General features: G+C 45.7%; 2 protein-coding genes and 1 long non-coding RNA gene across 5 annotated transcripts in view; 2 read left to right on the top strand and 1 right to left on the bottom strand.

The window, feature by feature from the left end:
* Positions 1-1,727, bottom strand: part of LOC125945310 (uncharacterized) — a 3,305-nt gene extending 1,578 nt beyond the window's left edge. For both annotated transcript variants that reach the window (XR_007466805.1, XR_007466806.1), the window contains exons 1-2: positions 1,137-1,727; positions 1-461 (exon numbers count right to left, since the gene is read on the bottom strand). The exon at positions 1-461 is cut by the window's left edge and continues 487 nt beyond it. This is a non-coding gene — a long non-coding RNA (uncharacterized LOC125945310). The remainder of the gene's footprint in view (positions 462-1,136) is intronic.
* Positions 1,728-3,701: 1,974 nt separating this feature from the next.
* On the top strand, positions 3,702-21,331 carry LOC119452295 (U-scoloptoxin(16)-Sm3a-like). Of its 2 annotated transcripts, XM_037714528.2 has the most exons (5): positions 3,702-3,879; positions 13,884-13,994; positions 16,130-16,251; positions 18,953-19,064; positions 21,013-21,331. In XM_037714528.2, exons 3-5 carry the CDS (start codon positions 16,155-16,157, stop codon positions 21,158-21,160), a joined length of 357 nt encoding a protein of 118 aa, XP_037570456.1. In that variant the 5' UTR covers positions 3,702-3,879; positions 13,884-13,994; positions 16,130-16,154; the 3' UTR covers positions 21,161-21,331. The 2 variants fall into 2 exon arrangements, with proteins under 2 accessions (XP_037570456.1, XP_049523308.1); XM_049667351.1 differs by lacking the exon at positions 13,884-13,994.
* Positions 21,332-35,465: 14,134 nt separating this feature from the next.
* Positions 35,466-71,783, top strand: LOC119452871 (uncharacterized). The gene is made up of 11 exons (XM_037714822.2): positions 35,466-35,533; positions 45,201-45,287; positions 45,398-45,459; positions 47,283-47,321; positions 49,953-49,988; positions 51,813-51,912; positions 57,465-57,613; positions 67,749-67,796; positions 67,922-67,963; positions 69,787-69,940; positions 71,352-71,783. Exons 2-11 carry the CDS (start codon positions 45,212-45,214, stop codon positions 71,636-71,638), a joined length of 993 nt encoding a protein of 330 aa, XP_037570750.1. The 5' UTR covers positions 35,466-35,533; positions 45,201-45,211; the 3' UTR covers positions 71,639-71,783.
* Positions 71,784-72,089: the final 306 nt, after the last annotated feature.

Here is a 72,089-nt window from a genome sequence, read left to right as displayed (position 1 = left end):
TAATTAATTCCGGGTGCAATTTACTTCCACATTTCGCGCGCGCCGACACGCGAAATTATGACCGGGAAGCAATAGCACTCGGAATGGGCCGACGTCCGTGTCGCAAACGAGAGAGGACCCCTGCCAGCTGGAGCCTGCGCAGCGTGAGCTACCCTTCCTAGTGTTAGCTAAGCCTAAAGCTACAATCGCCCCGCCCAGTCCTCTCCGCTTCCGTCACGACGACGACCCATTGTGGCAGCGGCCTTCTCTTGCCAATCAGTCTAAAACAATTGACATTGCCAGTTAGTTGATTTATGGCCGCGCCACCCTCGCAAGCTAGAATCGCACCTGGTGAATATAACTGCCGAAGATCGAACGTAGCGACGTCGGTTGCTCCGTTGTCCCTCGGAGAAGTGCCACGGTCACGTGGTTGCGTTGTTCCCCGGAGTAGTGACACGGTCACTTGGTTGCACGGGATTCACCTACGGTTAGGAAAACGAAAAACAATAAGAATTTCAACGGCAAGAGAGACGTGAAACGTACCGTATTTGCACGTAAATACCGCGAGGGGATGGGAGGGTGTCTCGGACAGTATGAACTGCCGCCGCAGAATAAACTAAAAGGATGGGCTCTGGCACTGTCGGCGAGAACGGTGTCGTCCATTGTGACACCCACTAAGGTTATCGGACAAACAGCGGCTCAGAAATGCCCGCGACACAATCGAACACGACAAGACCTTTCACGGATTGCGCGGCGATCCATCGTGCGACATCTGAAGACCTGCACAACAGCGTCTATCGTCTTGCTCAGAGTTGCGATAATTACGCCGTTACCACATAGATGCGGCACCAACGGCGCTCTTTATCAGGACAAGACGGCGCAAAATACATGGGCAGTTAATAGCTTGACGGCGAGCAGGCGAAATGAAAGTAAAAAAAGAGTTATATTCGTGTCACGAACCCAAATATAAGGCGACGCGCGTTCTGTGGCCAGAAATGTCGAGGAAAAAAAAAACGAAAAAAGAACGCGTTATATGCGTGCAAATACGGTAATTACGCAGCAACATCTAAACTAGGAAATGACCATCGTGTAGACAGAACAGCAAGAAATGAATATAGCCACGTCACCCTAAGGTATATATGTATATGGGGGCCCACCTTGTAGGTTAGCTGGTGAGGCACGTGGCGACGACAGTTGTTTCGTTGTCCCCCGGTTGATTGGCACTGTCAATTCATATCCAGGCGCACACGAACAAAAGAAAACTTGACTGCAGGCGCGACTTAAGACAGCAACCGAAGCGTTTGCGTCAAGCGTGACAGCTCATGCGTGAGAAGGGATGAAATGGCCGCCGGGCGTAACATATGCATTCCAGGAGCCCCAATGGGTCGTGCTAAGCCTCGTAACCGCGCTTGCAGAAGTTGATGTCATAATAGGAGTAGCCACGAGGCAATGCTTCGAGGACGCCTCTCAGCTTAGAACCAGGCGGTGAAAGGAGTCGGTGAAGTGGTATATATGGCGTCAAAAGTCGTCAATCGCTGATTCAGCTGACACGGGCGACAGTATTAGCATGGCGTAGCGTCAAATTCAGTATGACGGGCGGGCCTCCCGGCGGCCGCTTCTTATATGTATATTTCACTGACGATTATCAGCTCTTCGCGCATGCGCTACTGCGCCCAGGCGTCTTTCCTTCGTGCGCCGTACACGTTATCGCCGAGATCAACTCGGCGCAATCGTGATGGTGCAAGAAAATATACATAGGTTGCACGGACGTCATCGCGGACGCCTTATTGGGATACCAGAAGGTCGAGAAGGGGCGTAAACAAGGAACATGACAGCATGACAGCAACAAAAAGCACGTCTTGGGTCGAACGTCAGAGCGATAACAACGGTAAACCGGTGAAACAGCAACAAAAAGCACGTCTTGCGTCGAACGTCAGAGCGATAACAATGATAAACCGGTGAAAAACAATCACCGTGAAAAAGCAAAACAGTTTGCGCGTCATAATACGTTGCACTGACGTCATCGTAGTCGCCATCTTTGGGTACCAACGCGGTGAGATATGGCTGCGTGACGTCGCATGAATGCTATCTATACGAAGAACCAAAGGAAAATGATCGTTGCCCCCCCCCCCCCCCCAAAAAAAAAAAAAAAAAAAAATCACGCCTTCCGTAAGACGCTGGTGTGGGAATGTTCCAGAAGCGTCTACTTTGTTCGACAGCGGCGGGCGTGCCGCCATAGAGAAAGAAATTCAACAAGAGAGGACACTCGGCAACAACTGGCAACAGGAAGCACGTCACCATACGTCACGCTATAGCATTTATGCCGAACGTTAGCTGCCGCGAGCATCGAAAAAAAGAAAGTGAAATTAAGTTAACAGACATTGATTTATTTTTTAAACTCTTTGCCGCGAAAACTAAAACATTTTGCGTATAAATGAACTTAAACTTTGCGACTAATTTTTAAAGCGAAGCTTTGTACCTCTACCAGCCAAGGGTTCTGTCGTGTCCGTCGTTGTAATCAAAAAACGATCCCGACGAACCGCTAGCAATTGCAGGTATAGCAGTATAGCTTACTTGAATTCAGGCATTCAGCGTACAACTAAGCACTCGTGTTTGCAAGAAAAACCACAAAAACAAGCTTCAAAGTGATGAGCCAACATGATGGATGATAAGGGCTGCGGGCAAACAACGGAAACGGAAAGATTAGATTGCAGCTGTTGCAAAGCTTATGCAGCTGCTTGAAAGAGGGTTGACGTCATTCGAAACCCTTCCAGCCTAGTAACTGCTTCGGTTCACTTTCTAGACTACCCCACTATGGGTAGACCACGGAAAGTAAAGACGGCAGAAGAAGAGCGTGAATATAAGGCTCGGCGGAAAGAACAAAATCGTCTCGCTCAACAGCGTCGTAGGCAAAACCCAGCAGCTCTCGCACAAGATGCCGAACGTATGCGTCATGCCAGGCAGCAGGACCCAGCATATGCCAGCTAGAGAAGCGGAACGTGTGCGTCAGGCCAGGCAGCAGGACCCAACATACGTCGTCAGAGACACCGAACGCAAGAGGAGCGCCCGCCGCGAGGACGACGAGAGGCGTGAAGCGGAGAACGCTGCGAAACGGCGCAAGTACCACACTGCATCATTTGGCCAAGTTCAAGGGAGCTAATTCTAAATTTGAGAAGAAATTTCTCGACGTACAGTTTGGGTTCACTTGCTCCGTGTGCGATCGACTGTGGTTTCAACACGATCTAACGTGCATCGCAAACGTTAGGAATGCAGCGAAGAAGAAAAGTGCACTCGGCGTGTTATCGAGTAACTTCTTGGGAGCGGACGTTGCGAACGTTATAGTGTGTGGTGCCTGCAAAGACTCGTTACTCGAAGGTAAAGTGCCTCAACTCTCCAAGACTAACGGATACGTGTATCCTCCGATCCCCGCACATCTGCCTCCGCTAAACATAGTAGAGGAACGTCTGGTGGCACCTAGGATTCCGTTCATGTCAATCCGACGCCTCTCTCACGGAGGCGGACAGTTTGGGATAAAGGGCCAAGTCGTCAACGTCCCCATTGACGTACAAATATCAAGTGCGCCGCAGTCACCGTGAGGGTGGCGCAAAAAGCTTCGCTTTCCAACCACCTTCACAGGGTGGATTGGCGGGCAATTTTTTTTCTTGCCTTACCTAGCGACAGGCCAATGACGCGCCAGATGCATGCGTCATCCGCCAGACACTCCTCCGAAACCAGCGAGGACGGCTGCGCGTGCGTTTGAGCACTCGCGCGCGGCGACCCGTCTGTCTCCTTTATTATTATTTTTTTTTTAATGTAACCGGGTTTATTGGGCTCACGGCGTATTCTTGCGTTCATTCTGCACTGGGACAAGACACCACTGCACCATTGGACTACGGCAAGGTGAGAAATCTTGTTTCACAGTCTACGACGTAATTAGGCTTACGGCACGGGACCGAGAATTAAGACGCAGTTAGCGAAAAATAGCTCGGCCATCCTGGCGCAGTTAATTTGAGTTAATGAATCGTGCTGGGACATGTTTCCGACGCTTCCTAGGTGATTATTGTAACTTATTTCGGTTTTTGAGGCACACTGGCTGCACAGGGCGCCGTGTCGCAGTTAGCGAGAACTCGGCCGTGGTGCGTAGTCTAGTGCATCTTGCTAGGAGAAGTTTGTGCCGTTTTCTCTGACGCCAGACATTACTGAAAAGTGTTTCGTTACTTTCTGGGGTACTTTTGAGGCACGCTGGCCGCACAGTGCGCTGTGACGCAGTTAGCGATAAGCAGCTCGGCCGTGGTGATATAGTTTGGCGTGTAATGCATCTTAGAGGGACAAGTTTGTGACGTTTTTTGTGGCCCTGCAACAACATATACCTTCTTTCGGTACTCACGCCTGTTGAAAACGTATATGGGAGTGTGTTGCTGGCACCGGATGAACGCGCAAAAGATAATGCCGAGGAACATATCAGGAACCTAATTTGCCATTCGAAAATTCCGTCTTCTAAGGGTACGGCAACGCTAGCGGCAAAAACGCGTGTTTTTGCCGCTAGCGTTGCCTTACCCTAAAGGACTGAAAACAGGCTTTGCACCCACGCATTTGTCTTGAGTGCGAATAGAAGGTATTCTGCGAACGTCTAGCATGGTCTGGCTGGGAGCCTCTGTTGCGTCCGTCTCTGTGTATGTAGCGTACCGTCGCGTCGCCCGTGGCAAAGTTTTGGAAACGGGCCCGTGTATTTGTGCTGCCAAAGTACAGGTAATGCCCGGAAATGGGGGAACACTTGGAAATCAGATGTTTTCACATTTTATGGTATGGTTTGGGATGAGTCGGGTATTTTCTACGCCATGTATGTAAAAGCGAATTGCTTTTGTTTGTAATGCCGCCCATTCACCGCTTTCGCATGTTTCGCCTCTACACGCAGTATTCCTATGTCTAAAGTGACACATGCTTGTAACATGCTGTTACGTGCTTGTAAATGTAACATGCTTGTAATTTACTTTTTTTCAGCTGGTGCCGTCCGGTGGAGCTTCATACGGGAACTACTGCTTACCTCGGGTCACAACGTTGGATGACCGCACAAGCGAAATAAATTTTGCCATATTTCACAAAAGGTCTTGCGTCTACTTTGTGAAATTGCACGTGGCACAGATTCGATGGGACTTGACGAGATCGTTCGCAATCATTTTTTAACAAATAATAAACCGATTCCGCACGAAGAGCAAAAAAAAAAAAAAAAGGGGGGGGGGGGGGGGGGCGCAGCCGGCATGCTAGCTTGCGTTCAAAATGCGCGCGCCCAGAACCGAAACCGGAAGTGATTTATGCCGACCGCTTGGCGCGCTGGAGTAAATTCGGCCGCTGGGCTCTATGGGAGTGTCCGCTCTTGTTGAATTCCTTTCTCTATGGTGCCGCGCTGAGGATTACGGTACCGCCTGCAGTCAAATCGTCTATCGACGGGGCCCTCCGACGCAACCACCACCGCACACTTCACGCTGCCGTCGTGTTTGGGGTTCCCGCTCGCAAACTGCGTGACTTGCAACTCACGAGCGCGTACTTATATAACTGACGTATCGGAATCCGTTTCGAGTGTTGTGATTCTCGATCTCATTTTAATGCAATTGCTAGCTATTTGCACACTCCAGGCGCATTTCCACCGTCGCCTTGATGTCCCGCGTATAAAGTCCAAGTGCGATATATCGCGGCTACGCGCCGTATGATGTGGGTGCGAGTGACAGCGTGCAAAGGTGATTTGAGAAGTATGTGGCTCGATCTCGCGCGCGCGCAAGGAAGCAGGAGGTGGAGGAGGCGTTCTACTCCGGCGGCGGCTCCGTATGACGCGCCTCAGCGCAGTCGCGGCTCGACAAGACGGCGCAAGGAATGTACGTGGCCAACGGAGCGTGCGACTGAACAAGCAGCACGCGCTGGACAAGCACAGTATTACAGCGCAGACGCTGTAGCTGAAGGCCAAGTGCTGCAGTTCATTCTCGTAAAAGGGCAGAGAAAATTACGAGTGCGTCGCGACAACGGAACAATAACCAACGCCGTACACGCGCGTGTACACACTAGTGACTATAGGCACCCTGCAATGCAGTTTGGCTGTACATGTCGCGCTACCTAGCAGCGGCGGTGAGCACCCGCGAGTAGGCCCTCACCGCCATTTCACCTTGGTCCGTCCTGCGCTCAGGCGCGCCTGAAAGCTTCCTTTTCAGATTTTTCAATGGATTCACCGCGACCACTCGGCAGCTCCTCCGTGAGAAGTGTGAACAAAAATAACATGCGCATATACTGCTGCTTTAGGTATTTTCGCAACCGCGAAGGGGATGTCGGCATCAAATTGTGCCACTTCCCTTCAAGACTGTGGGGAGAAACCCGGCGGCTGAAGGTGGATCGTCGTGGTTCGGGCCGTCAAGTAAGAGTCGCTCTTGCGAATTTCTGTTGAACTATGACGCAAACGCAAAATTAAAAAATGAAAAAAAGAAGAAAAAAAAGAACACAAGGCAGCATCCATGAAAACGCACAATAAAGCGACAACTGCATAAACACGCGTGATCTGATTTCCGCTGTTGTAAATTGGTTTGGATAATTGTTTAGCTAGTCTCGCTCCAAAACAAATGCGCAGTGGTTGTTATGTGTCAAATCTAGCTTCGTAAGCGCTCCGCGTTGGACCTTTGTACGCACTGTAGTTCTTGTTGTGCATTAATAAGCCAACGTGCAGCTCCTTTCTGCGCCTGGATCAAGACGCGACTGCTGAAACCGGGCTCATCCATGCCGTCGTTTTCTCGCGTTTAGAACAACAGAACTAAGGCTGGAGTGCACCGCAGCACACATCGAGTATTCGCAAAATAGCACTTCTCTCGCGCACGCTAGCACACATTTGTTCAGTCTTGGTGTTGCTTAGTGTCAGCTGATTGCTCTCTGTTATGTTTCAGCGATGATGACCTCTCACACTGGAGCCCGAATGACAACACCAGAATATGCTCGAGGCTCTTTGTCAACGGAGAAAAAAGCTCCATAAATAATCATTCAAGTTACCTTCCAACTCGCAAAAACCTCGACAAATGTGATAAGCAAGGCACGCTCGAAGTATACTGAAGCTACAAATGAAAGTTGAAAAACGTCCACGGCCGTATTTGCCCACTTAAGCGGAATAAATTATTTATTTGTTAACTTGCTTTGAGTTCGACGTCGTAAACGTGCTTTATTTGTCGTGACAAGAACTTTGCTGCGATGTCCGTCCTGTTTACTTTTTTGACACGAAATACATGGTTGTTGTCATAAAGTTGACGTCCTTTCTCGAGTGTCGGTGGTCGAAAATGGGCCTCAATGTTTTCAATTGCCTTAAAAACCGCAGTTTAGAACGCCCGACTTGTTTCAAATGAGCGCCGCAGAAGCATGCCTTCGTAGAAGTGGCCGCCTCGGTGTTTCGCGGAACTGACACGGCGGCGCTGACGGCTGAGCCGATCGCTGCGCCGCTTGACCATTGAAGGGAGCCTATAGACGATTTTATATTCCATTCATGGGCGCCGCCATCTTGGGCTGGTACACAAACAATTTCTTAGTTTAATGAGAAGTCACGTAACATGGTCATGAAACTCTGAACACATTTTTACAACTGTTTTCATGCTTGCGAATCGACTGTAGTACCGTAAACTTCGTTGTTAAAGACAGAAAACCCAGCAGCGTTATCAGGCCAAGATGGCGGCACCTAAACGCTTCCGTAAAATGGTCTATAGCCAACATCACCCAGATATCTAGGTGATGTTGCTATAGCAGACGACGCCAGGAGCAAGCCACACGAATGGAGCGAACAGCGGCGCAGCGCTGCGAAGCTTTTCGCGAGGTTTCGTTTCACATAAATTGCCGCCGCGCGTTTTCGACCGCTGCGAATACCGTCCTATGCGCTGGAATATCATGCCCGTGGTCGAGGGGGACCCAAGGCAGCACGGCAGTGCCGACATACAAGAAATTGGAGACCACTAAACACCACTCATTTTTTTTTCTTTTTTAATTCTTATGTCGGCGTTACAGTGCGGTCTTGGAGCCTCTTCGGCCGGCGGCACCATGTTGCAGCTCGTATTGAATGCGGCTGCATGCATATGTCTTAACAAACTCTAGGGGCCGTATCATGCTAAAGCCTTATATGTCTCATTAGTCAATCGAGCTTGAGCTAAAACGCGTCGACGACGACACGAAAGGTACAAAAAGGCTACGAACCCACGACAATTGGTGGGAGTTGAACCCACGACCATTTGAGGAATTCGAACCCTCAGCCATTGGTGGAAATTGAGCCCTTGGTGGAATTGACCTTTTGTGGTAATTAAGGCTACGAAGCCTCAACCTTGAGTGGGAGTCGAATCCACGACCTTTGGTGTTAAGGCTACGAACCCTCGACATTTGGTGGTAATTAAGGCAAAGATAATTAATAAGATATAGTTAATTAAGGCACTTGAAGCCACAACCTTGGGTGGGAGTCAAATCCTCGACCTTGGGAATCCTCGACGACAAATCCGACGACAAATCCTCGTCAAATCCTCGACGACGCAAAGTACACTAAGCGAATTAAGAGGATGCAGAAGCAAATTAAGAGGGATTACTAGGCGAAGTAGACTAAGCAAATTAAGGGGAATGTGTACGTCATGTGCCCGTCTTTAATGCATTGGCACTTCTGCTTTTGTCTTAAAGATAACATAAGAGACCCTGTGAATTTTTGTTTTTGCTCTTCTTCAATCGTTGGTTTATGTGAAGCCAAACTCTGGTATCGGTACGGGCACTAAGACATGAAAGAATAGAAGAAAAAGAGTCCTGACGTAATATGGGGCCCTCCGAATGGGGCCCTCCACTACATGATCCCCTCACCAGAACAGGAATTGGCCTCCCTGGTGCAGTATTCGGCCGCTACCTCCCTAATGACTCCTACAATTTACCCCTGGCCCTCAGTCCCCAGCGGCTGCGGAGCACTTGACAAAGGCGGCGGTCGGACCTGGGACGCGGCAGAGGGTGCTAAGAATATCTGGGTCCGGACAGGTCGCCACTGTAAACTGAACCTGGTAATGTTCAACACGCGCACCCTATCGAGTGAGGCTAGCTTAGGAGGGCTACTTGAAGAATTATTAGGTATTGCCTGGGATATTATTGGCCTTAGTGAGGTGAGAAGAACTGGTGAGGCTTATATATAGTGCGGACTAACGGCCACGTCCTCAGCTACAGAGGTCTTCCAGATAGGAGAGAATTCGGAGTAGGATTTCTAGTCCATAAGGATATAGCGGGCAACATTGATGAATTCTACAGCATTAATGAGAGGGTTGTAGTCGTCGTAATAAAGCTGAATAGGAGATATAGAATGAAGGTTGTACAAGCCTACGCCCCAACCTCCAGTCACGATGATGAAGAAATAGAACAGTTTTATGAAGATGTTTAATTAGCGATGAGAAACGGGGTGCATACTCAGTATACTGTAGTCATGGGCGACTTCAATGCAAAAGTGGGGAAAAAGCAGGCTGGCGAGCAAGCAATGGCAACTACGACATCGATTCTAGGAACACTAGAGGAGAGATGTTGATAGAATTTGCGGAAAGGAATAGGCTCTGAGTAATGAATACCGTCTTCAGGAAGCGCAGCAACATGAAATGGACCTGGAAAAGCCCTAATGGAAAAACAAGGAATGAAATAGATTTCCTACTCTCTGCCGATCCCAGCATAGTGCAGGATGTAGAAGTGTTAGGTAGGGTAAAGTGCAGTGACCATAAGCTAGTGAGGTCTAGGATTTCTCTCAATTTGAAGAGAGAAAGAATAAAGTTAGTCATGAAGCAACAGGCCAACCTAGACGCAGTAAGGGTAAAAACAGACCAATTCAGGCTGGTGCTCGCAAACAAATATGCAGCTTTAGAACAGGAAGATAAAGACAACATAGAGGTAATGAATGAAACCGTAACTAGGTTGATCTCAGAAGCAGCAATTGAAGTGGGAGGTAAGGCACCAAGGCAACCTACTGGTAAGCTCTCCCAAGTGACAAAGGACCTAATAAAGAAACGGCAAAACACGAAAGTGTCAAACTCGAGAGATCAGATAGAATTCGCAGAACTGTCGAAACTCATCAACAAGAAGAAAGTAAGGGATATCCGAAATTATAACGTGGAAAAGATTGAGGAAGCAGTGAAATATGGACGCAGCATGAAATCAGTCAGAAGAAAACTAGGCACAAGACAAGGCAAAATGTATGCACTGAAAGATAATCAGGGTAATATCATCAGCAATTTCGATGACATAGTAAAAGCAGCGGAAGAATTCTATACTGACCTATACAGTACCCAGAGTAGCCAAGCTACTTTCATTCGAAGTAGTGATGAACAGGATACAGAGCCCTTCTATAACTAGCGATGAAGTAGATGGGCCTTGAAAGACATGACCAGGGGAAAAGCTGTTGGAGAAGATGGAATAACAGTCGATTTAATCAAGGATGGAGGAGATATCATACTTGAAAAGCTTGCGTCCCTTTATACGCGATGCCTCACTACTTCAAGTGTACCAGAAGCTGTAAGAACGCCAACATTATACTAATCCATAAGAAGGGAGACGTTAAATAATTGAAGAATTATAGACCCATTAGCTTTCTTTCAGTATTGTATAAAATATTCACCAAGTTAATTTCCAATAGAATCAGGGCAACACTTGACTTCAGCCAACCAAGAGAACAGGCTGGCTTCAGGAAAGGATATTCTACGATGGATCATATCCATGTCCTCAATCAGGTAATCGAGAAATCTGCGGAGCACAATCAACCTCTCTATATGGCTTTCATAGATTATGAAAAGGCATTTGATTCAGTAGAGATACCAGCAGTCATAGAGAGCATTGCTTAATCAAGGAGTACAGGAGGCATACGTGAACATCTTAGAAAATATCTACAAGGATTCTACAGGTACCTTGGTTCTCCACAAGAAAAGTAGAAAGTTACCTATCAAGAAATAGGTCAGGCAATGAGACACAATCTCTCCAATGCTATTCGCTGCATGCTTAGAAGAAGTATTCAAGCTCTTAGACTGGGAATGCCTAAGAGTGAGAATCAACGGCGAATATCTCAGCAACCGTCTGTTTGCAGATGACATTGTCCTATTCAGCAACAATGGGGACGAATTACAGCAAATGATTGAGGACCTTGACAGAGAAAGTGTAAGAGTGGGGTTGAAGATTAATATGCACAAGACAAACACGATGTTCAATAGCCTAGCAAGGGAAAAAGAATTCAGGATCGCCAGTCAGCCTCTAGAATCTGTAAATGAGTACGTTTATCTAGGTCAATTACTCACAGGGGGCCCTGATCATGAGAAAGAAATTCACAGAAGGATAAAATTGGGCTGGAGTGCATACGGCAGGCATTACCAAATCCTTACTGAGAGTATACCACTGTCGTTGAAAAGAAAAGTGTACAATCATTGCATTCTACCGGTGCTAACATGTGGGGCAGAAACTTGAAGGTTAGCAAATAATCTCGAGAACAAGTTAAGGACCGTACAAAGAGCGATGGAACGAAAAATGTTAGGCAGAAAAATGTTAAGAGACAGGAAGAGAGAGTTGTGGATCAGAGAACAAACGGAGATAGCCGATTATCTAGTTGACATTAAGTGGGAAAAGTGGAGCTGGGCAGGCCATGTAATGCGTAGGATGGAAAACCGGTGGATCATTAGTGTTACAGAATGGATACCAAGAGAAGGGAAGCGCAGTCGAGGACGGCAGAAAACTAGGTGGAGTGATGAAGTTAGGAAATTCGCAGGCGCAAGTTGGAATCAGCTAGCGCAAGACAGGGGTGAATTGGAGATCGCAGGGAGAGGCCTTCGTCCTGCAGTGGACATAAATATATGATGATGATGATGATGATGATAATTCTTCCTCGACTGCAGTAATTTTGGGCGTAAGCTACCTAAAGATTCTGCTCAAAAATTCAAGGTTCTGCTCAAAGTTCTTTCCTAAAAGCAAAAAAGGAAAAAAGGGGGTCCTTCTTTTTTTTTTTTTTTGGGGGGGGGGGGGGTTTGATTTTGTCTGAGTGCGTGCGTACATGTGAGTGTGTTCATTTGCGCACTGAAGCGCTTTACTAAGATGAATTACCAACTAGCCCAACTAGAAATTCCTCTCTATCAGATTATCAGATATATCAAAATATTTCTGACACATACGCTTGTTCGTTATAAACGGGTTCGACTGTACTCCTCGCGTTACTATATATAAGTCCTTTAGGGTCTTCTCGCTTTTAAAGAAATACTGCTTATAACGAAATTAGATTTGTGTTGCGATGATTCCATTATTGGGGAAAATTTACATAGCTAATTGTGTGGGCCGCTTACTTAACTGGAATGGTTATTTGATGAAGTGAAGACGGCCAAACACGTAAATACCTTAACATTGGCTTGAAAGAGATCGCTTGTTATTAGGAGGAAGTGTTAGAGCTCGGAAGCGTCTAAGTACAAGGAAACGGAGAAATCTTTTTTTTTTTCTATGCAGTCACTTCAACAATTTTGATCCCTATTCGTTGACGATCCCCCTGACAAATACGAAAAGCAATAGCAACGATTGTTCGATTCGTATTCGAAATTTCGAACGTCTCTACTTTTATGAGAACTCTTTTAAGTTAACGAATAAGTTTAAGAAGTCGTAACAGGTTTTTCCTGAAACCAACGTTGTTCTATGCTCTCCTTCTCTCTAAGAAACGTATTTTTTTTCACTCTTCAGGGCTTATTTTCTCCCCAAACAATTATCATCTATCTTGTGAGCCTTTCCTCTCCTTACCGTTGCTCGCGAGGTACTTCCAGGTCACGAACGACATGCTCGTTACCAGCGTGACAGAGCATTCTTGACAGGGAAGTATCGAGCACGGAGTTTTCAAGAAAGAGACGACGTTTACTGCAGCTACATCTGTTGTAATAAGGAGACACGCACGAAACCCCGGTTTCTCCCTTTTTAACCACATCGACTCTGCAGCAGTCGTCTTTTTGAAGTTTGAAACTTATTGAAGTCTTTTTAGAGTACATTGCATATTTGCACTTTTCGGTACCCAATAAATTGTTAAAGGGTCCCGAACGATAGTAGTACCACGAAGAAGCACTCTAAACGGAAACAATGGGCAGCAAGGATATTTCATGATTATTAATTAAATCTCAAGTACGGACAGACATAAACATGCAATATGGAATAATATGAAATGGTCACTGTTATCTAACAATATAAGCATAAGTTATGTGACGAGTTTATGAAATTAATACAGAAGGAGTTCATTATATATGTATAGGTTGGGAATGAGTCAAGCGCGTTGCATAGAAATTAACTACAAAAATTATTATGGAATGAATGAATTTATATGGAGTGAATTCTTTATATGTGCCAGGAAAGAGTGATGAGACGGGGCTACCTTTGCATTAGTAGTGGGGTATTCCAAATTATATAGTTCCTCTGAATTCCAAAGTTTGGCGACCATAATTTGTATTAATTTTAGGTAGCAAAAGTCGATGGTGTGAAGTACGCTCGTTAGCTCGAGGTGGCTGACGAAGAGATACTGACAATAAGTAGAGATTAGCATTAAATATGCTGTATGTTATAGAATCAACATCGTAAGTAACCAGATTCTTTTTCTTCATTCGTCATTTACGGCAGGAAAGGAAAAACTGTTATTGAATGGCTTGTACATAATCACTGCGGAGTTTCTGCCTATATCGAGATGATTTCTTGCAAATTTATTAAGCGCTAGAACAGCAAAAGAGCCCAGAAGAAAAAAAAAGCTTCGGGAAAAGCAGCTCGTTCCGTCATATGTGCGCCTCACACTCACACGCGGGCCCAGCTGCCGCATCAAGAGGAATGTCGCCAAAGTCACGCGTAGAGTGAAACACGACCGGCGGAGGAAAAGTTGGCAAATTAATTTTGCGCAGCGGGGTCTAGGAGTCCCGAGGAACAACGGCCTGCCGCTCTGCGCCGAGATTCTCCGTGAGCCTCAGGTTTGGCGCGTCTACCGATGCCCACGGTCGAAGTCCGTAGCCCAGGTGAGACACCCGCCGACTACGTTGCAGCTTCAGATGCACGTATGCATGCGAGCCGTTTACGTGGATCTGTGTTGCGATTCTTTGCTTTTTTCTTGCAAACACTCAACTGAAACGTTAAATATCTTGAGAATCTGCTAAGTATATTTTGTGAACCCCACTAAAATCTGCTATGAAAATTCTAACGAGAAACTTTGATCATGTATGTTAAGAAGGCAAATGCATGCTAACGACGATGGGCCCTTGGTTGACTGAAAAGAAAAGTTGGGCAGCATGTTACACTACCGTAACCCGTGACAGGCGAAAGCCTGCTGCACACTTGGTAATGCATGCGCCGTCTCGCATCGTCGCGTTGCTGCTTTCGCAGTTCGGCTTCTTCGGCTCGTTTTCGACGCATAGCTGCGACTTCGTGCGCTCGTATAGTGGAGTCATACTCTCGCCAACGACGTTTCTCTTCGAGATTAAGTTGCATCTTCTCAGAAGGGGATTGAAACGTACGCTGTTCTGTGTGTTGTATGGGTGATTTCAATGAAAGCATGCACTGTTCGCTTCACTTTGCTGAGCGCTTGTAGCAAAAGCAACGGCCTGACGCAACGGCAACGGCCTTACGGGGGTATGAGCCGTTGAGAAGGTCACGTGTTCTTTTTTTTACCACTCGACTAGACGCCGCGTTTCTGTACGCTGTATGCGTGATTCCAATGAGTGTTTGCACTGTTCGCTTCACTTTGGTGAGTGCTTGTATCCTCTGCATTACGAGAGGGATGAACCATTGCATTCTGGCTTGCTTATGGGGGTATGATCCCATACTTTGAGCCCTTAATTTTTGTACCACTGGACCGGACGACGCGTTATTTCAAGGTCATCGGAGGTATGAGCCACTTAAGGCTTTCGCTTTTAAAATTGTCGTCCACTCGTTTGTAGCGCGAAACTACAAAGGAAACCCATGCGGGTTTCTCGGAAAGAAAGCTCGCTCTGATTGGTTGGTTCAGGTGGTAGAGACCAACCACCCTATAATGGTGTTTGTCCCGGTTTCGACTGCCGGAGCAGGACGAATCTTTCTTCAACAACGCAGTTTTTTTTCTTTCTGCTTTTTTTTTTTCAAGGAACCTGCATAGGTTTCCTACGTAGATTCGTGAGGATGAATGACAATATTCTCTTTCATGAAATTTCCTCCACCTTTCAGACTTCCGCAGGATCTGTTTTGCCATATTCCTGGGTTGACTATGTCAACGTTGACTCTTCTAACCCGCTATTGTGGGCCGGGATAAACGGAAGGAGAGAGAGAGAGAGAGAGAGAGAGAGAGGGAAATAAGTGGTGGAAGTTGCCATGTTTATAGAGGACCCGATACTATAGTGCAAGAGTTTTCAACAAATTGGTCTTTTTCACGCTATACACGGCGTTCCAACTATCATGCGCCAAGATTTAAAAATATGCAAATGCCACGTAGCTGGACAGAACCAAGATAGTGTTGTTTGCCGTCGCTTGGAGATACTCAGAATATTTTTTTTGCATTCCGCCTAATTACTTAACTAGCCTTGAGTAATTAATAAACTTCTCAAATAGTATAATTAGATGAAAAGTGTCAATGAGAAAACTGTAGAGCAACCCGAAAAACTCCCGATACAACTTCCTATTGCTCAATACGTGGTACATAAAATTGTTTTTCTGAGCGTGAAAGAAGCCTGCGACTACACGCAAAATTGCCGCGCGATTGCAGCCGCTCGAGGCACTTTGCATGTATTCGCGGGGATCTTTGACGCTCGGAAAAACACTTTTAAGTAGCACGTATTGAGCAACAGAAATTGTATCGGGAGTTTTTCGGGTTGCTCTACAATTTTCTCATTCACACTTTTCATTTAATTATAATATTTGAGAAGCTGACTAATTAATTAAGACTAAATATGCAATTATAGGCAAAAAGCAAAAAATTAATCTGAGTATCTCCAAGCGAGGGCAAACAACATTACCTTGGTTCTGTCCAGCTAGGTGGCATTTGCCTACCTTTAAATATTGGTGCATGATTGTTGGGACACTCTGTATAACAGCCAACAAACCACGATAGCTGGAAATTCTGTAACTATACCATACACCGACTTGGGACAAACGGGCTGAGTTGTTTTCTCGTGCTTTCGCGCAGGATTCTCCAAGCCCGGTGCACAAAGATGAACCGCATGTCCATCCCACTGGGAGCCCTGACGTGCCTGCTGTGGCTGCTGTGTGACGCATCCGTCGGACTCATCGACGTTAAGATCCGGAAGGGTAATCTGGCGCCAGATTTGCTCACAGCGACTTTTTTTTCTTTTTTTTATTGCGACAGAGACTTGCCCTTAAGGCATAATTCTTGATGTGTCTATGCGCATTATATGTGTGCTGTAACACCTGCGTTGTGTATGAATTGAAGCGCTGCACTACGTACCTCAGATGTGTGATCTATTCTTGCTCAATGACGTTGAAAGCTAATATACCTAAGGGGTGCAATGGTCTATAAAAGACTACGGCTGCCAAGTTACTGCTTAAATGAGACTCCTACAAAGTGTATTTACTTTTCTTTCAACGACGTTTTGCAGATGTCTACAAAAGCTTTTTGTGCTTCAAGGGTGGTAGTAGTAGTAGTAGCAGTAGTAGTAGAAGTAGTAGTAGTATAGTAGTAGTAGTAGTAGTAGTAGTAGTAGTAGTAGTAGTAGTAGTAGTAGTAGTAGTAGAGTAGTAGTAGTAGTAGTAGTAGTAGTAGTAGTAGTAGCAGTAGTAGTAGTAGTAGTAGTAGTAGTAGTAGTAGTAGTAGAAAAAAAATAAGAATGTATCTATATAAAAGCAGAGGGCCAATCCAAGCTTGTGCGCTCTAACCTGCCCCTTGTACTGGGAAAGGACAAAAAGGGAAAGAAAATTAAAGGTGCATGTGGAAGGCGATGATGGGCAAGAATATTGGCGCGATGGTTGTAGTCGTCTACCCAGCATCATGGTTAGTCGTGCGCCTCGTTAAAATTGTAGCATGTCCCGTACTGTTATTGTACTATATATATATATATATATATATATATATATATATATATATATATATATATATATATACTAGGTGGCGCCGAGGACTCAAAATAAATTTCTCTGAGGATTGCCTGGTGTCGATGCTTGTTCGAAAAGAGGCCGAAGACCGTCGCTTTGGAAACTAGTTTCTACGTAGGCCTTCTGTAAATGCACAGTGCAATCGCTCCATCGGCGTTCAACGCCAGCAATTAACACTATACGCTGTAATGTAATGTGCCCTTTGCATACAACTCCGGTATAGCATACGTTTCAGGTTTATAGTTTTGGTAGACAGCGCAATACAAACAGAGGGGACAGAGGAGTAAACAGAGCGCTGAACTTCCAACGATTGATTTCCTTTTCGTAAAAAAATATGGCCTTCGAGATCATAAAGACCATGGCGGTTGAAAAGTGTGGTCCACGTTAGCCGCCAGAGCCATGAGTGGCGCTGGCTAACACTCCCAAGGACGGATCAGTGCACATGCACAAATACACAAGAAAGTATACGGGAGAACAGTCGCCTTCGTAGCTATAATGGGCCGTGCATCTAAGTAAATCAAGTTTTAGATGAAAATTGTGGACATTGTCTGAATACATTACTTAAGGTAGCAGCATTCTTTCTTGTTAGAAATAGTGATAAATTATGAAATTTATTTCATTCCAAACATCAAATATACAGGTTGATCACTTTTAAGCTTTGTGGAATTTTGAAAGATCGCCTGAGGCACATAGCATAATTCTTGTCCTTGAGCTCAATTACTCGAAGAGAAATGAAAACACGTATTCAACTAATTAACAAAATTCCGCTAATTAACTTCTTAATTAAATACTTTGCGGCACGTATCGCAATTCACGAATTGTAGCCGGCCAGCTTGCGAGGCGTATCCACTTGAAACGAATTTCCAGAATGACGCCAGTGGGGGAATATGCACCATCAAACTCGCCGTAAAAATGCACTGTTGTTCCGATTAGTTTTTTTTTTAACAATTTGTTCTTTTGTGCATTGAAGTAGAAAAGTAACTGGAACGCCCATGTATTTCGTCCCACACTTTGGCAAATAATACCTCGAAACTGGTGTCATCCTGTAAATTTATCTGAAGTGGTTACGTCTTGCAAGTTCACCGGGTACAATTAGTAAATAGCAGTATGCGCCGTAAGGTCACTAATTAAGGAATGAATTAGCGAGCTTTTGTTAATTAAGTAAATATGTGTTTTGATTTCTCGTGCTATAGTAAGGTCCGCCTCTTCGAATAATCCAGCTCAATGACTAGAATAAAGCTATCTGCTACAGGCGATTTCTCGAAATTCTATAAAACTTAAAAAAAATCACAGCATATCCACGAAGTGAATGATGATGAGTGGGCGAAGCATCGGGGGATCATTCGGGTAAACCACAGCTACGGACGAGAGATAAAGAGAGCGCGTGTCGGGAACGAGAGAGAAAATTACACCATCTTCCCGTAGGGGAACCCTGAGTAGTATGCGAAGCAGCCATGGGGTCGACTCAAGGTAGTTCTATCAGCTGTATAAACTTGGACATGCAGCAGCACCAGCAACGCGCAGAACTGTTGTCGACGCCGTCGGCGTTTTGCCCGCGTTCGCACCGAACGCGCGCAAAGTGGAACCGAAACCGGAAGTGGAACCGGAACCGGAACGCCATCTAGTGAACACTTCATAAAACTACAGGTGGCTACATACTACTACTACTACTACTACTACTACTACTACTACTACTACTACTACTACTACTACTACTACTACTACTACTACTACTACTACTACTACAGAGGAGGGAACGACCCACACCCTAAGGAGCTTCGCCCCTAAAATTTGATCACCCCGTATATGATATACGCGATTGGTTTAAATTAGTTGCAGCGCAGATAGCAGGGGGGGGGGGGGGGCACCCACTGATGGGCTTTACCTTCGACATGTGCAGGCAAGTGCGTCCTGAACGGAACAGAAATCGAGAACGGGAAGTCGGTCAACTTGGAGAAACCGTGCGAATCACGCACATGCGACGCCAAGGCGAAAACAGTCGAAATTATCGGGTACGTATATGCTTCCCTCGACTCCTGGCTGGTATGACGTGGCGTCGTGGTACCAGCCACGTGGTACTGTTGTCACGTGGCGTCGCGGACGTGGCTTCTTGCCTCAAACATGGCGGCCGCGATGACGCCAGAGCACCATATTATCGCGCGTACATTGTTTTCATTTTTTTTAACGACGACCGTTTTTCACCGGGTTATCGCTGTTATTGATTTACCGCGCTCGGTGCAAGACGTGCCTGTAGTGCTGTCGCATTGTTCCTTTTTGCGTCTACGCAGCTTCTAGACCTGCTGGTACACACCCCTAGATAGCACCAGGCCTGTTCACTCCGATCCATGACGTCATTCTACCTGGCCCGACTGCCATAGACAATTTAATGAGGATTCTCCCGAGTAAGCAGTGGTGATTTCGACGTCACCGCTTTCGTGGCAACAGAAATTGCGGGCCAGGTAGCGTGACGTCATGAATCGGAGTGAACAAGCCTTTGTGCTGTCTAGATGGTGTTGGCTAGTGCCCCAAGATGGCGGCCACGATGACGCTAATGCAAACGTTCTATAATGTAGCAATTCCTTTCCGTCCATTCTAATTATTCGTTATCATTTACCGCTCAAGAGCGGCCGGTCATGATGATAACGAGTAGGCGGTGCGCCGTTGAGAACACTGACGAAACATGAAAAAGTGAATAATTGGAAGATAATCGTTAAATTTCGCTACATAATCGCTGTCTTCGTTCCCGTTCGGCTTGCATCACAGGCCCCATCATTTAACACTTGTGTTTACAGAACTGTCCATGATATGTGTTTCTGGCGCAGAGATACGGACTTGTAAACTTTGAGTTTCGGTGTTTTTATTGGATTACTGATTCTCAGCAATTTCTGTAAAAAATTCCAAGTCCTGAATCAAAATAAACCGTGAGTTATATTTGTTTAAGTCACCTTAATTTGTCATTGCGTAGGGATGACATGTTTAAAGTGAAGGAAATATCACCTACGATATTTCGTTCCTATGATATTTCCTTACAAGTGAAGGAAATTAACAAAATAAAGTTGTTTCCTCCTCCTCCTTAGATCTATAAAAGTGGGTTGAACCAATATCCTAAAGTTACATTATGTCCATCGAGCGTCATCACTGTGATGATGTTCTTGTGTGTGGCAACCGTTTGTCGTTGGTCACAATTGTGTTGATTGCTTTTTACGTGCTTGTATTTATCACCTCTGCCCCCCCCCCCCCTCCATTCCGTAATGTCACTAGGTGCTGCGGGTAAATAAATAACAAAAATACTTAGTTAAATAAATAAGGGAAAATATTCTTACTTTCTGAAATGAAAAAAAAAGAAACCTTGTTCAAATTGGTTTAGGGTCTATTGAGTGCATTTCTACGTTTTATATGTACTTGAGTGGGTAAACCGTAGCTGAACCCCGAGCTAGAGCTTCCTCTTAACAACGCGGAACGAAGCTGCAGCACCCGTTCTGTGCATTCCATGTCTGTGTTGCATCTTCGCTATGATCACGTTTCATGCAGACCCCCCCCCCCCCCAAAAAAAAAAAAAAAAAAAAAAAAACGGTTGGCGATCTTAATCTTTGACTTACCTGTCTCTTAGTGGCATTCGCACCTCGGGGTAAATTGTAATTATATAATTGTTCCAGACACTTCAATAACTCAACTTGTAGCTAAACTTATGCTCTGACATCATATCTATAACGAAACCCATGGATTTTGTACTGTACTATATTTTTTCTGTTTCTTTCTGATTTATTTTGAATTTCATCCCCAGTCGTCTCAGGAGGTGAACCGGAAGTGCTGCGCAAGAAACAAGAGTGTTACTCGATGCTCGTGCCACTAGAAAAAAAAAAAGAAAGAAAAGGAAAAATAAACACGAGTGCTCGTTTTGTCTTTGTTTTCGTCTCAAGTATCGCAAACCGTCGCACGCCGTATTTGCGTCTCTCGCAGGTGCGGGCCGATCGTGGCGCCACCAAACTGCACGCTCGTCAACGGGACGGGCATTTTTCCCAAGTGCTGCCGACACGCCGTCTGCAAGACTACCGGCAAGAAGCCGATCAACATCACCGCTTTGATGTCGAACCTCACCAAGTGCTGAGCATCCGACTAATTCGACGACGACACGCGAACTGCATATAAGGCTTCTGTGTTCGAAATAAACTGGACAGCACGAACATATCATTATCCATAACGGGAGGCAGAATTTACGAGATACACGGAAGGGAGAGAGCGTTACACTTCGACAAATAAAATTGGGTTGCATAAAAAGTGCCCGCATAGGAGTGTGCTTTGTCATAAGGCAGTCCAGGCTCATACCAAGACATCAACCGGGTCCTTTCGGGTAGAAAAAGTGAAATAGTGACGCTGCTACCCCATCTGCCACTTTTTTTGCTGACCCACATGCAAGAACTTTTAAGATAGACCTCGTACGTCAGGTCCAGACGTTTCCCTATTAAAGAAAAAGCAGAAAAAAGGGAATAAACGATGGTTGTTACTGACTCGATTATACTTTGAGCTCCAGGCCATACATGACGCACTTAGCCAGCCTCCTCTTCATGAGGATCATGCACATATACAGTGATTATTTGAGTGCCCTCTAACAGTTGAAACCATGATGTAAAGCTCAAGTTCTCTGACGGAAAATACATGAGCGAGTTACCTTTCACTATTTTAATCGCATGACAGATAAAAAAAAAATGTCGCAGTTTCACCCGAAAGGGGAAGCATCGATTGCGATAGCAAATTAGTGGACAGTTCTACGAAGCAAGGATAGTAGCTTTATCGGTCGTATAAAGTTGTAAACATAGGCATACTAACTAAATTAAAAAGCACGGTGTCACGCGCGTACAAACAAACATGAATGCATCTCAATCGATGACCGCGGAAACTCGTTGTCAAAACGCTGGCGTGAGTAAGCGCGGCGGTTGCAGCGAGCGAAATGACCTTCCTGCTGCCCTCGCATCAACGCGAGCTAAGCCGCGAATACACAGCGCAGGGAGGAAGGACTCTGCCCCCACCGAAGATGGCTTCCAAGATACAGCGGCCCGAAAAAAAAAGCCCGTGCTTAAGCGACCCAGAGCGACCGAAATTGGTCGGCGGGCGGGCGCGCGCGGCGTAGGACCCCCCCCCCCCCCCCGTACTCTACCCTCCCCCCGGAGCCTTGCGGCCACGGCGGGCACACGCGGCCGATCGGGCCGCCCGGAGTAGAACACCGCCCTTCCCCCCTCTCTCTCTAACCTCTTGCCAGAGCGTTGCGCGCGACTGGTTTCTCTCCCTTGTGTGCGCGAAATTGAGCCGCGACAGCCGGCTCACCCTCGCACGCTTTCACTCGCACATACAGCATACGGAGGGCGGCGACGACTTTATCGCCCTTGGACTTTATACGGAACCTCACGGCGACGGCTACGGCAGAAATTCGTCTCGAGTGTCCATATAAGTGATATCGCAATAAAAAAATTACTCCATCTCCCGCTAAAGGGAACCATGTGTGGATGCGAAGCAGCGGGGAGATGGTTAGCTTAGCGGAAGATGGTTTCGCGGCAGCGGCCCGAGCGCTCATCGCGGCGCTGCACAGAAGAGAGAATGAAAGCACATAGCATCCGGAACATGCATCTATCAACACTTTCGGCACTTGACTCTTTCTATTCGAGCACGTAAAAAAATCGTTCCGACGTGACACAGAATCTCTTGTTCCCTTGTGCCCGCTCGCTCACTTCCCCGCAGCCGTCATGCAAGGGCGTAGGTAATTTCCATGGGAAGGAATCCAGGTGAGGTAGCTCTCGCCTTTGCTGTCGCCTGCAACAGTAGAAAGCCTTCATCAAGAGGTATACAGCCACCTGCTCTAACTGTACGACCATGGCACAAGACGCCGACGTGTACCATGCACTTGCCCCAGACACCAGTCCTATCACGGAGCGCAAAAGAACTGAAAGATGAGCCAGTTGGCAATGTTTCATTGTTGAACAAGCTGCATCGCGCACGAAAGACGAAGGATATACAGGCAGAGATAACAAATAAGCGTGTCGAACTCGCAGCTCAGTTTATTTCGGGAAAAGAATGGGTACAAATATGCACATCTTGTTAAAGTCATGTCTGTTATTTGTTGCTGTTTTTTGTTTAATTTTCGTTGAACGATAAGTGGCTCTGCACATACTCATTTTAGTGAGCTAGTGTAAATGTGTGCCATCCTTTTACCAAATTAGAACCAGTGGCGAGTGCAGCGCTTGTTAAACTCTACCTGCATCCTTCGTCGTCTGTGCTCGCTGCAGTTCAACAAAGAATATTATGGAGCCTTTGTTCTCAGGGTCTCTGGAGGGGGGGGAGGGGTATTCTGTAAGTGTCAACCTGGTAGACATGTCGATTTAGGCAGCTGCTGAAGTTCTGATTGGCTGGGCTGGGCTACGCGTCACAAAAAGACAGGCACTTCAGCCAATCAGCACTGCGGCAGCAAACGAAATGGACATGTCCACTAGGTGGACACTTACAGTTACAGAATACCCCCCCCCCCCCCCCCCTGTGGTCTCCGCAGTGACCAGGCCTGGTGACTTCAGTGCGCAGGGTTAAGTGGACTATCCGTACAGCAGATTACTGAAGTCCCTGCACGACGTGAGGCTTCACACAATTAATAAAAAAAAGGGATTCATTCTACAAGGGTATATCCCTCGAAAGAGCTTGATACTGCATCTTTGCGACTGCACTACAAATGCTTGAACTAAGCACCCGTCTTATGACCGTTAGCGTACCTCGACAACTCTGTGTACCACAAAAGCTTAAGGACCAAGTTAAAGCTGAGTTTTTTTACGTGAAACGTCTTTCAGTTCGGTCATCGCATGTAAGCGCATGTAACGAAAAGATGTTATATACTATTATGGTATATATCTGTGCAACCGTACTACCCACGCCTCTTACTTTGGTATTGTTCTGTAGAGGAAAGAATCCATTACTTAATCGTGCATAGGTCGTGTGCAGACAATGTCGCGCCCCACATGAATCAATCAGATAAAAATTTAGCCTTTCGCTTGGCGTTCAGAGAGGCACAGCTCGGCAGTACTTCCGTCGATCCGAACAGAAGTGGTCGCGTTTGAAAGAGCTCACTCAACCATGGCACGTGTAATCCATCAAACTCAAACCTGTGCTAAACCTGTGCTCATCCATATGTAGGAATGCGTTAAGAGACTCGGGCAGCAACACAGAGGTATGTCCGTTGGCGCCCGTTACCTTTGACCCCGGCGGGCCCACTACGAATGGGAGCGAACATGATCGCAAGATTAGACCGTAAGACCCCACCCAGCTGTATCATACGTTAAGCATGTATTAGTTGTAATGCGTGAATACATGTCACTTGTGTATTTGGGTTACGTGATTTTTGTACCCTATAGTGCTAATACATCCTCAGAAAGCACGCACAAGATGTTTCACGTGCCCTACTGCGGTTGCATGCGTCACCGATGCAGCCAACCGGTATTTATTTTTCTCAGTCGGCAACTATCCGTTCTCTGACTTTCCTCATACGGCTCATACCAATGTAAATTCAAATGAAGCGGTGGAATTCCGTTATGTTTACCAGAGACACGAGAGCCCCACTACTAAGGAGCACGGTAACTCACCCCTCCCCGCCAGTTCACTGTTCAGTAAGCTTATCTCAGCGCATTATGCATGAGCAAGCAATCCGTCTTGGTTAGGGCACATCAGAGTGTGGGGGTGCTATAATGGGAACGGGTGCACTGATGTTGGCTGCAAGGGATGCACCTCGCATCAAGTGTATTGAACATTGGCCCAGCCTTCGAAGACACGTACTGGCGACAAACAAATATATGAAAAGAGTTCTAGAACGAAGCAGCGCCAGATATTATTGAGCCTTTGATGGTTCTTACTTTTTTTATGTGTTTGCAGGAACTTACTTAAGAGCTGTTTCACCATAGTTTCACCTTATTTTCACCTAGCACACACGCCCGCTCCCATGAGAGCATGTTGTGCGTCACGCGGAAAGGCGCAAGGACATGATTCGATCGTGACATGTGCTGAGCCGAATTGAAGCTTAAGAGCTTCGTAAGTTCCTCGTCGTCCTCAATGGTCAAACCATCAGCTGACAAATTTCTTTGAAGCCCAGCCTGCTTCTAGGGGGACATTGTTAAGGGAGCACTAGCTTCGTCTTACGTGAACATGACGTGAGAGGGTCGACTCTAACTGACCCAACCCGACGCGACCAGCGTTTACAAGCGCCTTGCCAGTTGAATTGGGCGAGTCAACCAATCTCTTGAATGGCGAATCGACTGAACGCACTTCGACGCTCGCTCGTTCGACCCGATTCCGCTAGCGAGTGTATGAACCCGACTGACTGCTGTTTTCAGGCCCTTCAAGCCAACTCGACTCGTCTTCATCGGGTATACCTGCACACGTAGCTACTCCGAAGGCGGTGTGCTTCCGAAATGGCTGAAAGAAAACGTGGCCCGCGTGACAGCGCCAGCTGCCTCCACAAAGACGTGCTTTAAATGTGTTAAACCTCAAGCGTTACGTAACGGGCTCCTCCTCCGCACTAAAATAACCGCAAAAAAGGTCTTATTGTCGTGCCCACTGCGCAATTGAGAGCTGCTGCGAAACAAGTGAAGTGCACCGACGTTATTTCGGCGTGCGCATTCTGACGCAGCTGTTGCCGTGAAGTCGTTGCTAAACGCAGAGGAACAGAAGCCCCCGGGTCAACGCCGTTACTTCCCGCAACAGCTGCGTCGACGCACGTGTTTTGCTGTGTAGGTGACATGGGAGTGCAATATCTGTGTGCCCACAACGAGAGCGCCGGTAGGCTTTCTTTTCGGAGCGGTTAAAAAGATTTTGAGAGCATTATATTTTCGCACGCGGCGCTGTCGCTGGATTAGTTTCTCTTTTTCTGAGGTAGCATTTACTGCATGCGTTAGATTGCAACAACAGCTTGATTTGAGAGTTGGTCTCATAGTGCAACATGAACTCGAATAGTTCCTGAAGGGAATATCAACTCAGTACTCCAATGACTTATTTTTCTTGGTTCATTCAATACAAACAGTCTTTTACTCGACATAAGCCTGACGGCCTACTGCTCGAACCACTCAGCGGCCTGGTGACTGAGGTCCCTGACGAGTGGTGGGTCCAAATGAGTGGGTTCGCGTGTGTTAAATGAGAAGCAAAGTACCTCGCACTGTCATTTGTGCTGCTTCTTTTGCGCATCAAGTTCAATGTCCCCAGTAAGAAGTAACGCTCCCGGAGACTGTTAAATGACAGCTGGTGGAGATTGCATGATGGCATAAAGGAAAAAAATTATGGGGCTTAACGTGCCAAAACCACAATCTGATTATGAGGCACGCCGTAGTGGGGGACTGCGGAATAATTTAGACCACCTGGGGTTTTTTAACGTGCACATAAATTTAAGTACACGGGTATTTTCGCATTTCGCCCCCATTGAAATGCGGCCGCCGTGGCCGGGATTCGATCCCGCAACAATGTATAGAAAACACAAAACGAGAGAAAATTAAGCGTAACTTTTTATGAAAATAATATACTAAATGTTTCGACACTTACGGGTCTGAGAAAAACGCAGTGGCAAAAAAAAAAATAATAATAAGCTTGATGTCCGCAGCTATACCAGCTCACTTCAAAGAGCAAGCTCCCAAAATCCCTGCTTTCCATACATCATCCATGCCCTCCACCCACCAATCACTCCTTCCCCCCATCCATGAAAACAAAAACTGTTGGTAGGACTTCAGACAAAAACGCTGCAGTTATGCAGCTTGACAAACCCACATTCCCTTACGAAATACATTTTGGCACCAGCGTGACACAGCGCACACCATTATCAGAAAAATAAGGTTGTGCAAGCAGCAAAATATTGCATAAACAAACAAAAGCAATGGGCAAAGTATAACATTTCTTATGAGAATAACATTGTTAATACTGTATGCATAAAAGTTAAGATAAGGCATACATTTCACGTAGCTCGCTATACTTGCAAGCAAAAATATCGAAGCTGTTAATATGATTGTTGTTAAAAAGCCAGATGTAATAGCGCTTCTAGAAACCAATGTAAGAAAAGAAGAATTTAAGACTTCCGGGTTACGTAGGCATCCACAGTAACGCTCAATGCACACCGCCGGCATGCGGGTCCTTCCAGTGCACGGACGCCACACATCCGCGATATACTTCAAAAGCATCGCTATATATCCGAGCTGACCTACATTTCGCAGTTATTAACACAAGCGATATCTGCGATGCCGATTTTGAATGTACAGCCGTTACTGTGAGTCTCAGAGATACGACGACGACTGTGGCAAGCATATATTATCGACCGACACGATCTCCAGACGCCACTTTATTGGAGTTCTTAGTCTCTCGGTGTGGGGCCCATCATTTGTGCTGTGCGGGGACTTCAATGCTCACCATCCTCGCTGGTGTTCTCATCCACAAGACCAGCGTGGGATAGAGATCAACGAACTTATTGATAGACATGATCTACAAACGCTCAATGACGGCTCACCTACATTTGTCGGCAGAGGGAATGAACAGTCCACCATCGACCTTGCGATATCAACAAGAGATGTGTGTCTGGCCTGGTCATGTGAATCTGACCCATGGGGCTCAGATCACCTACCAATTTGGTTGATTCCAGAACATACTCCTAGGCACCAGACTGCTGCATACACAGTGACAAACTGGAACAAGTTCCATCAGCTGATTTCAGAGGCCCCATCACACGACAAGTTCTTTAAACTGGTGAGCGAGTGTCTTCAACAAGCTACCATAAGACGACGGCGGGGTATAGCTAAACCGAACCTTGATCTTAAGCTCTTGAGGCTACGCGCCTGTCGATGCAGCGCTTACAGGAGAGTGCAGCGCTCTAAAAGAAGCACCGATTGGACGGTGTATAACCGCCTAGACGCAGCCATACGGCGGCACACAAAACTTCGTCGAAAGAGCTGGGCATGCACTGTGTAGCTCGCTGCATACGGCAAATGGTTTTGGAAGTGTTTGGCGAATACTGAAGGCTCTCCGCACTCCTGAGATCTGCAAGAATCCAACTGCTGCTTTGTGCATAACGACTGACCGGACTCCGAAAATTCTTGCGGAAGCATTTCTTGCCGACCTTTTCATACCTCCTATGTCATGTGACAACGCAAGCAATTACCTTAATCCCCTCACAAGTCAGAACATCACAAGGTTCTGCTATGGTCCAGCCTGCCAGATGGATGAAGCAGACTTTACTCTCGAGGAGCTGCATCACGCGCTCAGCCTCTCCAAACGTCGCACTGCCCCTGGTGAAGACGGTGTTACGTGCCAGGCGTTACGAAACATCGATGAGGCCTTTCATCAAGATGTCTTGGACGCATTTCAGCTGCAGTATATAAGCAATAAAAGACCGAAATCTTTTTTTCTCCCATGGGAACATCAGTGATCCGGCCCATTGCCTGTGCTGTTATTTTTCCTCTGGTGCGCATGCATTTACCTTGATTTGTGTGATATGGTTCTATGATGTTATTTGGCATGCGAATATATATATATATATATATATATATATATATATATATATATATATATATATATATATATATATATGAGTTTGTCTAATTTCGTGCTTGGGGCTTCAGACGCGTTCTTGTGTCGTTGTTTCTATATATAGAAACAATATATGTAATACCCTATATTTTTTGGATATGTATTCACATATGTAGTCTAACTATTGTATAACTCATAATCTCCCCCCTTACACAATGACTCTAGGGGCCTGTAAGGTATCTTTAAATAAATAAATAAATAAATAATAAATAAATAAATAAATAAATAAATAAATAAATAAATAAATAAATAAGCAGGCGAATTCACCAGCATACAGCATAACATAAACGCACAAGTACAGGCATCCCTTGCCTTAGGGCTAAAATATTAGAATAGTATCGAGACTAGTAATAGTGCCATCGCAAAAGCGATAACATGGAAATTGTTTGAGGAGCGGTTTTTTGTATAATTTATTTTATTGCGATAGCAATTATATGGACACTTCCACCGGATTTCTGCCGTCGGCGTTGCCGTCGTTGTCGCCGTCGTTGTCGCCGTCGCCGTGAGGTTCCGTATAGATAAAATCTTCGCCGCGCGCCGTATGCCCGAGCGGAAGCGAGCGGGGACGCACGCTGTCACGGAGAGCGAACGCACTCAATCTTCCACGCGCAAGCAAGGAAGCGGGAAGCGAGCGCTGGAGAGAGCGGGGGGGTGGGGGGGGCGCATTTCTACTCTGCCAACAACCGCGCTCGTCGCTCGCTCGCAATCTATTATCTCGAAACGGCTCTGTCACCTTTATGCGCTGTGCATCGCCGCTCATTTTCCGTTGAAGCGATAGACCGCACGTACCTTCGCCCGCTGCGGCGTATATGCGCTTGCAATATGGGCCAGGCAATTAGTTAAAAACTTAATTAGAAACAGTCTTGTTAATTAGTCTTATGCAGTTTCAGTGTGATCTATTCATGTAATGTGCGCGCTCACACCACAGTTAGTAATAGATCGGGCCACATTTTCCAACGCGCGCTACACATGCAATGCTGCCCGGATCGGCAGTGCAGCGCTACAATAAATTGTGTGTCCCTTCGCACGCGCTGCCCACGGGCAGCGCTTCTCATCAACACACCTGTATTATATATTATACGCGCCTATCTCGTGGTCATCGAGTCTATATTCATGTCGGTATACTATATATATTAAGCAGGCGAATTCACCAGCTTACTTAATCAGCTCATGTTTACTACAATTAAACGCACAAGTAGAGGCACCCCTTGCCTTAGCGCTAAAAATATTAGAATAGTATCGAGACTAGTAATAGTGCCATCGTAAAAGCGATAACATGAAAATGGTTTGAGGAGCGGTTTTTTTTTGTACAATTTATTTTTCCTTACGCGGAAACAATGTTCGTTTTTGTGGAAAATAAGAAAATGAGAACGTCATCTGTTTGCCTATTTTCTTTGATAAGACATACAAAGAGTCATCTTTCTTGCACGTGTCACTTCAGCTTGGCACAGAATGCATTGACCCATGCAATGCACGGCGTTCACGTGCTCGAAGACCTGACTTAGGCCCTTCAATGAGCGGCCCGAGTCCGGCCCGGGCCCGCCGACAAACGCTTCGTACAGCCCGGCCTGGCCCGTGAGCCGGGCCGGGCCCGTGCAGTGCTCTACTTTGAAGAGCCATGGTCCCTCATGATGCTTCAACGGCGCTATTGACACGCACTTAAAATTCACCATTCCTTCTTGAAAAAAATTAAACAAGATTAAAACACAGTACTCAAAATAATGTTAAAGCGTAATAATCTGGTACTGTAAAAAAGAACCTGATGCTGTTGATGCATGGTCAACGTCAGCTACGTGGCAAATAATCAGCTTTTGTAGAGTGAAAAGCATTTTGATGTTAGTGGTCTCTATGGTTGTCGCTCAAATTAGACTACAGAAATTAACTCGTGAATTACGAAAAGACACGACGGACCGAGTTTGATGGGCATTCTAGCGCAGCACATTGTTTCGGCTACGGCGTTAAATTATTTTACGTATATGGTCGAAATGACTGTCCCTACTGAAGCATCTAGAACATATAACTGTTAGAATTTTATGTTCTGCCATATTAATTTTTTTTGCAAATGTATACAGCCATCGTCTACCATAGTTGTCTTGTTTCGCACTCTAAACAAGCTTTTGTTACCAGTACTCACCATTAGCTTTAGCCCATGTAGTCAGTTTTAACAACACTGAATTACATTGCAAAACCAATGCATACACGTAATCTCCGGAGAACAGCAGTGTATACTGTCCTCAGTACATATAGAAAACTCTACTTAAGAGTCGGTTTCTACGAAATCCCTAATGAAAATCAGAAATAAAAGGGTACTCAGTACGGTGAAGCGGAAGGTTTGGTTTATTGGTGATTCAGAAATAGGACGTACAGCGCAGGAAAACTAGATGGAAACGTGCAGACACACAATGCGCTGGCTTACGACGAAATTTATTGGCAATGATGAGCAGCATATACAGTCAAAATATTCAGCATGTTTCAAGATATATGCAAAACGCTTTAAGTATAGTTATTTTCAGCATTGCTATTGTTTTTTTAGGCACAGTTTTGGCGCGCAGAATTAGCCCTGACGAGGAAGTTAAGTTTGGCAATTCTAGAGTTAAGATATGTTTATACGGCATGCTCTGTTTGCTTTTTCTAAATGTTCTCCGTGTTTTTATCTTTGACCTTGAGCAAGACTCTGGCCTAACCAATACGCGTCGATAAACCATTTCAGAGAGCACCGAAACATTTCGAACTTCGCACGTGGCGCTTACTGAACATAAAATTTTGTTGCAAGTCAGCGCGGTGTGCCTGCTGCGGGCGTATCAGCACGGACGACGGCTTCTATCATACTTTCAATACCGAGAGGTTCTTGTACTCGCCATGCATGTAGAATTGCAAGTACATGCGTATGTACTTAGCACGAAATGTAGTGCTTGTCGATCGACGTGCTTACAACCCTTGTAAAGATCGGACCAATCGCACCTCCCAATCGAGACGATGGGAAGCTTGCTTTAGGGTTGCACTGAACTGTACATACAAAAATCATTCTGTGGCGTGTAGACTACTGTCACTACATAAGTGCTTCCTCCTCACTGGAGGATGGAAAGGGAATTATCCAGTTTAATAGTACTTAATCTCCGGGATCGGTTCAGTGTAATCGGCGGAGAAACGGACGCCAAGACCGTTATAAGTGGTAGAAAAAGCTTCGCTTTATTGTGTAGCATGGCAAAGCGAATTCGTGAAAACACATGCTGAGCGATGAAAATTGAATAACTTTTAGAATATTATAATTTATAATGGTTGTATTCACGCTGAATTTTGCTAACAGCTTCCTCACCTACCTGCTTCGTGAATATCTTCCCATTTGACGACCGGACAGATTTACAATGGAGCTCACATTTCTTTTTGACATGCATCCCGAAAAGTGTCGCTTCAACGTAGGGGAAAGGTGTTCGTTGAAATAAATATTGTCCGAATTGTCAACACACTGGTGCTTTTGTTGCAGAGGTGTACTCTCATTGTGCTTTAGTTAGTGTGTAGTGTCGCCAATTTGGAACTTGAACAATGATAATGGACTTCCCCGAAGCACGGGTTGGTCCTCAGTGGCATGCTTTGATATAAGTCGCATTGATTTCTTCGTTAAGCGCTTTGAGATAGGATGACCATAACATTTCCACCCCTTCAAAGTCTCAAGATAAAACACCTTCTTCAGACTCAGGACCACTATCCGGGTATAGAACTTTTGTCTGGCTGAGAGGTGGGCACTAGATTTTGCAGAAAAAGTTATCCCTGCGCAGGCGGATAACTTCCCTTTGACTGAACAGATTACAAATCGTCAGTAATTACAATATAAATAATCTTATCAAAGCCGCAAGGGTAGCAATTACCTAGTTTTAAAATCAACATTCTTTTGAGTAGTCCCTCAGTAGACTACGCGGACACCCGGTGTTAACCGGATATGACGCTAAATAGATCCCAGAAACGCGCACACGTGCTGACCTCGCTGTCATGCCTGCACTTGTGGCCGCCCAGGCGAGCGCTGGCTCCGAACGTTTCGGTTTCTGCGTCATTTCCGGAAAGCGGAGCGGTGTATTGTTCCGTTTAGGTATCGAAAACGACAATCTTTGAGATATTTTTCATGGCGCCCACACTCGTATTTCCAACTCCGGTGTTTCCCGCACTAGCGTCCTACGTCCAGCCTCGTCTGCCCGAGGGCTACCCGAACAGCTGCAGCAGAGATCCACGATCAACGGTACGCCTAACATTGCTAGCAAACTAATTGGAAATCTATGGTCGTTTTCAGTTGCTTTCCGTTTGTGCGGACAGATTTTCATCATATCTTCTCTTCTGTTCTGCTTGATCTTTTCTGCCCTACCTCTCCCCCATGTGCGTAGTAGCCAACAGTTAATCTCGTTAATCTTTCAGTCTTTAATCTCCAGTCCTCTCTCCATCAGTCACAGCCAGCAGCGGGGGTCACGGTTGAAGAACTGATGCGTTCTGTGATGCGGGTCGAGCGTGGTGAACATGAAAAATGTACTGCGCATCTCGTGCGCTGTGGGAAGCTTGGCCGGTTTAAGCGATATATTCTTTGGTGTTTGTGAGGAACTCTGTTCTTGTTCAGCGACCATTTGCAAGTATAGAGCGCACGACAAAACTGAACACATTTACGCCGTGAAACATCTCGCTGCACGTAAACTTGTGGCACTCGATCATACGCACCCTATACGCGTGACAATGACGGAATGACGGTGACGGCAAGACTACAGCGGCACGACGACACTGGAATCACTGTGACAGAATGACGACGCTGAGATGACCTCGACGGCATGACGATGACTGTATGACGACGAAGCAACGATGACTACTGCGTGATGACGAAGCCATGACGACAGTGGGATGGCGACACTGGAATTACTAAGACGGAATGACGGCGATGGACGGCGGTATGACGACAATGGCTCAGCGATTGCGGGGTGATGACGACGACAACGAAGTGTCAACGACAGAGTGAAGACAGCGGAAGGACAGCGACATGACAACAAAGGAATGATCATAATGGCATGATGCGAAATGACGGGGACGGCATGACGATCGAGGACGGCGTGTTCTACACCGACCATTCGTGCAAAACAGCAGCTAGCTGTAAACACCCGAACAGTGGGGGAGAGAGGCATAGAGAGCTTCACCTTAAATGCCGTTGCTGTTCACAAAGGCCAGGGACCAGTGCCAAACCGATCGATTGATCTCTTGTCTCTCGCGCGACATCGTGGCAGTGTCGTGGCCTGTACATGCTGTACCGAGGGCGGTGAGCCATACGCAAGAGCTGTACGCTTTCAACGGTGTAGATGGGGAACCGCTGAAACTGAGGACGGGTGACCGCAGTCTGGCATACCTTTTCCGGATTGCGTCTTGCTTGAGCACTTGGTCGGCAGTGTATTTCTGCTTCGCAGAGTGCTGTTCCTGGGAGCCAGCCATGTTAATGGCCTCAGTGCATCTGGAAGACTTCGACGTAGCATGAATTGTTGTTCGCGCAGCTACAGCGCCTGACTTAGTGTGCCAGCGAGCCCAGCCGGCGGGGTGCCATGGTGCAGACGTTCACCAGAGGTAGTGGCGTCTTCACAGAGGAAGTGACAGAGTGTCAGGTAGCAAAGCCATGTTAATGGGCTCAGCGCATCTGGAAGACTTCGACGTGGCATGAATTGTTGCTCGCGAAGCTACAGCAGCCTGACTTGGTGCGCCAACGAGCCCAGCCAGTGAGGTGTCGTGGTGCAGACTTTCACCAAAAGCAGTGGCGTCTTCACAGAGGAAGTGAAAGAGTGGAAACTCTCGCTAATGCACTCAACTGTCGCGCAGAACAACAGCAGCGACATTGTGGCCAAAGAAGATGAACTCACGACTGACCGAGACCAGCTAGCTGGGGACCAGACCCTAGTCTTCCGCACAATGTCAAGTATCTATCTGTATAATGTCCACCGCAGCTGAAAACGGCAACAAGCGTCCAAGTGTCCGAAGAGCTGGCACTTGAAGCAAGCACTGGGCGGTCAATGTTTGGAGCGATTGTCAAGCTCACAATATCCGTGCAACGGGACTCCATCTTGGGCTGAGAAATTTCTGCCCGATAAGCTATCTCGCGTAATAACCGCCTTGAGGTCTAAGTAAAGTAAATAATCAGTACCACTTCGGCACTATTTTGACAATGCAAGTGTCTTCAGTCACTAATTACACAGTCCTGCAGACATATCTATCACTGAGGCTTACTTGCAGATGAAAGGGAAATTCATTTGACTTTCTGTGCACACATTTAGGAGCAGCGCCCCCGGATCAGTAATCCGATACGACTACACAGCAATACGACTACACATGCAGTTGAAGAGATTGGTCGAGTTGAAGAGATTGGTCCGGAATGGTCGCGAAGCATCTCCGGAGCGCTCCCGCGCTAGAGGTGCGCAGGCGATGCTGTTGTGGCAACATGTGTCTTCAATCGGTAACGAACGGACTCACCACGGTTACACAGTGTAGCACTATACCAGGTAAAGCACCTGTCCGGAGAAGCAACGCGAAAAAAATCCCCCTTAAAGTTATCCCCGCGAGTGTTTTAAAAGCTGCTGCTGGCGCGAACGCGCCCTCTGTTTCGAGACAAAGAGAAGTCCTCGATCAAGGCGAACACGCTTTGTCATCTTTGGCGCCTCCATTGAAACACCAAAGCCCAGGGCTACCAACAATAAGGAGAACGTGCGCGCAGGGGAACTGCGTTGGCACGACGGAGAACAATGATTTCGCCCAACGCCGCCTCGCTTCTGCAAGTGACGCTGGGCCGAGTGTTGGCCTCGCACCTGCGAGGAGTAAGCTCCTCTCGCGACTGGTCGTTGTTCGGCGACTTCAAGGCCCGTTGCACCAAATCCGGCGACGCCATCTGGTTCGTACCTCTCGTTATGCGTACCGGTGACCTTGACGCTCTGGTTAGGGAAGGGCTGTCACGTGTTATCCTCGAGACCTTCCTGCAGGCAGCTCGTAAAAGTTTCGAGATACTGAGCAGTTGTACGTGTTAAGGCTGCACTAATTTGGCGTAGCATTGCTTTTCTTTTTTTTTTTTAGACACATGTAATGGTGTACCTCATTGCATGACGTCCGAACGACTTGCGGACGTTGAAATTTGACACTGTTTCGTAGGGAATCTTTTATGACTGTTAATGCCCATCATAAGTATAAGAGCGCGACGGAAGCCAACACGACCCACGAGGCGCTTACTGCCAATTATTTCGTAATGCACGACCATATTTGTACTAAGCGGAGCAACGTGCTGTATGTTTCGAGCAATATATCACATTCGCCACACATTCGTCAGTGTTTCTCCTGAGCAAAGCTTATTCCTTGGTAAAAAAAAAAAAAAAAATGAGAAGCGGCAGCAGCATTTGCCTTGAAACTTTGTCACATTATGTACCTCCAAGATTCCTCCGCACGACTTCGCAGAAATGGAACAAAGGCAAATCTTCGCAATGCTTGGCTTACCGGCCTCCTGCTTTGTTCTTCACGCTGTTGCGATCTTCGGTTGGTTTATCAGTCAAGCAGCGTCCACACTGATAGAAGAACAATTGCACGTTAATAGTATTCGATAAACGATGCCTCGGTAACTTTCAACACATTTTGTGCAGTGCTTTTTGTTGTACACGTGATTTAAATTATCAATGCGATGAATCATCCGACACAAATATCCGAGCTCGCTTGAGCACGAAAACAGAACCTTTATACGCTTGCGCGGAAGGCAGTGTTTCACGATAACGAATCTGAACAGCTCTACAGATTTATTGATCTCAGGCGGCTTTCCAATCAGAATTCATATCGTTTTATGGCCTACAATTCAATCAAAGCGTGCTTGATATAACTATACGCTTTCTATGGAAGAATTCGCGAAGGTGATTTCGGGAAGAGATTGCCGGTGAGTGAAGCAATGTGGAGTTTTTATTGAACGATAATGACTATGCGAGTCAGGACCGAGTTTTTGAGCACTTCGATAATAAGTGCTCATGTTCCGCGTACAGCTGTCCATTTTAGGAGGTCCCTTTCAGCTTGGTGAAGGCACTTGGCCCAACAGTGTAGTCCATGTGCTCGTGATAATAACACTTGTGATCACTGCCGATTTATTTGCCGCCGCTGTCTGTGTAGAGACCGGTTAACTTTCTCCGCGTTGAGAACTTCTCTTTTACAGCGAAGCTGTTAGCCTCTAGTACATCGGCATTTTTCGTGTCCGCGTGCACGACCTTTGCTCACACAAAAATGTGGGCCGATCCCGGAGACAGTGCAAAGAAGCGGGAAGTGCACAGTGTGCTACTTCCCCAAGAGGCATCACATAACATCATCACTTGACGAAGACGTCATCACGTGAAGTCACGTTTGGTGGGATGACGTACGCCATCACACGACGTTTGACGTGATTACGTAATCACGTTGCGTCATCATGTCAAACTTGACATCACCACTTGGTCACATGGGTTTTGGTATCATCGGATGTTAACACCGGATTTTTCGCTTCATGTGCCATAAAACGATTTCGTATTTCTAAATAGCCCCTCAGCAGTTGTAGTGGAGGTTTTCCAGGGCTTCGCTGAGGAAAAGAGCGGAGAGGGCGAGCCATTTTATTGGGATAGCAATTATATGGCCACTCCAAGCGCATTTCTGCCATGGTCGTGGACGTCGCTGTGATGTTCCGTATAAAGTCGAAACACAGTAATATCGTCGCCGTGCGCCGTACGCAGTATGTGCGAGTGCAAGCTTGAGAGGGTCAGCCGACGAGTGCGGTTCAGTCTCGCGCGCGCGAGGCAGAAAGGCGGGGCGGAAGCGCGCTTCTTCTGTCGCGCACGAGGCACGGGGGGAGGGGGGGGGGTTACTCCGGCGGCGGCCGCGCGGGCGCCGTATCTTGAAAGCGATATGCGACGTGGAAAAAGCGCGTGCCCGCGCGGGGCTTATCTTCAAAACGATCTGCGATGTGGACAAAGTGCAACTAGTGCCGGTAGCTTCGTATGCGTTGTGCTTTCGACGTTTAGTTCGCGTTGAAGCGAGAGACGGCACGAAGGTTAATTCACTCACTGCTGCGGCGCGCCTCCTTACTCCAGCTTTTGATAGCGAGCTTCCGGGGTCCTCGAGCGAGATGTGTTTGTGTTTACCTGTGCACGGCTGACACCGTGCTTGTTAATTTAGTTAGTAAGCGAATGTTTACAAGGTTATACGGCCGATAACACTAATATCCTTAGTTCGTATAGTTGTCTACTAATTTGCTCTCGCAATCGATGTTTCGCCTTTCGGGCGAAACTGTGACATCTTTTTGTCTTCACGTTATGGCTCTGGTGAAGCTGAGGATCAAAATCAAATTTTTAGGATTACGAGAACATCTGGCGACGATTCAATAACATCGATCATGACAACGGCTGTCGACAACGTAGCAGAATGGACGGACAGGCGAGAAAATTAAACTCTTAGCTGCTGTCGTAGTAAAAGAAAGAGACTAATTAGGCCTTGCTCAATGTTCAGTTTTCCGTTGCTGATACTTTTCTCGGTGGAACCGCTTTGCTGTGATAGTACCTGTGTGTCAGGGCGCGCGCGCGCGTGCGTGCGTACCGACGGAAAAATGTCGCAGTTTCGCCCGAAAGGCGAAGCATCAATTGTGATAGCAAATTAGTAGAGAGCTATTCGGAGTAGGGATAGTAGTTTTATCGGCTGCATAAACTTGGACACATTCGCTTACTAACTGAATTAACAAACGTGGTGTCAGCGCGCACAAGCAAACATGAATAGATCACACTCAATGACCGCAGACAACCACTGCCAAAACGCTGGCAGCAAGCGCAGCCGCCGCAGCGAGCGAAGGTTCGTGCGGTCTATCGCTTCAACGAAAACAGAGCGGTGAATGCACAGCGCATACAAAGGTCAGAGCCGTGTGGAGATTTCTTTAAAGTACGGTGCGGGCGACCGCCACAGGCGGGCAAAGTACAAGCGCAGTTGTTGGCAGAGTAGAAGCTGCCCCTCCCCCTCCCTCCCGCGCTGCCTTCCCGCTTTCTTGCTTTCGCGTGGGAGATAGAGTGGCCAGTTCTCCTTGCGCCCGGTTGCAAGATGCGCATTTGGTTCCGCAGCACAGCGTCGCCCCGCCTCTCTCCCTCCCATACCCCCACGGCCTTTCGCGTGACGGAAGTCGCGTTTGCTTTCCGCCGTGCGTACGCTCTCCGTGATAGCGCGCGTCCCCTGCGCGCTTTCACTCGCGCATACGGCGCGCGGCGACGATTTTATCGCCCTTGAACTTCATACGGAACCTCACGGCGACGACGACGACGGCGACGACGACGACGACGGCAGAAATCCGCTCGAAGTGTCCATATAATTGCTATTGCAATAAAAGGGCCGTCGGTTATGCTTAGGAGGCGCCTCAATGGTTTTATCGGCTCCCACTGTCGCTTGCAAGCATTCTTAAGTTCAGATTGTGTCACAGCGAAATCGCCAGTTTCGACGCCGAAAAAAGGGCAGCTGAAAATCAGACTGTGTCTCTCCTCGTGTCGTTGGCTATCACTGAATTGGATGAAGTAATTTGTTCGAGAATCTTGCCAATTTGCATTACCAAGATAGTGTCATGTTTCTCGTTAACAACAGTCTTCCTTTTCTGTAACCTTCTAGTTACGACGCATTTCTGTTTCATCCATCCTGAGAAGACGTGCAGCAGTGCTTTTCGAGGTGGACACCATTGGCAGCATGCTTGAATTTGTATGGAGTTCTCGCTGTATACGTAGCGGAGGTTAACAAAGAAGACAGAGAATAAGTTAAGGACTGCGTGAAGAGCCACTGGAAATAAAAATTATAGGCGTAACGTTAAAGGACCGGAGTAACAACGGTATGGATTAGAGAGCAAACGGGTGTAGCCGAAATTCGAGTTAGCATTAAGGGACAAAACGGAGCTGGGCAGGCACTGTAATGCGTAGGACAGATAACCGGTGGACTATTAGAGAATTATTCGAGAATGGGTGCCAAGGAAAGGGAAGCACAGTCGAGGACGACAGAGAAGGAGGTGGTGTGATGAAATGAGGAAATTTGCAGGCATAAGATGGGGTCAGGTGGCGCAAGACAGGGGAAATTGCAGATTGCTGGGAAAGACGTACGTCTTGTAGGAGACATAAATATGATGATGATTATGATGATGATGATGATGATGATGATGATGATGATGATGTAGCGAAGTGGGAAGTGCAATTGTTTTCCACCTACTAACGAAAACACAGCTGCGAAGTCTAAACTGTTTATTTGACGGCTGGATTATATTTTGTGCCGTACAACGATGTCGGTCACACAAAGTACGTATAGCTCCATAATTGCAGCTTCGGTATTTCTACACTCTTACATATTCTCGGAGTTTCTTTGGCGACGGCTTCTGCTTCTTCTGCCGAGAAGTTGATATGGGAATAATTTTGCTTTACGCAATCAAGCAGTCAGTTTTACACAAGGGCTCATACAGCACTTGAATTAACAAGGAGCTTTTTAATGCGAAGCGTTCTTGACTAGTTATACCCAGCTTTCTGCAAAAACTATTTGGCGATTACCTAGCTGGCCGTTTTCGTGGGCCGATCTCGAAGATAGTGCCGCCTAAAAATGCGGACCTTTCCCGAAGGGCATTGGGCATGGATGGCGCCACTGGATATGTGCAGCTCTTCTGACGATAACTTGGGTCACTACGTATCACAAAAACCAACATCACCGCACTGCACTCATCATAAGTTCTTAACACGTCGCAAAAGTATTCATCGTTCGCCACAGAACAGTTATATGATTATTAATAACCATTATCTAGCCAACAAACCGTTAGCGCTTCGCATTACGGAGATGTCAACTGGAGTACTGCTTAAATTTGCTTTGTTCGACACGTTCTCATTGTTTATCGTTTACCTTCTCTGAATCACAGGCCTGTTTTTCAATCTGCACGTGACTTCTTTGTTCTTAGATCATACGCCGCATGAATAAAGCTGGTTGAAAGTGTATTTCGACTGTGGCGTTTAATAGTGTAAATTCGTTTGAAAACGTCATTATAACGATTTTTTAAGCGAATAGCTTCGCTCTAGGACTATCCCGGTCTTCGGTCGGAAGGGAATAAGCCGTGTGGTGTCAGGGCTACTGGGTACCACTAGGGTGGTGGGAGGGTGATGCAGGAGTTTGGTGGTTCTGCTGTTTCACTGGTGGTGGCGAGGCCATCTTCTTCACTCAAAATTCAAGAGGGATAACCACACGAAAATTAAGATGCCGTATTCAACTTAGGAGGGGCGGTCATCTCGCCATGGTTTTGGGGGAATTTTCACCCAATCTCAGTATTGTTCCAATTTGGGCCGGTCGACGCCATACTTGGGAGAGAGAAAAAAAAATGCTACGCTTTGGAACAGGACAAGAGAGGACAACATACACAAGCGCTGGCTAGCAACCGTGGTCCATTCGTAGTAAAAGGCTACATATATCACTAAGTGCACGAAAGCAGTACGCATTTACACATCACATATTCAAGGTATATGACAACTCTTTCTTGGGAAATGACACGGAGGCTTCATACTGACTCAAAATATACCACTCTTACGAGTATGAAAGGCTTCTAATATCTCGCGCGTTTGTTTTCGATATCTCATCAGGATGATGCATCAGTCAAAGTCTGGCTATAGAGAAGAGACTTCAAGGTGTAGCATTCAACAAGTTTGCATGTAACGTCGTCTCCCAAATTCCAGTAGGTTCGTGGTCGATTCTCCGCCGCTATTTTCACCAGCGCCCACTGGTCATTCTTATTCAAAGATGGCGCATTCTCATAAATTCACACATCAGCTGCGGAAAGAAATGTTTGATTTCTCCAAAGAAGACGGCCTTAAAGGACATTTGCAACATAACTTTGGCAAAATTTGTTATTAACAGGTAGTATATGCCCCCGAGGCAACCTGTAAAACGTCTCAGCGCTGGTAATCATATAGTTTTGTTGTTGTTGTTAGCAGATATTAAAATACATCCTGAGCCGATGACACGTGCACTTTATGGATGTCGCTATGACCCAAATCCCAGCACACCCTCTCCGAGCCAAACTTTCTAGGTCATGCGTCACTTCCCGCAAGCGGTAATGGCGGCATTTTATTTTCAGTTTCGGTATCAAAAACGCCAAATATTTCAACGTGAGATTTTGCACGGCGGTTCCTCTACATCTACGCCACCTTAAAACTATATACATGTTTAGTGGGTCCAAAATTTCTCTGCAGTTGGCCTTCAAGAAACGGCGCAAGGTCCGTGTCACTTTGTTGGCGTTGTGCGGCCATTTGTTGTGTCCTAATACGAGCTTTTCCTAAAACCTGTCAAGTCAGCTGCTCAAAAGGAAAAGGGGAGAAGCTGGCTACTGGGTACCATTTTTCATTAATTCCTGTATTCTTCCACAAAAGTGCAGCAGAGAAGAAATCCACAAACGTGGCATGAAAGCTCTCTAATCCCCCGTCCTAGTATAGCGAATAGTAAGCGTACGAGAGGTGTGACTGCAGACAGCATACAGCACTTGGACTTAATAATACGATTGACCAATGATACCGAGCTAGGAACAAATTCCAACACTCATTACGGTTGTGTGTGTGATACAAACAAAGCTCGGAATCTTCATCTCCCCATATTGAACAAGTGAAATGCGAAACGGTAAATGCAATGGAAAGTGATCGACGTGGAATCATATCGTGGTTTTGGCACGTAAGACCTCATAATGTGAAAAAAATTAAGAATCTGGCGTCATGCATGGACATCAGAAAAACAGTAACACATTGCGGCACGCGATAAATAGTACAGCTTTTGAAGGAATAAAAAGTATCACTAAGTTGGTGAATAAGTTTACGGTACCTCTAATCGCTTTGTTCTTCTTTTCTTATTATTGCTTTCATTGTTCATTTTGATCTTTTGAAAAGCACATATATATACTTGCGCACGAGCTTCCTAGTGTTTTCGTGTCTCTGTGGCTTTTAAGTCTGCGTTTGCGAGTATTGTTCTTGGAATGTGGCACCCTAGAGAGTGCCTAATCTGCCAATTCCCCAAGAACACTAATATTTCGTGAACGTTTGTATAGCGTGAACATTAATATTCTGCGGACGCGAACTTTAGAAATGATGTCTTTTTTCTTTCCTTCTGATAGTTATCGCCATCATTTTGAGCAGAATTGTCATGTCAGAGAAACCTCTCCTTAACTATCTTAATGAAAATCACGTACTCTATCAGCGGACCAGAATTGGTGCCAAGAGAGGGGAAGCACACACAAAGGCGACAGATGGGTTGGTGACGTCAAGAGATTTATAGGCATATGATAGGTTTATCGTGACTGCAATTTGGGACCTCCTCTATATAGTTTGTAAGACTGATTGTTTAACAGTATATGTTTGGGATTGCTCGTTTTCGGGTAAAACCCGATTTCTGCCGATTTTCGCACCCCGACCACGTTTCAAGAGAATCGGGTTCAACACGAGTTCTCCTCCAATTCCAAAACCACATAGCAACCTACTTATCTTATCTTTTTTTGTTTTGTTTTTTACGCTGCACGGAGTTTGCGATGCACACGCGCTAGCTACCCTGTTCTCAGAACAACGAAGTTAGATCCTGTTCGCTTAAATTAACTCCAGTGACCTAAAGTTCATTTCACAAGTTGCGTGCAGCACTGTGAACGCTACACGGCTCTCAATCAATCACCCATCGAGCCCGCCGAACTCTGAATTGCTGACTGACATTGTTGCACTGACATTGTTGTGCCTGGCTAATGGAAGCTGCGATGTCGAGAGAACTTCCTCTCAGCTGAGATACGTTCAAAGATCGTACGGGTCTCGGCTGGAGACCGACATGTTGCAGCATGCAGATGATAGTGTATGTTAACAAGGATGTGCAAAAAATTTATGACCAGCTTTTCGTAAATAAAATGTTTCATTTCCTTGAAGTTATCAGTGCTCTTTGCTGTCGTTATTAGTAATTTCCAAGCAAACGCCTAACTTCAGAGTATTTGCTAGAAAACCCTGATATCCCCCTGATTACCAGCTTGAAACATATCCCTAGTTCTAACGCGTGAGCGTTAAAAAATAAAAAATAAAAAATAATAAGAAATAAAAATGTTAAATGCAACTTATTACTAAGTACATTTGTAAGTTTAACCCGGAAAAGCCCGAATTTCGGAATGGTTCCACACAAAAAAAAAAGACGTCTCCCGATTATCAGCTTGAAAAATAGCACCCGTTTTTTACCCCCCGAATTCAAAAAAACTTAAAAACCGAAAACGAAGAACTATATATATATATATATATATATATATATATATATATATATATTGCCATAGCTGTTGTGGACTCACTTCCCTCATTGTTTTGATGTCTGCCGGTTATGGCCCCAGGAATCCCAAAGGGCTTTTCGAGAGGCTTACGAAGAAGTAAAGCCAAAATTCGCGGCGCTCCAAAAGCACTGAAACTCTGGACCTACATATACCGTATTACCAGTTAAAGGTGCTACCTCTCCGCCCACCCACCTCTATCTTCCTCTTTTTTTTTTCATAACTTGAATGGGACAAGTCCATTTGTCGAAACGTTGGCTCCTGCTCTCACCTTGTTCTCGTGTTTCTCATCTTTCTTTCACACAATGTGCCAAAATTCTGTAGCGACAGTAATGGACTATTGAGAGCACGAGATGGTCTTGTGCCGTGACAGGAAAGCGAGCAATACGTATTATATAGAAAATTAACATCATACAAAGAAACCATTCATCGCTCAAAATTCTAGAAAGGAGAAGCTATAAACACCTTATCGAAAGCGGATATACCAATGCGACTGAAGATTACCTTGATTATACCTACCCTTCATGTGCATAATCATCCAACTGAAACGTACACTGAAACGCTGACACTTATGACATTGCTTTGGAAAAATTACATTTTCGTTTCATTTATTATCGCCTGTGATACTTGTATGAAAATGTTTAACACTGCTTTATTAGTTTATGCAAGAATGTTCTTCGTAGAAGTTTTGCAGAAATCTATAGACGTTTGCGAGAAGATATTGACTTAAGTTTTCACAGTACCCGCTACCTTGTTTCACCATTTGATGGGTAGCATTTGACATGTTCTTACTGATTGCGCTGCGCAGCTTGTGAAAGAATCGTATGTAAAACCTAAATGCAGAAACAATATCGTTCTCTAAGCATTTACACCGATGGTGCAACAGATAGTACTGCGCCTAGAGAGGTTAAGAAAGCACGCTTGTTATGCAAGTTTATTCATTATTTATTTATTTATTTATATTATTTATTTATTTACAATACCCTTAGGGCCCAAAGGACGTTGCAGAGGGGGTGGGTACAATAGACAATAAAAAAACACGGTCGAACAATTAGTAGTATTTAGAGTGATAAACTCCCATAAACGTATCAACTACGTAACAAACTGTTTCTCAAAAAGGACGGAAAAGGCCATCGACTGAATATTTGAGTGAAACTGCAGAAAAAGGGAGAAACATGAAAGTTATCTCACTAAAATTACCATACATTTTTTTACAGTGCATTGTTTTATTTTTGTCTCTTTTCAGCTGTGCCCGTCATGTTCACATTGCTGGCAACAGCGTTCTGTGCGATCATCATTGTATCTGTCACATCCCAAGCAACCGCCGATCAAAGTGAGGCATGGCTTCGTAGTCCTAAAGAAAACTTAGACAACGGCAGGGAGAAAGCGCTGCATGAAACAAAACTCCCACTTATTGTCGTCCTCCTCTTCCTGTGTTTTCAGAAACCAGCCCAGCAACGCGATGCCACGCGGTGCAAATTCCAGATGTCATGGGCATCAGAGAGGTACGGTGACGCAGTGCTTCCACAAGTGATGAATTGTGCCTGGCGCAAAACAACAACAACAACGAAAAAGCGATTGTGCGATCACATTTCTAACAGCTCAAAGTGCATAAGTGTTTTGATATTTGAAGCTACAAAGTATGGCAAACACTGAACTATCCACAATTGCGTCGATGCCGCTGTAGAGGCGCAACCATGGCCTTCACGGTGCCCGAGAGCTTTCAGCAGACGATGCCTCTGAGCACATAATGTGAAACCACTCCTCGCAACTAATCAAAATATTCAACGCTACAAAGCTGAAATTTGATTCCAGATCAAAGAAGTTAATGAAACCCAAATCACCTCTGCACAATGAAACGCTATTTTAAAATTAATTAGTACAGTAATTATTACGTAATTGTATTGCTGGGATATCCGAAACTGAAAATTCGCTCCAGCGCGTCAAAAACGTCACAATGGCCCAAGCTGTAAGCTTTCCGCGCTTAAGTAAGCATTTGGAGGTGTTCAAACTCAGCGTATGAAAAATAATGCATTGGGCTTTTTCAGGTTAATGTTGAAGCTTTCACAAAAACTGAGTGCATGTGATTATTCCTGTAAATGTAATCAGAATATGACAAATACAGAGAAGGACATGGATATAAAATGCGTGCGTTCTTGCGGAGCTTCATTTCTTACTCTAGCAATTCGCCAACGTTTAAGCTTTCCAACATACATTGAGGAGAACCTCAAGTAGCACAAATTTCTTACGAACGCCCGCAGGGAAAGTCTGTCTGGACAATTAGAGAAGACAGTTGGGCTATATAGTTGGTGCTTATTACAGACTTGAGACATCATTAACTAGCACGAAAAATACAGCGTTCTGTCATGTGTGCTTCTTGCTGTCGTCCGCTGTCTTTTTCACGCTAGTTAATGATGTCACAAGCCTGGCTCCACTCTTATCCAGAATTCGAACACTTGGAAACATATGCTCACAAGTATAGTGTACGACGCTATCACAATTCTCGATAAAAAATATCATGTTCCCAGAATCAATCATTTATGGAACGAGCTGTCAGTGCGATATCGACCCTTCTGCATGTGAGCGGAGCTTCGTGGACTACGTCAACGGTGCACGTGAAGTAAGCGGAACCCACACAGGGGCATATTTGGTGGTCCTGAAATTCATGGCCACAGCCGAGCCAGCTTACATGGCACGGAAAAGACAGTAGACACTTCGTAGCCATTCAACACATTTTTCAGCAAAGTATTGCTCGAGCTATAGTTGGTAACTCGTGGTAACAGAGTAACAGCGGGAGTAAAGAAAACAAGGACAAAGAAAACGAGCTACTGTTCATTCCGTCGTTCTTTGTCCATGTATTTTACTGGCACTTTTATTGTGTTACGTTTTCTTTCAAATTGTGCGAAACGTTTTGCACTTAGGGATTAACTTCAGACCTTGTTTTTCTGAGCATGCCTCTGGTTTTTATTTAGCCTTCAGTTTCTGAAGCATGACCTCGGACACAGCGGCCAGCGTTCTTGCATAAATTTTTATTGAGACACTCAAAGCGAGTTTTCGTCGTTCCCGTCTGCCCCGCATGCGAAGTGCGCATGCGCGGCCCGCGCGCCGCGTGTTGGAGGTCACGTGGTCTGCGGTGGGTGCAAGGGTTGGGATTTGAGGGCAAACCGAGGAGCTAGTCTGATGGCAATGCGTCTGTATATGGCAGTGCTCGCCTTTGTTCCACGTGCTATGCCACTTTTATTCGTTGGCCGAGACCCGCCCAACAGATGCATTACGGTGCGTATTGCATATTATAATGCACTCTTGCTTTGGGATGCTTGTTTTGCAGTGTCTGAACGGAACGCTGAACCTCTGTGGACTAACTCGGGTGAGTTCATTTGGTTATGTTAATGCGTAACGTTTTCCTCTGCATTTCGCTCTACATTACCAATGCTGTTTCCGTGAAGAATGTGAAAGTGGACTAGGCTTTGTCATGTCCACAGCTTGTGATAGTCTCACGACTGTCGCGAATGGTCCGCCACACAGAAGTAGGAGTATGGATGGTCAGATTTATGCGGCATATCCCGTTTCGTGATCGCTGTCGTCACCACGCCCGTTATTTTTACCTTTCTGGTGTGCTTTGTTTCGGCCTTTAAGATCCGTGGTTCGATTTGGTGGTACCAATTCAATATCTCGATATTTTCACACCATAACATAAACATAAAAGGTAACGCTTCTTTCAATGAGTTTCCCTACTCTTCAACAATAAATCTCCAAGCCATGTTTTTCTAAAGTCCACCTCGGATTGATTGATTGATTGATTGATTTAGTTGACGTTGGAAGTGTTGAGAAATATATTCGGCGGCTTCTCCACAATATGCCATTAGCAAATGAATAGACAGAAATGTCATAAGGAAATGAGTAAGTAAAGGTCCATATTTAATTTACTGATTTTTTAAAACTAAAAGCGTGGGCAAGTGCAAATACGTCCACATTCAACTCTGTATGGTGTTAGGAGTCGAGGGCGCAGTCAGGCTAGGAACCATTCTTCTTCGTTATTAAATCTGAAAAATGGGAAATTTGGCCACAGGTAGGATCGGTTATTCCCGAGTAGCCAGGCCTAGTCTAGATGAGAAAGTTCGAGTATAGCAGCAGTGCCAGAAGCCTGTTTTACACGTCTTCGAGGGTCAAGCGACAGACTGGCAAGAGGTCAAATGGCTCGCTTTTAAACCCTCATCAAGACCACTTTCTTGGCACACTAGCATTGAGCACATGGAAAGCTTCCATTGGTCGTTCTATCATTTGCCACTGTAACGACAGTTCTTTTCGACCTTCTACGCAACGACGTTGGCGCATTCACCGTCAGTGACAGGACGCGGGTGAAGCAGCAGCCCAAAGACAAGTCCTCTTTTTGAGACGTAGTCTGAAGTGACATTCCTTGCTCAACCACTGTTAATCCTTTCACGCTTCCACCTTCTTTCAAACTAATTTTTTGTGGTCAAGAGCGTAATAACCGTCGTGTTCCATGCGACGCAACAATGGACACTGCTGCATCCCGATAGAACATGCGTTCAATATGGCTTCTGTTTCATTATTACAAGGTATGCACAAAACATTGTTATCGGTAAATTTTCTCCTGCTACTCCACGCTTTCGGACAACCTGATCTGGCTTGGAACGTTAAGGCATTGCACTGCACTTTGATTTGCAAAATATTTCGTTCCCGTTTTTTCTTTCCTTGTCCTTAGATGTAGTTCCATATCTGACTTCCTCTTTATCGCCCCTATCCCGTACGCAGTTTATGCATCTCTATTATTCTCGAACAACGGTTAACGCTGTTTTCTATACTGGCGACCAGGCACGGCCTGACAGCCATCTCCTCGTAGGGAAACCGACGGTTTTTTGAAATAAAGTTGTTTACTACTACTACTACTACTACTACTACTACTACTACTACTACTACTACTACTACTACTACTACTACTACTACTACTACTACTACTACTACTACCACTACTACTACTACTACTACTACTACTACTACTACTACTACCGTGAACGCATACTTTCAGACACCCAATACTAATGTGGCAGCTTTTCGCTGGATCATTTCCAAAGCAGCAATGTTAGCCTTCATGAACGGATCCCAAACAGTGCACGCATATTCTAGTGCTGGGTATAATAATCTTCATGTAAACAGCAAACTTCTATGTGGAGGACCCGCGTTTATTTTTATGTCGTAGAAGGCGCAGTTTATGAAAGGATGATACGTACACGTTATAAATTTGCATATTGCAGCTTAAGTTGTTTGTTGCTGTGGCATCAAGAAGCTTATACCCTTGTCACACGGCACGTGTAATGTCATTCTCAGCGAATGAGATCAAGTGTTAATGTCATTTTTGTTGCTTCTACACGGGCATAGTGAATGACACTCACAGCTAATGGCATTCGCCCATTGAATGAGTTTCCCGAACTCCTTCACGCGCGACTTGTGTAATCTCGACGACAGGGGCTTGGCAAAAAATTACAAAATCGATAAGTTAAAACGAAATGTAATATATTTTCAAATAACAATCCAATGTTTACCATTGTATTGCTAACAATATAGTAAAAATATGTAAACAAGAAGCACGATTTGTAAGGTCTCGTTATTATAGCAGCCTGCCGATAAACATTGCCATCAATTGCGAATGCCATTTTGTTTACCCGTGTAGACTGGGAACGCGAGACTGCAATGACATTCGGTATGAATGTAATTTACTGCAAATGGCATTACATGTGCCATGTGACAGGGGTATTACACTCATTCAGGTTTTTCCTTGTAAGACAGGCTGTTAATTTTATTAGTTATTTTCGCATGCAAGATCAAAAGCATTAGGGAAGTCCAACAATATAACATCAATTGACACGGCGTGGGAAAAAAAGAGCTCTCACATTCATCTCGCATTAACAGAGTGTAAAAAGGAAAACTGACCGTCCAAAGGCATCGATAAAAATGCATTCCTTTTTTCATTCCTTAGCATGAGCGAAAAGTCGCCTCCAAGGCACTTGGCAAGGTGAGTGTGCATGTCATGTAAGTACAACGTTGCACAATAGTCAATGTATCTGCATAAAGATAACAAGCAGTGAACAAGCGACCTATATACGAACGTGGTGAAACGACAAGCGGACATTTCATAAATGCTGAAGAGTTTCCAGCCAATAACTGTTTCGAATAACACCGAAGTGAACTGTAATTTGCATGTCAATGATGCGAATAAAAAAGTACCACATCCTATCGCAGCTGCAATATACAGCGCGATAGGAGATGTCACAGCGATTTTGAAAATATCAGTTTCAGTTGTTTGCGACATGATAATTTTTCCGCGGCTTTTATTTCCCGCGTGGTGAAGAGAACCCGCGAATATGCCACATTTCGGCTGGTTCTCAAGCTCCTGGCGCGCTTTCTTTAGCACGCGGGAAAAAAAGAGCAGCGCAAAATGTATCGTGTCGCAAACAATTAACATGTCTGCTGTAAGTGTAGTAAATGCAGTAGTGGGAGGGGGGGGGATGCAAGAACGCCCGTGGCCCGTGCATTTGGGGCGTGTTAAACGTCTCCTGGTCGTCAAAATTAATCCTTAGTCCCCCGCTACAGCGTGCCACATAATCAAATCGTGATTTTGGTACGTAAAGCCAGAGAATTCAATTGAATTCAACATTCAGAATTGGTTTCATTCACATAGAAACCACACAACAACAAAACTGTTTTTGTTTAACTTGGTGCATGATAGCTGGGACACCTGCTATAAACAACACAACGTTAAAAAGAAAGAAAGCGAACTCCGGATAAAGCACAGCGACAAAAACACAGCTACCACTTAACATACAAAGCGCAGGATGACAGAAAAAATAGAGCACTTCCATGAACAAGTCTTTTTTTTTTCTTTACAAAAGTCTTGTTTGCTGCATACAGAACGTCTACTAAAAATAAGCTTTCAAATTTGCAATTCAGTACTGAAAGCTCAGGCTTTTTGCACTCCTTTACTGGCGCATCCTGGTTGGTCTCCGTTCACCCTCTTCTGCTGCCACTCCATCATTGGTGAACTTTTATGCACCTCTGACCACAAAAGTTTCGAAGCAGAATATGATCGATAAAAGAAAATACTTGTCGCTCCATATAGGAGGAAGAGGAGGCCTGTTGCTATAGCTGCGAGTGTGCGTATATAACCTTTTAAAGAAAAAAAGTTTATTGCAGCCAGCACATTCGCTCTAGAATCTCGAAATGAAAACCGCGGTGGAACATACGTCATCGTTTACGCTGCCATGAACGAAAAACTTGCTACGCGGAATAAATATCGCGCCATATATGCGACACCGTTCCTGCTTGCTTTCTTCTCGGCCCATACAGAAGCCCCGGTGTTGTTTAACTGCATTTGACTATTCTCTCCGCAAACAACTCAGGCAGGTAATTACGAAGAAAGAAAGCGTGCGTGATTAAGTGCACAAGACAGGCAAGCACAAAAAACATAAAGATTGTTTATTAGCTGCCATCTGTGATGCACATTTGTCCTCTTTAAATGTTCTATGCCGACTTATTCATGGCTTCGAAATGCGTTTCTATTGCGGAGTTACGAAGTTGTATATCTGCTATTTCATTTCTTTCTGTTTCGTCTTTCGCCATCTTGTAATATACCTGAGATGGCTATATCATGACGCTCAGATAAAATCAATGTGCTCAGTGTACCAGTCACCACATTTAACATTTTCTTTGAGTTGAACAAATTTTTTTTTTCAGGTTGGTTAAATAATCAGACTATTTCTGCTTTCGACAAAGTTAGCCTCGAGTTTGCTTTTAACGTACTCACCACTGGACCGGCTAATCCCTCTGTCTTTCCTTTCAGTGCCTCGTGTCCTCGTTGTCCACAAAAAACTTCTTCACAGTGCTCTTAGGGCTGCTGAGAGCTGGCCTGCGATTCGCTTTGCGAGTTGCCTTTCCTGGTTGTAAGCGAAGCACACATTTCTTTCACTTTTGCAATCACGTTTTTGCATGTCCGCACTGTACAGTGAAGCACTTCAACACTCGCTTTTACAATGCCCAACTTTCAACAATTGTCGCTCTGTATTGCTAAGCACGTTTCAGCAGCTTGATCTTTCAGGAACCGCATTCAGTGACTTCTTTTTAATTTCCGAAAGGTAGAACTTCAAATTTACGCGACGCTCACAAAGTTTTGCTCGAACCCTTGACAACTGCGGGAGTCGACTATCGTCTGTAGTGCTCATACTCTCTGTGTGAAGTGAAGTGCTGTGCGCTGCCGTCCTTTTTTTTTTTTCCTTTGTTCTCCTTTTTAGGCGCGCGGAGTTGTCCCTTTCCTTCTTCTCTTTCTGTGTATGTATGGTGTTGGTAGAAGTTTATGTAGTTATTAATGATTTCATTAATTTCATTTCACTTATTTCTGAAAGTCCCCAAGAACAGCTCCACGCCTTAGTATTGCTGCACTTGGGTTACACAAAGAACAGAAAACAGAAAAACAAAACGTACGAAATGCAGCAGTGCAAAAGTGGTACGAAATGCAACAAAAACTGAATTACAATAAGACAGAAGTCAGATAATGAGCCAATGCAAGAGTTGTAAATATCAACATCGTAACGCAAGGTGCTTTGTTGTGTCACAAGACGCGTTATAGCGTTAGAGGTGCAAAAGGAGTTTACGTAGAAAATGCTGGGATCACTCAAGTTTGGGCGAGGCAGGCAGAACGTTACAGCCCACAGTAACCGCGGACAGGAAAAGTGTTTATGAATTAGTTTATACAAGAATAAGTAATCACGATATTTCCGCCTTATTTCTAGGGATGTAACATTAAACATGCGCCAGTACACGCTCATAGGCATAAAATACACGGCTTCCCAGAAATCGATCGTACAGGATACGAATGAAACGTCGCTGAACCCATTAAATTTTAGCCACATTGATCAAATCAATACAGTTCCATACACCGGAACTAAACTCTAACTTGGTGCGTACAAAAGAAGAATACAAGCGAACAAGGCAGTTTATATTCGTAAACTTTTTGTCATTCTTGATATGAGACCTAAATTTCTCATGGATGCATTAATAATGCTTGAAAAATGTTCTTCGAAAGTTAGTCGGGAGTCAAACAATATTCCTAAGTCGCGCGTACAACTTGCTCTCTTCAAAGGAATGTTATCAAATGAATATTCGTATAATAAAGTGAAAATTTTGCTAGTAAAGGAAACAACAAGTGTCTTCGTTGGATTAATACGCAAAAAAATGGAAGCACACCACTCCGCGGCAGAATTCACACCTTCTTGTAATAATTCACAGTCCTGCGCTGATTCTATTTCACGGTGGTAAAGTTTAATATCGTCAGAGTACAAAAGGAGACGCGAATGACGCAAAGATTCTTCAATATTATTAACAAATATACTGAAAAATAATAGGCCTATGATATACCCTTGCGGAACACCAGAAGTTGATTCATAAGGCAAAGAGTATACTTAGCATCAACGCGAACGTATTTTAACCGAGTGGATAGGTAGTCTTTAATCAGCGTGCACAGGCTGGAACTAACGCCGTAACTCAAAAGTTTATGGATAAGAAGGTCATGAGAAACAACATCAAATGCTTTTGACAGGTCGAAGTATCCTGTGTCTAACTGTCTCTGGTTAGCAACAGTGGGTCCAGTAGAATCAAGAAAAGAAAAAAGGTTTGTTTCCACAGACCTATCCTAAACAAAACCATGTTGGCATAGTCTTACGCTTAAATAAAAACGACAGATGTGTAAACATTGGTATTTCAAACAATTTTGCAGACGGAGACAAGATGGACACGGGGCGATAATCTTTGATGTCGCTCATGCTGCTACTTTATGAACTGGCACAACTATTGCAATCTTCCAACAGGACGGAAACGCACTCGTACACAAAGCAAGATTAAACGTGTGCGTAAGGAGAGGAACAAGAACAGAAGAACAGCATTTGATAACAAAACTTGGTATTCGGTCGTAAGCAAGCGAATGCTTTGGTTCCAACTTACGATCGCCGCGATATAGTGTTCTGAAGAACATGAAATAATGAAATGTTCACTGAAGCTATACTGCCAGTCACCAGAGCTAGAAGCATGCGCTGTATTCAAGAAAACCGAGGAAAATGTTCATCGAATGCATTGGCGATATTGTCGCAGTTTCTAACAATGCCACAAGAAGGATGATTTATGACATTAATCTCGGCCCGCTCACAACTGTAATCTTTCACATAGGTTCAGAAATGTTTGGGATCGCATTTTACGCGCTCTTCAACAAACTTTATGTCGGCATCACTGTCTTTACGCATTACGGATTTCACCTGGCTTCGCAAGATACAAACTTTTTCGTACCACCTCGATGATACTGTTTTCTTGAATTTCCTATGCTACCTTAGCTTTTTACGAAGCAAACCGCGTAATTCCTTAGAAGGATAGGAATAAACTTTATATGTCCAACGGTTATAGCTGTTGGTGCCCGGGGCTAAACCACGTAGGATAGCGCGCAGGACGAAACTCTTGCAGGGAAGGAAAGCCTCCAAAGCACATTTTACAGTATCAGTTAGCATGCTAGCTGCTTTATTGATATCTGTGGCGTCATACTATTCAGACCATTCGGCACCATTCAAATAGTGATAAAGTTCTATAGATAGTCACCGTTCGGAAAAAAAAAATGAGCAAACAGGCTCGCTCAACACACGTGTGACTCGGAAGGAAGCATAACTCTCACGCTTCGTTTTGAGCTTTTGGCTGTCGACATCCGCTGCTATCAAAATTAACTTTTTCCAGTTTAACACAGATTTCCTCGCAAGTCGTCAAAGGGGCGAATGCCTTCTCGGCACAGAAACCAGCGTGCTCCAGTGGAAGTAATTGCCCCCAGCGACGGCTCCGCCCTCGTCTTGGGCCGGCACTGAATTGGCTGTATAGGCCTGGACGCGCATTTGCTTTGCGCAATGGCCCACCCACAGTAAGCCGGTGCCGATTTGACGCTGAGCTGTTGTTCACGTACCGACGCGAAGCCGATGGAGAGGACAGGTTAACCTGCAACGTGCGACCAAAGGGACGTCGGTGAAGGCGCCAAAGGAGGCCGCTCGTTTACGTCACCTTGCTGCTGCACGCATTTGCGCAATAGCTCTGTGTTCCGGGAAAGGTGCAAGCGAAGGCTGTAGTTGTCCTTCTTCAGATCAAGAACCGCACTTGTGTGTGAAGCGATTTTGTCGCGCACAGTGCCTGCACGGCGACACGAAGTTGGCCGCAGGCTCCATCACTGGCGGTGACGTGCTGGTCCAGCGAGGCACTTGCAGATGGCATTCGGAACCGTATACTGTCGCACCCGTTGCACCTAGTACACTGGTACTAGCCCTTGTAAGTGCTCGATCCCATGGACATGAATAGCTCGTACTCTGCGTCAACTATATGTTCAAGTCCTTGCAGTGGAACCGGTGGCCACAAGGCCCACAGCAACGGAGAAATTGCTGTCGACCGAAGAACGGCTGCTAGCACGAATCACACCTGTCTTTTGAACCCGTCATGGCAAAAAAATAGTACACAAATATATGATATAAATAATAAAACGATAGCGCTCTTCCACCACGATTACTTGACACCACTGAGCCGCTGCTATGTAGGGCGGCGCTCGGTGGCGCTGCAATCGCCGGGGCGCATCCATTCTCCTCCCACGTGTTGTTGAATAGAACGGCGATTCTTTCAACAAGGTGCACCAGCAGACGGTAATACGTCCAGCTGTTGAAAGGAATATCAGTGAGAGCTAATAGGAAGTCCCAGCCCAAAAGTTTCAGTAGGGAATTAAGAAGCGACTCGTCTGGTGTCTGGTGACTGCACCACACGAAAAATGCTCGACCACCCGCTTCAGATTCACTGCAACCGACCGCCGCCTCACCATGCGACGTTCACACGTTCAAACCTCTAAAAAAACGCAGTAAAGGGACAGCTTACATCACTGCTGCGGCGACCAAATCCATGAGGCAGTGGTCGCCATATGCTCGGCATCTTCCGTTCTCTTCAGACGCGCCTCCGAAACAACACTTGAGTTTTTTGCTCCCTTCCTTCATGGCGGTGGCGGGAAACTCGGGACAAATGCAAAGCTCATGATCCCGAGATGCCAGTTGCTGATTAGCCTTTTAATTACCAGCAATGTCCCCATGCGACTGACCGAATGAGACACCGTTCGATGCAATAACGGAAGCGCTGACCGCAATGTGACTGACGGGTTTCTGTAGTCGTCTGTGTGCACTGGCACTGGAGGCGCTATTGCATGCACGGTCTCCCTTGTTAAAAGGACAACTGTAACAAAATTTCATATTGGCCAAATTTGGTGCATATGAGTTAGGTACATCGCTAAAGCTATCTTGGCAACGCCACAGGGCTGGTAATTGCGTAGTTTTTTTTTTTTTTTTTTTTATAGCAGCCGTCAAATAGAACCTAAGCAGACGACGAGTGCACCGTGGTGGTTCTCGCTATGACGTCAGACCCATCATGCCACCTTTGAAAATGTTCAGCGCGCCACGAGCAGCCGCAGGCGCTACCTTACCTCCTAGGTGATGCCGAGGATGGGCCGCACGCTCTAGTCAGGCGTCACTTCCGGCGAGTGGTAATGGCGGAGGTTTTTTTTTTTTTTTTTTTAATGCGAAAGCATTATATTGCCCATGTGGCAGAAAATCTGGCGTTGGCGTGACCACACGATGGTCCAAAAAGGCTACGAACCCTTGACCTTTGGTGGGAGTCGAACCCAAGACTTTGCGTGTGCGCACCTTGTGACGAACACCGTTCGTCGCGTGAAATCGCGCCGCTTCTGCTGACGTGGCTGCTCGAGTCATGTGACTCCGCCAGTGGCACCACGGGACGTCGCCGCGCTTCTGTTGACGTGGCCACAATGCTTTCGCATTCATCAACGCAGGGATAACTAAGTGCTTCATTGAATTTTTTTTTTTTCAGTTTCCGACTTCAAAAACGGCTTTTTTTTTCTTGCGAGCTTTTTTGAAACGCTTCGTCTTTCAAAAACGACGAATTTTGTATGGAGGCTCCTCTATATCTGTGTTATCTGAAGCTAGGCTTTCTTGCGCTGCCCAAGTTTCCGTTGAAGCTGGCCTTCAACTTCCAGAACAATGCATTATTACGTAGACAACACAGTTTTCTTAACAGCGCGGGAACGGAAACTTAACTTTGAAATAAGTCACATGATGTTGACAAAAGCTGCCAGTCGACAGTCTTGTAGAAAACATAACAAATACGAACTACATTGTCCTTGCCGCGACAAAACCAACAATGACTTTACGTGTATATAGCAGCTAAGCAGAAGTCATGCTTTACACGCTTTTAAGTACAAAAAAGATCGTCTTCTGTCAACTTATAGCTGACTATTGAAAAAATGCAGATACCAGAAAAAAGCGGAGTCATATAGGACGACTTACGCTCAAAGCGTGGGTCGTAGTACTACAAGGGCACTTCATGTTGGAGTACAGCTCTCACCGGTCCGTTATTTCTTCACCTGCAGCCACCTCCGTGGTGTATCCATTCTGGGTACGAGTCAAGACCTTCTTCAGAAGGAGGAAGCAACCCGAGCCCAGCACAATTATTTTCACGTCAAGACCCTGCAACGACACAGTTCCAGTTCTCTTTCCGGATTTCCTTGGAATCGCTGATGTAAGTGAGAAGTTTTTTTTTTTTTCTGTGTGTGTGTGTGTGGTGGTGTTCTTGATGCACTCTGTCGAAAAGTAGGCTGCTGATAGCCTGTCTGAGTAGCTCTGCCTACATTTATCGTTATTATCGTTATTTTCGAGTAATTTTACTGGTCCGAACTGTTCAAGACGTCGCACGACTCGAAAAGGTACCTTCCGCATCGGAGACGGACGGGTGCTGCGCCACCCACCGCCTCACAAGGTACTAGAAGAACCCAAACTGGCACCGACGAGCACACCGCCATGAACTCCCAAGGGGTGACACCGGGTCAGAAACGCCAGCTGGTTGGCACAAGCCAGCCTGACTGCAAGTGACAACACAGTGGTGACTCTGAAGACGAGTCAGCAATCATCGAGGGCGACAACGTGGCGAACCTTTAAGACCTAGATATGGACGAGGGCGGCTTCCGAATTGTGCGCCATCGTAAAGACAGGACGGAGGGCATTCCAGTGTTAATCACTGCAGCATCCGAAATAGCTTATTTAAGGCAAGTGAACCCTATTGTCCTGTATTATGAGCTTGAAACGATTCGCGGTGGAGCAGCAGTCCAGAGCCATTACACAGCACAGGGAGCATCGCTCTTAGATGTAGAGGCAGAAGGACAAGCCAACGTCTTTCTAGAGACCAAGAATATCGGCGAATTCTGAACATATTTAATTGCGTCCGGAGCAGAGGAGAGATCCCAGAAGCGTGGAAGACAGCATGCGTGGTGCAAGTGCTCAAGTCCGGAAAGGATCCTGCGAACCTCGCCTCATATCGGCCAGTATCGCTAGCATCATGCGTATCAAAGTTGATGGCAAGACTAATATGTATGAGGTTAACATGGTATCTTGAGCAAGAAAATAAACTGTAATCGTGTATGACCGGATTTCGTCCACGGTTGAGTGCCCAGGACAGTTTCTTGGATTTAATAAGCCATATAGAGCACCATCGCGCGGGCGGCCTTTCCACACTCGCCATCTTTATGGACGTTGCCAAACCATACGACTGTGTGCTTCATACAGGCATCATCAGCGAACTCCGAGCCATGAGCATCTCGGGAAATGCTCTTCGATTCGTCCATGAATTTCTCAGAGATCGATGTGTCCAGGTTAAGCTCGAAACTATAATGAGCGAAAAGCGACGTATTTCCCTCGGCGTCCCACAAGAAAGTGTCCTATCTCCCTTGCTCTTTAACGTTGTCATGGCCAGCCTTCCAGACGCACTGAAAGTAGGTTAGACGGCAGTTAAAATGTCCATCTACGCAGATGACATCTGCACTTGAATTTCGGTGTACCAACACAAACGTTTGGCCTGGATAGCCAAGGGCGCAATCTCCATCTTCGAACGCCACTTATCGACGCTTGGCCTATCTTTATCAGCGGCAAAATCGGCCTTCATGCTTTTCCCGGGAGTGAGACGCAAGTCAACACGCCTGAAACTGAATATCAGAGGGCATCCAGTTATTCTTGCAACTAATGTTCGACTCCCGGGCGTCACCATCGACAGCAAGCTACTATGGCGACGCGCGGTCGAAAGTGCTGCGGCTGCATCAGTGCAAAGACTCAACGCACTTCGTCGCTTGGCAGGTGTACGTTGGGGAAACAATCCTATGTCCATGCTTAAACTGAACACTTCACTGATAACAAGCCGCATTCTCTATCAGCTCACGCTATCACCATCATCGAGTCAATTCGAGCACTTGGAGGCAGTGCACAGAAACGTACATCACTTGGCGATGGGAGTTCCACAGGCGGCTCAAACAAGAAAGTCACTAATGAAGCAGAGTCTCTTCCACTCCGCCTCTTGGCACCTCAGGCCTTGCTGATGCAGCTATTAAGGCTGGGCGAGTCCCGCGCAGGCAAGGCGCTTCTCCGGCGGCTAAGAGCAAGAACTCGCTCCCATTTCAATGCGGCGACGTTACGATTTTTAGGATTGGAATGGCCCAAACGGAGTCGCCTTGACCCACCATGGTCTTTTTCGGACGTTACCTGCAGCCTCAGTGTAGCCCACCCAGCGGCGAAACGCACCATTTCAACTGCCGAAGCAAAGTTTCTTGTGCTGGACCACTTGAGCACAGCGTTTCAAAGCCACCTACAAGTGTACACAGACGGGTCGGTGTGTGCACAAACAGATAGCTGTGCAGCGGCATTCTGCATACCCTCCCTTGATGTGTCATGGTCTGACCACCTGGATCGCAGTAGTTTCCTCTACAGCTGTGGAAAGCACCGCAATTACCACGGCTTTGCGGAAACTACGGGCCTTTTCTGCACGAGATATTGTGGTGCTGACGGACTCCAAGTCAGCGTTACAGACATTACATCGTGGCCTACCTCGAGAGAAATTCACAAGGCAATCTCTGAAACTGATTAACGACCTAACGAGCAAAGGATTTAATGTAATGTTTCAATGGATACCATCCCACGTAGGAATTGATGGAAACGAGAAAGCGACGCCCTTGCACGCCTAGCGCTGACATGTGTCCCAAAAGTGGAAGCTCCAAAACGTTTCAGAACCCTAAGGAAGCAATCCGCTTTCCCTTTAGGGCGATCCACTCTTAAGATACCACATGAAGCCTGTGTGACTCGTGGATTTACTCACGAAGAAGCGACGCTGTTGTACTGCATCAGAACAGACTCCGCGTACACCCCAGCTTGGCTATTCAAGACTGGGCTTTGCGCTTCCCCTCTCTGTGCCTTCTGTGGTGACATTGGCAACATCGAACATTTCATTTGGCTATGCCCGCAGTTTGACGCAGAAAGAAAAGCGATGGTCGACAGCCTGCAAAAGAGCGGTCTTACACACAGGACCTTTGAAGACGTCGTTTTCCCCGGAGGGCCCGTGGCAATCAGGAAGAGAGCGCAATGACTGCTGATAGCCTTCCTGCGAAACACGGTGCTCATAGACACGTGGTGACACACCCCTGATCTCAACCTAAAGGCGGATCAGGCGGAACAATTGCCAGCCATGTATGCCAGGCTAATCCCGCCTGCTTCAACATCAACACCACCACCACCTCAGGCACCAGGGAAATGATATCGCAAAAGTATGTGGTGTCAACACGCGATGAGATTCTTTTCACAGTGAAATTACGATAATTTGGTAATATTTTTCCCTAAACGTCGATCGGCTGTGGAAGAAAAATTAAGCGCTCCATAGGGCAAGCCACCGGTTCCTTTAACGATGGCAGAGTGTCACCAAACGCTGTAAATCGCACGAATGTTTGAGACTCTCATTCTTTTGTTTGCTCAAGCGGGAAGGTATGAATGATAGATAACGTCACATAAGCTGTTTGTGATTAAGGAACAATACAAAAAGAAAAGAAAGGCCGGCCGGCAACAAATGTATAGTTATATCATAACTGCAAGGCAGATAAACAGGCACTCTGCTGATAAACAAAACAGAAAGTAACTAGGATAAGGGCCGAACACTTGTAAATGGTGAACAGCCAACTATAACATATTTTCATCGGGACAGAATCGTGACTCGACCCGGCATATTGGATTGTGAAATGTTTCCATCCGAATACATAACTTATCGAAAGGGCCGTAATTCCTAGGAAGAAGGCGTGTTCATCCTTGTACATGACAGAATCGGAAGTGTACTGTTATACTTTGATGATCTTTCTTCAGAATGTATTTGATGCAGAATGTTGGTTTCTGGTGGCAACAGCCGTGGGGTGGGATCGTTTTACAGGTCACCATCTTCAGCAAGCATAGAACCATTTCGCATCCTTGCACGATCACTGTCGGTCTTGTCATCGGAAACTGTTCTACTTGGGGGTGATTTTAACATGCCTGAAGTTGTATGGCACGACCACTATCCTGCAGCGACGAGCGGCTCGACACTTCACTCGGCCTTCATTGAACTAACACGAAACAATGAACTTGCTCAGTTTGTAAGTTTCCCAACGCGTTACGGTTCAGCTGGGGACAGTACGTGGGACTTGTTTAGCAACAATGATGATTGGGTTGAAGCAGTTACTGCAGCACCAGGAATAAGTGACCACGAGGTCGTAAATGCAACAACAATGTGCAAGAAGTTAGCAAGAATTGCACGAGAAGCAAGAATTAGCAAGAATTACACGAGGAAGATTTTTATGTATGAACAGGGTAATTATAATGTCATAGATGAAGAGTTACACTTATTCCTGCCAGTATTGCTGGAATACAGCCGTCAGTGCAGCATAGAAAGCTTATGGGCTCTGTTCAGAGACGAACTCCTCTCTTTGGTCGCTAAATACATTCCCTCAAGAGTGGTATCATCTAGACGTAGAATGGATAAACCTTGGATTAACAAAGAACTGCGTCTGTCAATAAGAAAGAAGGCCGGAGCATACAAGGCCTTCAAGATAGCACCAAGTCAGAACTTATATGACGAGCTCAGAACTCTAACTAAACACTTGAAACAATAATTAAAGACAGCAAAAAGAACATAGTTATCGTCGCTAGCTGATAAAGTGAGATCTAATCCTAAGGAGTTATGGCGATATGCCAAAAGTAACAGAAAAGACAGTGTTGGCGTGCCGGCTCTCCGGCATGAAAGTGATATGTTAACTGATGACACACAGAAAAAGCTGACTGCTTTAGGAATATTCTCACTCCGTCTTCACAGCGTGTCGTCATACTCCGGTACCTGAATTATACGAACAGTTACATCAAATGCATGACATCGTTTTAAATGAGGCTGGAATTTGGGCTCTGTTGTGCAACATTATTCCTTATTCTCCTTATCGTCCAGGTGGTATATCAAATCACGCCTTGAAGCGCTGTTCCTACAGTATTTCTCCTATCCTGGTTGAATTATTTACCAAGTCAATAAATTCTCAAAGATTACCTAGTGACTGGAAAATGGCCAATGTAGTTCCCATATTTAAAAGCGCTTGTCGTGAAATGGCTAGCAATCATAGACCGGTGTCTTTGACATCTGTTTGTTGTAAAATACTAGAATATGTTATTTACTCTGGTTTTATTAAGCATCTTCATGACCACAATGTTTTCATCCCGACCCAGCATGGATTTCGCATGTGATTATCCTGCACCACTCAACTTACTGAACTCATACAGGATGTTGCACTCGGCATTAACAATAGTACACAGATAAATGCTGTTCTCATTGATTTTAGAAAGGCGTTCGACGTAGTCCCGCATAACTTACTTTTGCACAAACTGTTATTTCTTGGCCTCCCCGATTCACTTTACGGTTGCCTTAAAGATTATTTGTATAAACGGCAGCAAAAAGTGTTTCTGAACGGTGCGACGTCGAGAACGGTTAATATTTTATCAGGCGTGCCTCAAGGGTCGGTCCTTGGATCATTGCTGTTCCTCACTTTTATCAATAATTTAAGTGAAGGCTTTGTTTCGAATATCAGACTCTATGCGGATGATTGCGTTGTGTACTATCCTGTGTCATGTGCCGAACATACGAGTGTGTTGCAGTTTGATCGCGAAAAAATTTGTTCCTGGTGTGCTAAATGGAAGATAGATTTGAACGTAGCAAAGTGTTATCATGTTCAATTTACGAACAAAAAGAAAACGGTGTCTAGTTCATACTTTCTAAATATTGTTTTAGTGCAATGCGTTGACGAAGTCAAAAACCTGGGCGTAACTTTAACTGCGGCATTGGTCTGGACATCCCACATTGACATAACAAGCTCTAAAGCGTGTCGCTTTTTGTACCTTTTCTAGAAGAACTTCAAGTATGCACCCAAAGCTTTGAAGGAAACTTTGTATCTTACTAATATTAGGCCAGTGTTAGAATACACATGCGCAGCATGGGACCCCTTCACAAAAGTTCTTGAAGATAAGTTAGTGCGTGTTCAGAAAAGGGCTGCAAGATTCGTCACGCGGGCATCTACGACTACAAAATTAGGGGTTCGCAAATGAAGGAAAATCTGTAGTGGAAGTTGCTGTCCACACGCAGAAAAATAATCAGGTTAAAGCTTTTACACAACATTAACAGCGGTAACACAGTAATCGATAAGAACATACATTTAAATCAACCTCATTATCAGACTAAGAGACGCGACAATTCCAAGAAAATAAGGCCCTACCAAAGTCGTATTAACGTATTTAAGTTTTCATTCTTTCGGCGAACAACTGCAGAATGAAATTTGCTCCCGGATGAGATAGTGTCTGCACCCAATTTTTCATCTGCAATAGAGAACTTTACATGAATATGTTTTAGACAATAGTTCCAGTGTACCGTTTTATGCATTGTGTAAAAAATTTTATAATCGGATGTTTTTGGCACTGGATGACTTGTCTTTCTTTCTAATTACGATAATTGTATTTTTAGAATTCATAACTGATATAGTCCTACTTTTCGCGAAGTTCGATCTTTGACTTTTATGTTTGTATTGTAATTAACCCCCTTCGATAATGCCCAACCTGGGCGCTGTAGATATTTGTAATAAATAAATAAATAAATAAATAAATAAATAAATAAATAAATAAATAAATAAATAAATAAATAAATAAATAGGGACGGAGGTTGGGAGGAGATACGAGAACAAAATTAAAGGCGGCCATGGCGACAAAATAACGACGGCTAATAAGGTGCGCAAAACAGATCAAATTCTAGTTGTCGTGGTATGTCCTTTCTTTGACTTGTAATAAAACCGACGGTGTTATGACACAGGCCGAACCCTTCATGTTTATAATGTAAACATCTCCGAAATCTCGCGTGGTGGTTGCTCCCCGCTATTTTCGTATTGCGCAGGCCTGATCAAAAATGTCGCAGTTTCACCCAAAAGGCGAAGCATCAATTGCAATATCAAATTACTAGATAGCTATACGGAGAAAGGATAGTAGTTCTATCAGCGGTATAAACTTGGACATACAGCAGCACCAGCAACGCGCAGAACTGTTGTCGACGCAGTCGGCGTTTTGCCCGCGTTCGCACCGAACCCGCCCGGCGTGGGTGACTGTTGCCGGTGCCTCTGGGGGCGGCACGGAAGTTTTCGACGATATCAGAACGGACACTCGTCGAGCAGCGTCGTAAGTCCTTACCACCTTCTCGCCTCGCAGCGTTTTCATATAAATAGGCATTTGGTGCCTCAGCTAAACGTCGCCTCCCCTCCCTCTCTCCCGTGCCCCCACGGCCTTTCGCGCGACGGAAGAAGTCGCGTTTGCTCTCTATATATGGTGATTGTAAAGGAGGAAAGAGACGCTTAATTCTGCAGCCCTTCATGGAGTACGGCGCAGAACGCGCGTTTGCTCGCCGCCGTGCGTTCGCTCCCCGTGAAAGCGCGAGTCCCTCGCGCCCTTTGACTCGCACATACAGCATACGGCGCGCGGCGACGATTTCATCGCCGTTGACGTCATACGGAACCTCACGGCGACGGCGACGCCGACGGCAGAAATCCGCTTTGGAGTGTCCATATAATTGCTATCGCAATAAAAAAGAGAGACAGAAAAATTCTGTCTCTCCCGCAATCGAGAGTAGATGTACTAGATGTAAGCATGAAATGGCTACTACACGGCGTCTTTTGCTGCCTGTGGTGCCGCCGCCTTCAACCACATTTTTTCTTGCAACAGTCCAACGCGCTCAGCGTCTGTCGCCACTTTTTCTTCTTGTCGCATCGAAGTGGTCGGCTGCAAATGTGCGGCCTTAGGTCCCCTGTATCTGCCTTTTATTGCGATAGCAATTATATGGACACTCAAAAGCAGATTTCTGCCGTCGGCGTCGCCGTCGCCGTCGCCGTGAGGTTCCGTATGACGTCATTTGGAGATGAAATCGTCGCCGCGCGCCGAACGCTGTATGTGCGAGTGAAAGGGCGCGAGGGGCGCGTCTTTCACGGGGAGTGAACGCACGGCGGAGAACAAACGCGCGTTCTGCGCCGTGCTCGCTTAAGGGCTGCAGAAGTAGGCGTCTCTTTTATTGCGATAGCAATTATATGGACACTCAAAAGCAGATTTCTGCCGTCGGCGTCGCCGTCGCCGTCGCCGTGAGGTTCCGTATGACGTCATTTGGAGATGAAATCGTCGCCGCGCGCCGAACGCTGTATGTGCGAGTGAAAGGGCGCGAGGGGCGCGTCTTTCACGGGGAGTGAACGCGCGGCGGAGAACAAACGCGCGTTCTGCGCCGTGCTCGCTTAAGGGCTGCAGAAGTAGGCGTCTCTTTTCTCCTTTACAATCACCATATATGTAGAGCAAACGCGCCTTCTTCAGACGCGCGATAGGCCGTGGGGGAGGGGGAGGGAAGGGAGGCGACGTTTAGCTGCGGCACCAAGTGCCTATTTATATCAGAGGCTCCAGCAACAGTCACCAACGCCGCACGCATTTTGAGCTAACGCGGGCAAAACGCCGATGGCGTCGACAACAGTTCTGCGTGTTGTTGCTACCAAAGCCGCTCACCTTACTTCGTATGACATTGCTGTGTTGCTATCGCATTCATTGCTTCGCCCTTAGGGCGAAACTGTGACATTATTTTCTCCTTTACAATCACCATATATGTAGAGCAAACGCGCCTTCTTCGGACGCGCGAGAGGCCGTGGGGGAGGGGGAGGGAAGGGAGGCGACGTTTAGCTGCGGCACCAAGTGCCTATTTATATCAGAGGCTCCAGCAACAGTCACCAACGCCGCACGCATTTTGAGCTAACGCGGGCAAAACGCCGATGGCGTCGACAACAGTTCTGCGTGTTGTTGCTACCAAAGCCGCTCACCTTACTTCGTATGACATTGCTGTGTTGCTATCGCATTCATTGCTTCGCCCTTAGGGCGAAACTGTGACATTTTTTAACGTCGCTATTGGAAATGACAAATAAATCTAGAGATGACAAATAAAACGCCAGCGCACTAGAAGTTACAGCTTGAGTGATTGTGAGCAAACATTAGGAAGAAATCGGAAGCATTATTTTTGTAACTTATTTGGGAAGTACCTAGCGTATGTAATGTGGTCCTGTACAGAGTTGGGGGCTAGAGACCGCATTTTCATAACTTCTAACTGGCTGTCCGAATGATCTCGTTTTGTTCTCACAACGATGCGCGGATGTTCTCGTTAGAGTGCCCGGATAACAGTTCTGGCTTCTGGCTCAAGGTCACCCCTTAATTTCAAGTTGGCCCACCCCTACTATAGGTTTCCCCATGCATCTTCTATGGAGCCTTATACATCACCATGGGTGTGCATAAATTTGATCATATGGGTATTCTCCCTGATCCACTTTTTTGGTTCAATTTGTTCCTTATCACTTATAAAGCTACCAATCATCTACATTCACACTAATATAACGATTAAATATCTTAACTTCGCAAATTACGAATTTTGTGCAGATACAAGGCACTACACTGTTCGCGTGATGGACACTGCTGTTCGCGTCACGCGAACTGTCCGTTCACGTGACGGACAGCACTCCGAGACGTTGGACTAAATTTATTAGGCCTACTTTGTCTGTGTTCATTTAGTCTAACTTCAAATATTAATTGCCCAATCAGTCGAACGTTTTCCGTTTATCGGCACGGACTCGTTCATCGATTCGCCCATGATTTGTGTTCGTGGCGCGACCTTGACAGAAGCTCTTGGCAACCTATGTAAGCTATATGTGTGCAGGCAAGCACAGAGGCCGGTCGCGTTCCTGGCGCATCTCAACTTTACAGCAAGCGGGCTAGTGCCTCAAATGTCCACCGGCATCCACCGCCAAGCGCCAATGGCGTCATAAGTTAAATGAACGGTAACGGTAACGTTGCCTTGTGATAAGGAGGAGAACACTTTAAAGGCCTATCCTCAGCTGGAGGAAGGTACATGATGGTTTTAATGCCACAGTCACGCATGCAGAGAACAAATGTCGAATGAGACATTCTGTGCGGTTGCAGTGAAACTATTTTAGCACCTTGGCCGTAGACCGGCAACGTTTGACTCTATACTCCTACAAAGATGCTCATTTATATTCTTAAGGTTTCCTGATGAGCTTTAAAAGCCTTTAATAAACGTTCTTTAGTGAAAGGTATTGAATTTCATTCTAAACTTCTGCAAAGTTTAGGATAAGGTCGTTGAACGAGTATGTTATAAAACATCGCTCAAGAACACCATCCCTGCATGGTATTCGAGAGCGGCAGCCACGAGCGAACAGCCAGTTGCAATGAAATTTATTTATCACATTCATCTTCATCATTTCTTGCAGTGCGTTCATCTTGAACACTTTATGTGCAGCAGGACGGGCCAGATGGATGTGAGTATACTTTTGTCTACAGACTCTCATCCCTGAATAGCCCATTCTTGAAAGGCGGCACTCAACCAGAGGGCGATCAGCACACAACAAAAACATTAACCCGTTCTCTCCTTTCGACTTCGTAGATCGGATCGACGTTGGTGACTTCGGTACTCTCTATGGTCGTGGTAAGTGAACGCTGTAAATTCAGAAGCATTCTACCCTTCGGTAGAATGATTTTCCAGCCTTGAAAAGTAAAGTGTACAATCTATGAATTCTACGTGTACTAACTAACGTAAGGGACATAGACTTGGAGGTCGACGAAGAAGCGTGAGATGAAGTTAAGGACCGCGCAACAAGCGACGAAAGGAAAAAAAAAAGATAGGCGTAACAGGAGACGGGAAGACAGTGTTGTGGATTAGAGAGCAAGCAGGCGTGGCCTTAATATTGTAGTTGAGGTTAAGAGAAAGAAATGGAGCTGGGCCGGCCATGTAACGCATAGGGCAGATAGAAAAATCACTGATAAAAATCCGAGGACACTTAAGCACTTTTTATGAGTTGTGAATGCGAAAGCATTAATGTCGAACTTAACGCCGCTGAGCGGACCTTCGAGTCATGAACTCCTCGCGGGCAAGCGAGCCCGTTGAGATGCTTGGCGCGTTTTGGTTTGGCCTTGTCGAGGTGCAGCTAGAACGCAGGCTTGCGCGGACAAGGAACGCGCGGATAACGCGTGCTTCCGAGAGTGAAGGTGACGTGGCGTCGCGGCGATGCCCTCTCCCCTCACGCAATATGGCGGCAGCAGGTGTTCGCTTTCGCCCGCTCTGCTCCGTCGAAGACCGAGCCGGCAAATGCGAACCAGCGTCACGAGCGAGCCTCAGCTAATGGGAAGTGTCGCTGCGACAGACGCTGCCGGCTTTTTCGCTCAGTGGGCCATTCGACGCTTTTGCATCAAAATGACTAAACTCCGTTAACGCGCAGGAACCACGGGCACAAAATGGATGTGCCCTTGATTTTCGTGGTAAAGTAGTTTGCTCATGGAATACAAACTAACGCGGCCTCCCACATCGGTATTAATAATAACACAATAATTGCATAATAATAACAATGATAATAATAACAATAATAATAATAACAATAATTAGTAGTATTAGTAGTAGCAGCAGTAGTAGTAGTAGTAGTAGTAGTAGTAGTAGTAGTTAGTAGTAGTTTCTGATAGCCCCTTATAGGAGCTACTTCGTGACGTTAAACAGCCATTATTCGATTTTTTAGTGGATAGGCAATCACTAACACGTGCATACATTACGGCGGCGCTTTCTAATTTTTTTTTCCGTAACTACCTTCGGTTTCGCTGACTTTCTTGGCCTCTGTATAGTTCACCCACGGCTTAATAATTCTCCCGTTTCACCATATTTTTTAAGAGGTCAGCGAACAACAAAATCATGTGTGCCTGAGAGCAAGGGCTTGTATGTTAATTACTACTAAATTAGTGGTATGCACAGAAAGGATATAATAAAAAAGAAACGCCTCAAGTGCAAGTTGATCTGCTTTAATTTTGTCGCCATTGCACGTGTGTAAGAAAAATCATTTCAGGAGTAACGTTTCGACAATTCTGAGCAAATTTTTTTTTCAGTTCCTGAATTTCTTCATCAGGGCACCTCGTCTCTTTGATACTAACAGGATGCTTGCTCATCGGTTGAAGAATTTCGAATTGTCTCAAGGCAAATTTCTTGTTACAATTTGAGTACTTTAGGTTATTTTTCATTCCTTGGGCTCTTGCCCAAATAGTTCTGTTGTATTTTAGTCAGTAGTAAAAGCCTTATTACAGCTCAGTCTGAATCTTGGCCAATTCCCCATAGCAAGTATGAGCCACTATCAGAGGAAAAACAAATGTAAAGCATTGTAAGCTTGCAGGAAGCCTGTCTGCGAATCAGACTTCTACCGTCAATTTTTTTCATGTCATAATTATTTATAGCGTTCAACATTTTAATCGCCTCATTTGACAACACCGCAGTGCATTCTCAAGAAGCTGCCATTCTTCAACGTGCTGCGGCTACTCAGAGAAGTAGTGTGCAACTTCTTGACCCTGGTGGTCAACTTCTTCAAAAACAGCAAACGCTTGACCTTTATGGCGCCTCTCATGGAACTGGTTCAGATAGTCTTGCAGTGTAAGTACTCGCAAAGTGATCTCCGAGGTTCTTTGCTGTCTTCCTTAGATAAAATTTTAAAGCCACGTCATCTGTATGACTGAAGTGTGTTCTCGTGTATGTCCTCCATGATTAAAGTCATGTTTAATTAAAGTACAGACATGACATTTTTAGTGATAATTTTTTTCCGCTAAATGAGGGATCTGGACTTTGAAAACCCCGAAAAAGTACTAGCAAGAGCCATAGTGCTTTAAATAATTAATTATAATATTTTTCTACTAATCACTTTCGGTTTCCAGGGTCCGTACGTGTCGTGAAGTCATGACGCAGAAAGTGGTCACGGGGGAGCAGCGAATCGTAGCCGTTTTGGCACTCGCTCCATCTCGCTCGACGCCTGACCTAGAACAACACCAGACAACAGAAGGAGCTGGAGAGGCCGGAATGACACGATGTTCCCCTCCCACGTGACCATTTTGTGTGTCATAACGTCATAACGCACACACACCTACCCTGAACGGAAACCAAACCTGGTTCGTGGAAAAGTTATCATGGTAAATATTTAGAGCGATTTGAGGGTTGCCAGCATTTTCCCTGGGGTTATGAGGTCCTGAACCTTCATTCAATGCAAATAAACAAAACTTCGGAAATCGTATATCCGTACTCAATCTAACTCATTGGCACCAGATATTTGTGTGTATTTGGTTATAGCCATGTATCGACGTCACGCATTGCTTGAATACTTCAATATAGGCAATTTGATGTAGCCAATAAAGGCATCAAAGTGGAAGGAGAGAGTGACTAACAAGGCATCACACGCGTCGTGCAGAGGTGCTGCACGCCTGTGTGGCGGCAGTGTTGTCGTCGTGCACAAGCCACAGAACGAGGCTTTTTGTTCGAACTCCATCATGCAACCTTGCTCGGGAATTTCAACGTTAAAATGCTGGTTGACTCCCTGACTCCGCGACACAAATGCAAAATTAAAAAAGCACACATATAGTAACAAATTTCCAAAGATGGAACATAGCTTGATGGACACACGTTGATACTTTACGTTGGCCATCGCAAAACCGCCTCCAACGCGCGACATAGGCTTAAAAAAAAGCAATGCAGTGGGCAAACTAACCTTCACACGAGGACGTTGCTTGTCCAAGCAATGGAATCGGAATGTCTGTTCATTTAATGGCACCCGTCAGTACTAACTCTCCTTCGCCCTCAGTAAATTCTGGTTACTATTGGGTCACCCTCCTGGTATATGTGCTTGCAACTAATTTTTTTTTACAATGCACTCATTGGGCATGTTCCACACCATTCTGAAATTATCTGGGGGTGGGAGCTCATTGCTTTTGAACTATGTGACCGATACTCGGTGTTATTAAATTACTTTCAATTGCTACAAATGTGAATACATCATCTCGTGTGTTCATTCCTCCAGGTAAACTTGACGAAGCCTTACCTACGCCGACAATGTACCCACCTTTGCCGACAGAAGTCCCACCTTTGCCGAAAGTGGCTTTGCCTGGGACGAAAGAGGGCTTGCCTGTGACAAATCAGTCCTTGCCTGTGACAAATCAGTCTTTGCCTGTGCCGGAAGAGGCCTTGCCTGTGCCTGCAGAGGCCTTATCTGTGCCTGCTGAGGCCTTATCTGGGCCGGCAGAGGCCTTATCTGGGTCGGAGAGCGGACTTCCGGAGACCCCTGCTGGTTTAAAACTTGGTCAATAAAGACGCACTTACAAACGCTAGCAAAAGTGAAAACGCGCTCTAACAAGGACGTGCATGGACAACGGCCGTGCGTTCGTTTTCTACCTGGTTTGTGTTTAGAGTGGTTATGGTGGCCAAAATGTTGATTGCTTTCTTTAGAATATGTACAGCGTCTTTGGGATGGGCCATATATAACGACATGGAGTTCTCCACCACGCAGCAATTATTTTTGTACCCTTTTTTATGCCTGGTTTCGGTTGCGTCATATTGCGGGGTCCAGTAACGCTGTCGTATCGGTCCATGTATGTAACGTGGTGGCGTGGAGCAGAGGTTGAACACCGGCCTCCTAATGTAAAAGTCACAAGTTCGAATCCTCGTCCAGCCTACTAAATCTTTCAGGCTCGGAGTGACGCCTGACATCGGCAGAAAAATAAACATCCCGAGAGCCAGTCGGGCTATATTTCTAGTCCAG

This window comes from Dermacentor silvarum, chromosome 5 (assembly GCF_013339745.2).
Source record: "Dermacentor silvarum isolate Dsil-2018 chromosome 5, BIME_Dsil_1.4, whole genome shotgun sequence".
NCBI classification, from domain to species: domain Eukaryota; kingdom Metazoa; phylum Arthropoda; class Arachnida; order Ixodida; family Ixodidae; genus Dermacentor; species Dermacentor silvarum.
Note: the sequence above shows the minus strand (reverse complement) of the source record. Positions and strands in the feature narration are given on the sequence as shown.

Excerpts from the sequence above, each read along its gene's own strand:
- LOC119452295 (XM_049667351.1), top strand. The coding sequence starts at position 16,155 with ATGAACCGCATGTCCATCCCACTGGGAGCCCTGACGTGCCTGCTGTGG. Across the intron at positions 16,252-18,952 it reads CGACGTTAAGATCCGGAAGG|GCAAGTGCGTCCTGAACGGA; the intron begins GTAATCTGGCGC and ends CGACATGTGCAG. Across the intron at positions 19,065-21,012 it reads AAAACAGTCGAAATTATCGG|GTGCGGGCCGATCGTGGCGC; the intron begins GTACGTATATGC and ends CGTCTCTCGCAG.
- LOC119452871 (XM_037714822.2), top strand. The coding sequence starts at position 45,212 with ATGTTCACATTGCTGGCAACAGCGTTCTGTGCGATCATCATTGTATCT. Across the intron at positions 45,460-47,282 it reads ATGTCATGGGCATCAGAGAG|TGTCTGAACGGAACGCTGAA; the intron begins GTACGGTGACGC and ends CTTGTTTTGCAG. Across the intron at positions 47,322-49,952 it reads ACCTCTGTGGACTAACTCGG|CATGAGCGAAAAGTCGCCTC; the intron begins GTGAGTTCATTT and ends TTCATTCCTTAG.